The 72,089-nt window shown below is 40.8% G+C and overlaps 1 protein-coding gene and 2 gene segments (V, D, J or C); 1 reads left to right on the forward strand and 2 right to left on the reverse strand.

Annotated features, from left to right (window-relative positions):
- Positions 1 to 15,458: 15,458 nt before the first annotated feature.
- LOC113018402 (Ig heavy chain V region 5A-like) lies at positions 15,459 to 15,992 on the reverse strand. The segment is given in 2 exon segments: positions 15,459 to 15,817; positions 15,926 to 15,992. Coding segments are annotated over 2 exon segments (402 nt in total).
- A 27,665-nt stretch (positions 15,993 to 43,657) lies between these two features.
- LOC113018403 (uncharacterized) lies at positions 43,658 to 46,189 on the forward strand. Its single transcript, XM_026161470.1, has 2 exons — positions 43,658 to 43,924; positions 44,457 to 46,189. The coding sequence occupies exon 2, from the start codon at positions 44,726 to 44,728 to the stop codon at positions 46,187 to 46,189; it is 1,464 nt and encodes a 487-aa protein (XP_026017255.1). The 5' UTR covers positions 43,658 to 43,924; positions 44,457 to 44,725.
- Positions 46,190 to 71,915: 25,726 nt separating this feature from the next.
- Positions 71,916 to 72,089, reverse strand: part of LOC113018404 (Ig heavy chain V region 5A-like) — a 447-nt gene continuing 273 nt past the window's right edge. The window contains 1 exon segment of the V gene segment in view: positions 71,916 to 72,089. This exon segment is cut by the window's right edge and continues 149 nt beyond it. Coding sequence covers positions 71,916 to 72,089 — 174 coding nt within the window.

Genomic DNA, 72,089 nt, shown 5'->3' on the forward strand with positions numbered 1-72,089 from the left:
AGACATTTTTAACGTCTAGTTGTCCACAGACGGTCTTCATCGATCCTGACGTCGTGTTGCCTGCGCTGGAAAAAACCTGTGCACAGTAAAGGAGAAAAAACCGGGACCATTCGATCTCCGGTCAGCGTCTTATACAGGCCCCACGGCGCCAGGACCAGATGAACCGAATTCAAAACGCAGCGCCACAGTAAGGTGAATATGAAACACTGCATTCCATCAAGCGCTAAAATACGTTGATATTGAGATTTTCCTTTAAAATAGTGTGTAAACCTGGTTAGCGCCGACAGATCTTAGTCCAAGAGGGACTTAAAGACGACAGGCAAGAGCGAGATTCTAGAAATCGCTATTAAAAGTTCCGGTTGCTCTGGGTAGCAGCTGAATGGAACGAGTTCCGGTCGCTCTGGGAGTGGCTGCAACGGAACAGGTAGAAGGTTGCACAACGAAAATACGGAAAATCTCAGTAAAAATTATAAAAGCGCGCTCTAATTGTGTTAACTAAGAGGAGTAAGTTGTCATTTACGACCCAATAAGCGGTCGAACTACTCCTCAAAGCTGTTTTCCTGTGTACGCTCACGAACTGGTTGGAGTGGGAAAATAAGGTTGTGCGTCATCACGTAAAATCATTAACCGCTCACTCGAATAGCGAGTGAGTAGAAGGCTGTTATTGATAACCTGCCCGCTTCGTCATACCAGAGACAGTGTCACAGTTCTGACGTAATTAGTTCAAAATGGGTAATTCTAAAACTAAAGTAAAATTAACAGCAGATGAAGAGTGGTTAGAAAAAAAAAAACTGTTCAAATGCAGGAAAAATCAGTGCAAAAAGGTGGAGAAATCCACATAAAATATATTGTCCAGCTTGGCAAGGCAAATGCACCCCTGACTCAATAAATGCTTTAAAAGCCGCTTTGCAAAAAGAGCTATATGTGGAAAAAAGTCAGAAGCCAAACCAGCAGTTGTAATATATGTGAAAGGTGTGCCGTTAAAAAATGTTTTGAGACACAGGAGCTTGTAAAACTGTTTTAACTGTAGAAGTCCCAAATGTAACATTCTCAAAAAACACTATAATTGTGAAATCAGCCTCAGGTCATGTGACAAAACAGCATCTAACCGATCCCCTTTTTATGTCACATAGAGATAGTGGCCGTGGCTGCAAAAATCAGTGCATTTATGACCCATCATGCCCAGATTGTATGAAATAAATAAAAGGAAATCATTCATATGAAGACCTTTTCTATAAAAAAAAAGAGATGCATAAGGTAGATTAAGGCTGTGTGATTGTTCAGCCAAGGAAAGTGTGTGAAAAGATAAATGTTTCCATCCTGGAAGTGGGTGAGACTGCAGCTCACTCACAGTCCCTGATGGATACAAAATAAAATATAATAATAAACTACTTGGTTCGACATGCAACAGAGAGAATGAATGTGACTGAAGGTTGGATCTGAGATGAGGCAAACAGAAGACCAGTCTAAAAGTAGGCACAAACCTGTTCAGAGAAAAAGCAAATTTGTACAGATTGGATGAACTATAAATTATCTGTTTGCTGAGTAAGATGATCCTAACTATTAAGTTGGCTCAGTAGTAGTATAGTGATATACACTAATAAAATATTGTAATATACTATTGTTATTATATAGACAGAAAAAGATGATAATAATTAATAAAAATATAATATTAATAATAACAAGAAGTATCCTAGCCAGTATGATGTGAGATGGACAATTGTTATGAAGTAGTCTGCATCAAGCTTAAAGGTTTGCTCAAACTCAGTATAATGAAATATGAGATGAAGAAAATAAAGGCAATAATTAAACCAATTAGGTGCATAGAGGCACTTAACCTGCTTGAAAACCTGTCATTTATCCTAGATAAATATTACTGAGATACAGAGCACATCTATAATAACAACTAATAAGCCAAACCCTGTAGATAATAACTAAACCTACAGGATTATGAAGCTGAATTAAATGTGTGGACACCGCTAAGTTGATGAGCATGTTACACATTTTCTTTTATTTTTTATTTATTGGTTTTTTTAGAGCAGAGGCTGCATGCTATTAAAAGCCAACACATGCAGCTGTCTGTGAGCTCAGTTTCCCCTCACACTTCTGCTTTGTTTCTGGCAGCATTTTTCTTAGTCTTTTTGTATCCTGACTCATGTATGTTTTTGTTTTTTTGATTATTTTGTTGGTTTGGAAACAAATTTGTGCCAATACTTGTGGATTACGGTGACACATAGTGATTAGGCATATGATTTACAAATGCATATGATTTACAAATACCCAGTTTTAGAACTGTGAGCTATGAACAATGCAAAGTTTAGGAAAAAATATATATATACACAAAACAAAAAACTTCAAAGTTTGAAATATGTAAGATGTGTGAATTCTTTGAAAAACTAGAAGGTATCTAAAAATGCCTCAAGTGAAAATGAGATTCTCTAATGACACTCTGATAGTTAGGTCAGCATCAGGGCCAGAAGGCCTGTGAAAACACAATATCCTTTGAGTGCAGAAGCAAAGGAAGGAATTAGGCCAGTAATAGCAGACATGCAGAAAGCAGGTATTCTCGTGAAAACTAGTAAAGCCACGTGTAATACACCAATTTTTCCAGTAAAAAAGGCCAATACTGGAAAATATCGCCTAGTTCATGACCTAAGAGCAATAAATAAGGTAACAGAGCAAATACCTCCAGTGGTTGCTGTTAATGTTGTTAATGACAAGTAGTTAAACATATGCCATTTTATGACCAGTAGTCAAGGTAGTAAATTAGCTTAACAGCTGCAGGCCATATATTATCCTTTAGTTCTAATGGTGTGCTATCTATGTAGTTTAGTCTCTATTATACTCTTGAATAAAAGAAACATAATCATTTGTAGTTCATTAGACAAAATGTGCATTACTCTGTATCCTTGATCAGCTGTGAATGTCTGATTTGAGAGCAGAACCGGTGAGTGAGGCAGATGATTACTTTACAGATGGATGTTGTTTTAGAGATCCGAGTGAAGGATTGAAAACAGGCTATGCAGTGATGAAAGGAGTGGGAGACCAGCTGCTGGTGGAGAAATCAGGAACATTAGAAGGGCCTCAGTCAGCACAGAGAGCAGAGCTTATTGCAGTGATAGAAGCTCTGAGATTAGGGAAAGGAAAAAGAGTTAACATTTATACTGACTCAGCATATGTTTTCGGAGCAGCACATGTAGAGTTGGGGCAATGGAGAAGGGCTGGATTCAGAACAGCCACAAACAAACCAATCAAACATGAGGAGGAAATGAGACAGCTGGAGGACGCTCTGAAAGAGCCTCTGGAGGTCGCTATCATAAAGTGTAAAGGGCATGACGACTCTGACACTTGGGTGGCGAAAGGAAACAGAGCAGCCGACGAGGAAGCAAAACGGGCGGCAGGCTATAAGGAAGGAAAACAAATGGTAAGTATGGGTATGGAATGGGGAGACCTGCCAGCCCAGAAGCGAGAGGACATCGAAAAGGCGCAAGGAGGAGCCTCACCCGAGGGAAAGGCGGTGTGGCAGGAAAGAGGGGCTGTACAATCAGAAGGATTGTGGAGAGGGCCCGACGGGCGACCAGTGCTCGCAGCAGGAGTGGCCCAGGAAAAAATCAAAGAAGCTCACGGGTTAGGTCATGTGGGAGTGGCCCAGATGGAAAGGGATTTGTGTCATTGGTGGCATCCCTACATGAAAAACCTGGTAAGGGAACATGTGAGAGCCTGCCTGATTTGTGGACAACACAATCCGAAGCCCACCGTGAAACCAGAAATGGGTAAGTTTCCTTTGCCAGAAAGACCAGGCCAGGAAATTGTGATTGATTACACTGACATGATAACCACTGTTCGAGGGTGTAGATATCTGTTGGTGTGTGTGGATGGACTGACTGGTTGGCCAGAGGCGTGGCCTACCCGCAGAGAGGATAGCAAAACAGTGATCAAATGTCTGGTGAATTATTATGTCCCTTGGCATGGATTCCCAGAGAAGGTAAGATCAGATAATGGCACTCACTTTAAAAATCGAGATCTCGCTGAGGTGGAATGTATGTTGGGGTTGCAACATAGATATGGTACAGTTTACCATCCACAGTCTCAGGGACAAGTGGAGAGAATGAACCAAAATCTTAAAAACAAATTGGCAAAAATCTGTGCACAGACTAACATGAATTGGGTTGATGCTCTTCCCATAGCTTTAATGAGTGTAAGGTGCGCCGTTAATCAGCGCACTGGGTTCACTCCATATGAGCTGCTGACAGGAAGACAATTTCCAGGCCCTGCAGCAGGTGTAAGAGAATTAAGAGAGGAAGTAAAAGTGTCTGAACATGTGAAACAGTTTAAAGCACTAAAAGCTCTTGTCTCTAGTTTCACTACGCAGGTGGGAGATCCAACAGGAAAGGAGGTGACCACGCCAGAGGCGAAGTGGGTGTGGCTGAAGGTGTATAAGCGAAAGTGGGACGAGCCCAGGTGGACAGGACCTTTCGAGGTGACCACTCGAACCTCTCACGCGGTCCAGCTGAGGGGCAAAGGCGACACCTGGTACCACTGGAGCCAGTGTGCAGCGGCGGAGGAGCCTAGGCGATCGGAGAGGCTCTTGGCGAAAAAGGGGGACACGGCTGTGACCCCAAAAAAACACAGATCTTAGTATAGAAGGGCCAGAATAATACCCTGATCTGTGTAACGACCAAAGGGTAGTCTACCCCGGAGGTTGAAGAAAGAAGTCGAGAATCACCCAACTGGAAGACACTGGTAGCTGCAGCAATAAAAATAAAGGTTAAAAGCTCCTTAGACAGAGGTTCTAGTCTAAGTACATTTGAAAGGTATAAGGGGGCATTAGAATGGGGGAGGAAAAGTCTAGTGAAAAAATGAAGCTTCTGGAGAATTGGAAATTGATGGGAGTGTTAGCTATGATCACTATTGGTGTGCTAACTACTGTTTTTCTGTTGTGTGAGTTGCCCAGTTACAGAACTCATCCACCTCCTCTTCCTCTCGCGGACCCTGAGGCGACCACCTCTGAGCGTGATGTAGGTGAGAAACCAGATCCTTGTTTAGAGTATTATGGAGGCATAGAGGTGGATTACGTTAGAGGATCCACCACAGCCTTCACTTTTGATCTGTGTTCCGTGATAGACTGTGGAAAGGATCAGACCAGTTGGCGCGGGTACGAGGTATGGACATGTCATGACATAAGATTCACAAATGCTTGTCTTGTAGGTAAACCCACCGCCACGGGGTACACCCCGTGTGAGGAGTGGGACATGGTGACCGGTTACACTCCACCATTTGACCTTAGAACTGAAGAAGCTTCTCGGATGAGAGGTGAAACGTCTTCAAGTAACTTAAAGAAATCCAGACGCTTTTCTTTGCAAGCTCCTTTGACTTTAATGTCATTTGTATTTTCATATTTATGCCATCCCTTAAATATTCAAACCATGTTCTTCTACTATTGAGTGTATCTGGTATAGTAACATACAGCACAGTGCTCTGGTATTAGTCTGTGCACACTGCTGCCTATCCATCTGCAACAGCATCACTTTGTTTCAATCCTATCCATTCAAAAGCAAAGCATTTGACCACATTTCTAAATTATAAAGAATATGTTTATCTAAGCACCTATGTATTTTTTTTCTTTATCATATGAAAATATCTCATATAAAACTGCTACTTTGTTATTTAGTGAGAAACTGTGGTCTGCACAGGCTTTTGGCGGACTATAGATCATATTAACTGATCAGTCACACCTGCGTTCTGCTGATGTCTTTGGAGATGGCAAACTGGCCTTGGACTGACTAAGAGTAGTTGATGTCACTACCAGTATCGTAGTTCTAAGTAATCCACTCCAGTCCTTTTCCAGTAGCCTATCTGATCTAAACAACATGAATATCACGACTGAACCCTGAGTATGTGCAGGTCAGTCTTGGGGATTGTCCAGGCCTTTTAACCACAGAAGCTTGCTTGAAGTGTTTACATCAATGCGGAACTTATTCTTCAGTAAGTCTGTATAGGGAGAGCTCTCACTACTTTTCATTCCAATCCACTCCAGTCCTTTGCCTGCAGGCTGTGTGCTCAGCTGTCCAAGATGACACGTGATAGCCAGTCTTCAGCTAATTTCTGAATAGCTAAAACCAAATTATGACTTGGCTTGATGTGTTGAGGTTTTGTACAACGTTTCTTCCTCTTGTGTCACTGTGGCTCCCGAGCACAATAATAAACAGCAGGGTCCTCAATCATCCAGTTGTTCACCTGCAGATACAACTGCTTTCTGGTGTTGACTGTTCAAAAGAACTCATATTTTAAATATGATAAACTTGACATTACACAGCGACTTTCTGCTGTTTGAGAGTTTATTACAGAGAAATGGCTCTTTCCGAAATAAAAGCTATGCTATACCCTTCTTCTGGGCTATATTCTCAGCAGCATATTAAACATATCAGGTCCCCATAAAGAGAATCATGTGCTAACGGCTGTCTAAATGACGCGGGTAAAGTTTGTAGCATGTGTGCTTGTTGTTTTTGTTTGCTTCCACTTGTCTTTGCACTAGGATGATGTGGGTGTAAATGTGCAGTCATATTTGTTGTGTTCCCACTAGTGCTGTCAGCGTTAATCTCGTTAAAATGACATTAACGCCATAACACGGCAAATCTCCATTAACGAGTTACCGCGGATCGCCCCGTGCGTGGGGCTGGGCGGCGTCAACACGTTAACAAGCTAACTGCGCTAACGCACTATTTCCCACCAATTGAGCATTGCGTGGCACATCTGACATACTGTTTTACTTTTGTCCATGACGCGCTTACCATCAGGGTCATACGTCACATAAAAACCAAAATAGTTCCAAAGGCCAGATCTGAATTAGGGTGGGGGAGGTTCAATTTCGGGTAGCGTTGAGGCAGTTGCCATGTTGCAACGAGCTTAGCTTCTGTCTTGCTAGCTTGCGCTGCGCTCAGTGGATCTGCACTCGACAGTGCAGCCTGGGCAGAGTAGTCGAACGTAGATCCACTGAGTGATCGACACAGACAGCATCGTCAGAAAAAAAGTTGATAAAATAAATTTAAAAATTTGTATTGTTCGATACATATGCGTACCGAACCGAAAGCACTGTATCGAACGGTTCAATATCGATATGAGTATTGTTGCACCCTTACTTTTTACCACCACCTCAAACTCAGTCAGCGTTTGACCCTCAGTACCTACAAATAGTCATCCAGAATTATCTTCTGTAATTAAAACATGTATCTTTCAACATTTTTTAATCTGTTCTTACCAGGCCTGTATATTAACAAGAGAAGAAAAACAACCATGAACTCATGAGAATTTATCATCAAAGCCATTTTCCTGCCAGTCTTCAGTGGTGCAGCTCAATCTTGTCATGTCCGTTTTCATATTCTGCAGCACATATTCAAAGATGGAAGCAGTCTGAGTTTGCATCAGCTCCTCCTTATCAATCAATCAAAACAAAAGAAATGTGTTTCCCTCCTGTTACTCATTCCCTGATTGCTCCCTCTGTGTATTTAAGCCCTGTGTTTCTCTGTGTCCGTGTCGCGATCTACCGTTTATTTTGCTGTGTGTTTTGTCAATCTGCCGGTGTTAGTTTATTTTTGATCTTTTTCCAGTTATGTTATGTTTGAGTTCAGCATTAAAGCTGTTTTGGTTTAAGTTTCTCTCTGGAGTCTGCATCTTGGGTCCTATCCCTGTCCGCACACAGCCGTCACTTAACATCATCATGTATGTTCAGCAGAAAAAGAAAGAAAATGATTTTTAGTAGTGATGGCCAAATGAAGCTTTCCGAAGCACTGAAGCTTGTATTGAAAAACGGTTCATTACTCGAAGCTTTTCAACACAGTCCTCTCCGGTGACATCTGGTGGTGAAAATTTTGAAGAGCAGCTTGAATCTGCAAAATAAAACGGACTGCACAATCATCACTGCTCACTCAAGAGTGGAGTTCTCTCTGATATTGGGCCACCGTTCCGTTGCTTTGAACATGTAATTGGTTTTGTTTTCTCGATTGGGGGGCTGAAAAAAATGTAATGCGTATTTGCGTAATACATTTTGATCAATAAACTTTCCCTATTTAAACATGCACTATGGTGTGGCCTTTCTTTGCTCATAACTCCTTGATGTTGGTAAATACAATAAGTGAGCAATATATACATTATACATATGAAAACGCACAGCACATTATGGAGTATGCCCCTGCTGTGGAGTCCTGCCTCCATCTACTTGTCATTTAATCACTGGACAGCTGGACAGGTTCATACAAAATATTAGATGAGGCCAATTGTCCTATACATATTTTTGACCTAGGGGTGGGATTGATTGTGAACTGGAAAGGGAAAATGCTTAGGGAGCTGAGTACGGCTGCATCGTTACTGATTTGTAGAATCATTTTGATTCGATACAGGATCCGATTCAATTTGATTGGAATCTGGAAAGTTTTGCCTCAGTCAGAAATATTACAATTCTGATCATGTATCAGTATATATCCATAATTTCGTATCTATTAAAAGAAAGCTGACACATGTGAGCCTTAATTAGAGATGTAAACAGAGAGTTATGAAAGCTGCAGCTGCAGAAGCCAGCGAAGAAAAAAGAGGCAAACACAGGGCGGACCTGACGACACACCAAAATCTGATTCTGGCGCATCGGGTCCGCGCTCTGTGTTCACGTTTGTATGCAGAATCCGTAAACCTGCTCCCAGTTACTGTTTTAGCTGTATGGTGTTTGACGACATGTTGTGAGGTTTAACCTGAGATGCTGGCGTTTCAGGCATAATAACGTTAATTTACAAATCGACACGGGATTTTAATGAATCAATATCACTTTATTCAATTTAGCATGGATTGTAATCAGAAAGGCGATAATCAAAACCCACCCCTAATCAAGAACTTGCAAAGTAAAAACATGATCTATGTCAGGTAGCCCTTTTGTTAGTTACATTTAAAAAGAGGATTAGTGTTACTGTGCGCTGGCTGAGTCTGTTTCTTTTCTTAGAAATAGTTTCTCCTGCCCTGGAGAAAATCCACTTGCATGGAACAGAAGAGGCTGTGGAGTGCAGGAACTACACTGCAAGCTGGTAGATATGCAGGTATTCCTGGGTCCTGCAGACTATCACCTAAAAACAATAAACAAAATGATTTTCTAAACTGTAGCAATGTAATGTACGTATAGTGTCAAATACACAGTCTTCATCAGCTTTAATTCACATGGAAGTGTTCCTAAAGTCATATGCTGTAATGGCATTTCCATTATGAAAACATGATTTTGGACATTTCAAGTTTTTCACTTCGGCAGATAAAATGAATTGAGCAAAATCAACTCAAAATATTCCCACACGCCAGAACGTCCTCTCTTCCTCGCTGGCTCCATATCTGTCAGTGGAATGATCACCTCTTCGCTCTCTGTCACCCTCAACACACTCCACGAATCCCGTGGATGATTCACTTCCTTATATCCGTTAGAATCAGGTACCGAAGTAGTTACGTGCGTAATGAAGCTTCGGACGTCACTGGTCACGTGACTTTTGCCAAACGAAGCAAGCCTCGACACAGTGCTTCTGAACCAGTGTGTTTTTTTTTCGACACACGCTCCGGAGCGTCAGCTTCAAGCAGGCCATCACTAATTTTTAGTGTTTCCTGGTTTTAGTATTTCCTGACTTTACCCTGAAGTAAATTTGAAAAAAGGTATTTATTTATTTATAAATTCAATTATTTAAGTACCATGTTTTTCTTCATTACCCTTTGTTTCTGCTTCAGTGACCTTTTTTTAGTGTTTTATCTTTCAACAAGGGTTTCACCAAGTTAACTCAGAATAAGTTTAAATACATTAACTAAGAATTTAAAGAGAATTAATTAAAACATCATGATATGTTCATGTGAAAAGTAGTGAAAATATTTATTTTTCTACATATCCTATATTTTCATTGATATTTTCTTGTTTTCTTCTTTAAATTGTGGTTAAATGTTTATGAATTTTATTTTTCACATTGTTACCATAACATGTTTTTAGATTCTGTGTGTTTTACTAATATTTATTCACAGATGGTACAGTCACAGGTGTTATTGTGACAGTGAGTTCAACATCATATCCTTGGTCATCTGCTGCCCCCTGTAGGTTCCTGTGAAACTGTATGTCTGAAGGTTTTTGTAAAGCCTCTCTCATTACTTAAACCACTGTGTGTATTTGGCACAGTAATACACAGCAGAGTCCTCTGGCTTTAGGTTGGAAAGGCTCAGATGCACCATGCTGTTGCTGTCATCTCTACTGATTTGTATTCGTCCACTCAGACTGCTCACATATCTGTTGCTGCTGGAATCTGAGTAGCCAATTCCTATCCATTCCAGTGTTTCTCCTGGCTTTTGCCTTATCCAGTGCATAGTACAGCAGCTAAAGGTGAAACCAGATCCTCTGCAGGAGAGACTGAGAGTCTCCGCAGGCATTTTCACTACAGGACTGGAAGGAATGGACTCCATACTCTGACCTGTAACACCTGAGGAGTTAAAAAGGAACCAGTGAGACAGACATCTGCAAAATGTTATATTATAAATATTAAACAATAAGAAGCAGAAGAACTCACAGTGAAGCAAAGAAGCAACCAGCAGCAGAGTGAGTGTCTGTGTCATTGTGAGTCTAGAGATTGTTCACTGCTGCTCCAACAATCAACACTCAGCACAAGACAAGTGAGCAGCACAGAAGTACACTGCACACATTGAAGATTTGCATTAGCATATTATGGCGAGGGAGGGGCTCTTGTGCTGGCATCTCTTATGATTAATAAGTCAGACTTTCATTGTAGCATTTATTATTTGAAACAACTTCTTCATCATGCAGTATAATAACCAAAAATAATTAAATAATTGCTGAATATGCCATTCATCCAAAGTCTTAAGGATAAACACAAGTACTATATAACTATTACATAAATTTTTAAAAACATATGAATCTGAATGATTTCATTTGTTCTTCATTCTTTATTTTGATGAAGTCATTTCTTAATTCATTTAAATTACACAATCAGCTGTGCTTCCTTAATTAGATAAAGTCTTACATGCTCAGAAGTTCCCCAATCCTTACTATTGGTATAAATCCAACAGGGTTTTAGTAATTATGGATTGTCTCTTTAGTCTAATATATGTTTAAAAAATCACAGAGGCTGAATGTGTTCTGTGTGGAAAATGCTGAATTTTAACCTGTGCAACATTTAAAATCAGAAGTACAGAAAATTAAAATATTGGTGTTGGTGGTTTGTGTTATTATGACTCTGTGGCACAGGTATATGCAGCACATTAGATACAAATCCAGCCCAGTCCTTTTTCCTGCTGGCTGGCTGACTGAAGCTGTGAGGCTCACAGGATTCAGTATCCAATAGCTGCAGAACTGTAGAGAAAATAAAAGTGGCCTGATGGGAGCTTCACTTTTAATGCTGAAACTGACATGCATTAAAAGTTAAATTAAATTAAATGTTAAAGAAATTACTTTGAATGGAAAATTTCATGGATATAAAGTGCTTTTCATTGCACAAGTACTTAAGGCTCCTTCACTAAATTATTGGTTTGCTCAAATTCACCCCAAGTGTCAGATAGAGTTCATTTTCTTCTTCAAGTACATGTCAGCTCCTGTAGGCCTTATTGCTTATGTATTATTTTTAAACCTGGCTGTTAAAGAATTTGAAGGTATGTACATATTTCACATCTGTATGATGCCCCTGAAAATTTAACATGTAACTACTTAATGTTGTGTATCTTAAAACACACAGAAGTAGATGTTTTGTAGCTTCTGGAGTGATGTATGTTGCTGTGCGTGAAAACCAGTTCACTACATTTGGCTTCAAAATATTTCTGCCAAATATCATGTTTTTAATTGTGTTAATGTAATGTTTTCAAACAGTTTATTTATGAATTAACCAGTAATGAATTCAACAGTGCAGTAAAACTTTCAAGTACAGGCATTTTTCCCAACAACAACAGATGAATATGTTCTTACAGAAACAGGAAGTCCACAGCTTTCATTCTGTATGTAAAAGCATGGTGCCAGACATAATATCTTAAATTTATCTTCAAACTGCTTCCTTCATTTGTTGACTGCAAGACTGAGTTAAGAGGTTTTTGTAAAGCCTCCCTGAGTATTTACACCACTGTGAGAGTGTCTAGCACAGTAATACACAGCAGAGTCCTCTGGCTTTAGGTTGGACAGTCTCAGATACACCATGCTGTTGCTGTTGTCTTTGGTGATTTCTACACGTCCTTCCACACTGCTTGCATAAGCAGTTCTACTTGCATCAGACGAAATGACTCCTAACCATTCTAATGCTTTTCCATCAGGTTGTCTGATCCAGTCCATTCCAAAGCTGCCAAAACTGAAACCACTTCCTCTACAGGAAAGACTGACAGCTTCCTGAGGCTTTTTCAACACTGGAGTGGAAGGAATGGACTCCATAGCCTGAGCATTCAAACCTGCCAAAAATAAAACAGAAATAAAAACAGATCAGTGAAGTTATAAATACATGCAGGAACATTTGATGAACTAATTTCCACATGCTGTGTTAGAAAATGAAGCAGCTTACAGGGCAGACAGAGCGCTGTCAGCAGAACAGACAGTCTGAGCATCATCTTGAAAGAGAAGGTGTGAAGGAAGTGCTTTGAGAGGACAGCCAGTCATAACAGAACCTAAGTAAGCCGTCTGGATTTAAATAGGGAGGGGCTAAAATGTCTGGGTCACATAAAATTCAAATGAGTTGAATTCCCTCCTTTTACAGTTGCTGTATTTTATTATAGGACTGTGAACATTTTTTTTATTTATGTATTTTTTTTAATTGGGTTGTATTTATTGTGGTTATTTTAAGGATTTTTGGTACAATCTGCTACAACAACTCCTTTGAAAATTTCATTATATGTGTATTCTTTGCATCCAGTGAGGGTGGAGTGAGGATTATGATATTATACAGTATCATATATTATATCATATAAAGTCTATAATTAGTGAAGAGAACAATGTTTAATAAATCACAAGACTAAAAAAAAAAGGGTTGATTATCTGACACAGTAATACACTGATCATTAGAGTCAATGCACTACTAGAACAGTCTGTGTTGATGTTGAACTTGTTCTTTATTGCTTGTACTGTGTGCTGTGTCTGACATGTACACTACAAATGGGCTCGGTTTCCTTTCCTGCATGCCTTAATTTTTCAACAACACTCTTCCTAAAGAAAATAAAAATGTAGTATCCAGAAAAGCTCTCTGGTATCTCTGGGCACAAGCTCTGGTTGATGAAAATACACCACATATAGTAACACTGTGTCCGTGTGCTAGAGCAGCATTCTTCCTTTGGAACAGAGTGAGTTAAATTGCCTGTTTTGTTATACTTCATGAAATTTGAAATATATACAGTAGTACGGTTGTTTGTACAAAAAAATGGGAGTTTAAATAATTTGAAAAAATTGTTGGTTTATTTATTCAGTCTTTCAACTTCTATGGAAACAAAGGTCTGTTTGTAAATCAAATCCTGACAGACCACTGCATTTGTTTAGGATTCGTCTTAGTTCAAACTATAGGATCAAAGACATTCCTTTGTGTCTGACCACCTCTCCAGCCAATTTGGTGTTGGGGGAGGCTGATGGAGGTTTTATTGTAGACGCATCCTATCTGAGAGATCTCTTTCTTGTGTTGTAAGCTTCCTGCTTTTATGATCCTTTTGGTGAGCAGGAGGTCACACAAACACATACACATACACACGTTCTTGCACACACATACACACACACACATACACACACACAGTGCCTTGTCTTTTGTAACCAAGGGGGTTCTACGGTGGGAGGTGCTTGTGTTATATTGTGTAAACTGTAACTGTCATGGGAATAAATAGCTGCGAGGAGAGCTGCTCTTTGAAGGAAAGACCGTTTGAAGATGCTTCGTCTTCTTTTTCGTTCTTCATGAGGAATAAGTCTCTAAACTAGCGGGGCCTGCGGAAACACAGACTCAAAACTGAACTGCTAGTGAAAATTGTTTTCTTCACAAATAACTCTCTTACTGAACTAACACAGCCGAACCCTCAACATGTTTGTACTCTTTGGTCATATTGTCTTCATATTAAATAACTTTTTTAAAGAACTTATTTTAACATTGCACTCAACAACAAATAAATCCTCCATAACAAAAAAGTAACTTCAAGGGCCAAATTGTATTATATTTTTTCACGTCAATATTTGGGCCCCAAGTAGGGGTGATGTGGGCTACAAGTGGCCCCTGGGCTGTGAGTTTGAGACCCCTGCTTTAGACTATTTATGTGCAGATACAGCTGCTGTCTTTGTTGTCTATAAATATGATAAACGGTCTCTAAATTTGTGTGGGTAGCATTTGTTGCAACTACTACTTCAGTGATGGTAGTGGTCACCCTCTGGAGCCATTGTCCAACAGTCTGTCGGATGCAGCTCATTCATTACTCAACGTTAAAGTCAGCGTTATTTTCAAAAACCATGTGTACAGATCACACACAGGAATTTGAAATTACAGCGCCCTCACAGCCCTCAGTGTTACACTAAAACAACATAAAAGATAAAAAGATAAAAATCTTATGTACAAAACAATCTTATCTACACAAGAGTTTCCAACACAATCCAAGAGTCCATGTGACAACAAACAAAACTGTTCTTTCTTATTTGATCATTATTCTATCATTTCACAATCAGGATTGTCTGGTTTCTGACACGAAGGGAACCTTTTTTCTGTCAATAAATGTGGTTTTCTATATTTAACTTCCATCCATCCATCCATCCATTCGCGTCCACTTATCCTTTTTCAGGGTCGCGGGGGGGCGCTGGAGCCTATCCCAGCTGTCATAAGGCGAGAGGCGGAGTACACCCTGGACAGGTCGCCAGTCTGTCGCAGGGCCAACACACAGGGACAGACAACCATTCGCACTCACATTAATTCGCACATTCACACCTAATGGCAATTTGGATTTTCCAATTAACCTATCCCCACAAGCTGCATGTCTTTGGACGGTGGGAGGAAGCCGGAGTACCCGGAGGGAACCCACGCAAACACGGGGAGAACATGCAAACTCCACACAGAAAGACCCCAGCCTGATGGCGGAATTGAACTCAGGACCTTCTTACTGTGCGGCAACAGTGCTAACCACCGTGCTGCTATATTTAACTTTAATCAACAATTCATTCACAAGTATCTGTGCAGGTTTTTGCTTTTAGTTGTAGATGATGCAGTCAAAATACATTTTTAAAAACAATTAGCCTGTCAATGAAAACATTTTAAGTCACAATTTGAAATCATTTATATTAAAGAACACGGTAAAGCTTACTCATGCTGTGACATTTTTTATCAAATATTTCAAAATCAGTTTTGTAGAATTTCCACACAAACTGAATAGTTTATCTATGAACTGTTTCCTTCCCACTGAAAAGCTTTTGAATACATTGCTGGTCTTAGAGCGCCACCTCTAGTGCCTTTATGTTACAGCTGCTCGGCTTCTGAGGGGTTTTTGTTCAGGTCTGCTGATGCTTTGTGAGACTGTGAGTATCTGGCACAGTAATACACAGCAGTGTCTTCAGGCTGCATATTCTGTCCATTTAGAGTCACTCTATTGCTGGAAGAGTCTAAGTCAATGCTAAACTTGCTCTTTAGTGAATCTTTAAAGTGAGTGCCCCCAGTATATCGCATCCCAATCCACTCCAGTCCTTTCCCTGCAGGCTGTCGGATCCAAGCTGTGTAGTAGCTGCCCACAGAATAAGAGACCTGACAGGTGATGGTCAGACGCTGACCTGGCTGCACAATCACAGAGGGTGGCTGTGTCAGCTGTTCACACTTCACACCTGAGGAGAAAACAAGTTGAATGCAGTTCTATAAAAGTAACAGTGTGTGGTGTCCATGCTGTCAGTGTCAGTGCTGTGATCATAGTGTTTGTGTTCAGTGAGACTCACAGGATCCAGCAGCCAGCAGCAGCAGAAGAGCTACAGAGAACATGATGGTGCTGAAGGTGATCTGACGGGAGCTTCTCATCTGATGAAACTGACGGACTGATTTCAAGTCTTTATTTCAAACTGAGAGGAAGTTCACTTTGCATACACATGGAAACTGTCAGGTTATAACTGAAACATGTGTTACCGCTTTGCTAAGAGTTTAGAGAGGTGAGAAACTGAACTGTAACTTTAAAAGCAGATTTATTTGAAGAATCAAACATTAGATTATGTTTTTAGGCTACATGAGCTGTTGAGTGTTTTATGTTTATCATACACATTACTGTGTATTACAAGGTAAATCAAAATAGATTCTATTCATTACTATCGAAATGAATAAATGAATGATGATGAATCATTTCTGTGAATGCTGTGTTTTGTACCGCGTTTCATCTTCTTGTGTCCCTGTGGCTCTCGAGCACAATAATAAACAACAGAGCCTTCCTGCTGTCACATTGTCTGTCTGCCAATGCACCTGATTTCTGTTGTTGTCTCTTTAAATGATAAATCAGCCTTTGACTGATTGAAAGTAGGTGACATGGAAACTTTTACTGCGGATCCAAACAATTTACTCCAGTCCTGTGTGATCCAGTCACAATCACCTCTGAAGCCTGAGTATGTTCAGGTAGATCTGTGGGATTCTCAAGACCTTTTAATCATTAAATTTAAGCTCATTAGTTCTTACTTATCCATATATATTATGTAAAAACCTATCTCACATATTAAGTAACTACAAGTTACTTAGAGATTTTAATTGATGTCTACTTCTCAACAAAACCTACTGCTGAAAAAATAGATTATGTATATTTACAGGATTTTTGTAGTGATGATTTTAGCAGCTTAATAGCTCTTTTATAGAGGAAGCTATTTGTGCTGAACTAGATACTAGTTTGTGCACATGGCCGAAAATTTGTGTTGTGCTGATCACTGTCTTTTAACTGTATATCATCATATTTTGCACCCACTCAAATACATATAACGTCTTTATAGTTATCATTGCAAGCTCTGTTAAATGGCTGGTGTTAGAGCGCCTCCTCTGGTGGTTTGATGCAACTTCTCAGCCATCCTCCACTCAGCCAGTGAAAAGTGTTCCTTCCACTCTTGAGGAAATTATTCTGGGGCCAGCACATAACCCATACCTTCCTTGTATTTTATTTTTGTATTACTATGGTGTGAAGCTTTGCTGATCGCTAAATTTAATCACTGCCCAGTGAATGGATGGTGTGAAGGTGTGTGGTTTTGTCACTCCTGCTCCTCAACCCAACAGCTCCACTCCCAAATAAGCTTCTCTGCTGTTATTTCAGCGATCTGCAGGTATCTGTCATTTGTCTGCAGATGTCTGTGTGAATTCTTTTAATCAGCCTCCTGGTTCTTCATTCATTTCACAGCTTTACTCGTGTTTTTACACTACTGTCCTCACGCTTGTACACAGTGACAACACATGCTCTTACTCTGTGTTTTATTCCTGTAGAAAAAGAAAGCATCAATCCCAGCAAGATGAAGATAGCCCATAGATCAAGAAACCACCAAATGCATTCATGATATATCTTAAGGGCAAAGGCCAAAAATCAAAGCAGAATTGAACATCACTGGGAGTGCCGCTGTAAATGCAGTCATGGGAGCGACAGTAAATGTGTACCTGCATATATTTAGGCATTCGTTAATGTTTCATGCCCATGTTTGTGCATGCATACTGCAGTTTTTTGTAGGACTTAAGCTGTGTGCTGGCACTGTGTTGTTGTGATCTTCTGTCCACAGTGGAGTCGCTCTCAAAGGACGAACAGAGCAAATATTTTGATAAGGCCGAAACAGAAAGAAGGCATCACGCCAATGAAAACCCAGAGTGGTCCTCTAAATAAAACTACGTATATCCAAAGTGCCAACATGCATTTCATACATGTCACATCACTGTAATTCATTTCGAAAAAGCTAAAAGCAAATTCTGACTTGGTTTGATGTGCTAAGTTTTCATACAGAGTTTCTTCCTCTTGTGTCACTGTGACTCTCGAGCACAATAATAAACAGCAGAATCTTCAGTTGTCAAGCTGTTCACACAAACTTCTGCACATCACTTATATTAGTCAAGTAAATCTTATAAATGCACAAATTATGTTTATTATTTATGAAATAATAAGGTTCTCTCAAAATGTATGAATTTCTGATACATTAGTAAAACTCTCCATATGTAATAATTATTAAACACATGTTCTATGAAGTTAATAATACAGTGTGGGAGCGTCATCATGTTGATGGCATCTCTGAAAAAGTTTCACAAACAACAGCTGTTGCTTAAAAACCAGCACTAAATGAGTAAACCATTTTATCAGACATCTAAACCTCCACAAAAAAGAACAATCGTCAGTACCTTAAAAAAAAACAGCTCATTAGACACAATGATGCAGATATTCTGTCTTTTCATCAGTGAAAGTAAACGTATCATCCTTACCAGAACAGCTTATTACAAGAATAAAAAAATGAACCAAATATTCATGAATATGAATATGAATTTGAAGGATGGGTCGGGTGTATCCTTTGTGGCCCACCCTGGCCCAGAATTCATAACGCGGCCCAGCCAATTCCAGTTTCCAACAATGGCGGTAGCTACTTAGTTTTACTCTTATTACGCTTTTCAATACTTTATTAATTAAATTATTATTCATAATATTTGCATAATAATAAAAAAATACTTTTCAAATGCAGCAATGGCGGAGGAGCACAGCTAAAGAGTTTGAAGTATTACTCTTTCTGGGTCACAAAATGAACTTCTAACATATTTTCAGGTGTGTAAACTTCAAATATCTGCTCGGTTTATCAAGACATCACGTATGTGCAAAAGCGCTCTGATGTTTTCGGAGACGTCTGTTACCCCACCACCTCAATCACTGACCGGATGGTCAAGGCTCACTAGAGCCGGCAAGAACATCAGACTACCAGCACATCGTTTTCAGACCCTTTGCAGTCTTTCACCGCTCAGGTTAAACATGAGTAGCGAAAGTCACTTAGATAACTTTTTTCCAGTGTTTTTCAGTGTTTTATTTGTTCCTGAGTAAATCGGTTTGGCTGCGATTAAATTTATAGTTTTCACACGGCTGAATAAACGTCAAACAGAAAACTGATTAAACAGAAGTGTGAGATGGTACAGAATTTACTCCAATGTCCTGTTATATTTTATATAGCAAGGAGCAGCCGGCTACCGACACAGTGGTGATGCACATCAGAAGGCTAGACGGTCCAATTCCACAGCCTCACACTTACGGCCTTCTCGGTCTTCGGAGGACCCGGCCCATGTAGACTGCGAGCGCCTGGTTTTCCGAAGGATGCGACCCTTGAATTAGGACACAGCTAATAAGAAGAAAGAGTGTTGCTAGGACTGACCGGAGGCAAATTTCATTTCAAAAGACTACCCACCGGAAGCTTTGATTAACGCATGGTTTTGTACAAACTATGCAAAAAGGAGTTTGCACACCACCGAAACACTTCGACCTTACAGTACCATCTAAATGCAAAACATGTTGCTGCACAGAACCTGTGGGAGCTGTTAGAGCTAGCAGTTCGAGTACCAACAAAAGGTGTCAGCAGCCCAAACTTGAGGAATTGACTGGCTTCAAGATCAAAATTAGTGAGTCAACATTGGACAAACTTAAACATTCTCTTGCAAAATGGATTGCTCTGGACTGTAGACCACTACACAGATTCAGATGATTTTTAACAGGGCCCCGAGTTTGCACAGAGCACAATCCACCATCAGTGAGACAGACTGCAGTGGTGGTCCACTCGAGCAGTGACCCACCCACAGCTGTCTGTCCTGGCTCAAACTGAGTCATGTTTGACCCCTCAGGATCCTGATGTAAACAAATAATAGTTCTTAATTTCAAGGCATTATAAAGTTTTCATGAATGCGTGTGTAAGGTCGTGAAGGGTATAAGAATGAGCTGTTAGTGGTCCTTTGCTACCAGCCTGCCACATAGAAGGTCTTGAATTGAAGGTAATGGAAATTGATAAGTTCTTATTATACATCTACGGTAGTCTTGGGATACGTGTGCCTTATCTTCGGTAGAAGGTTCTTCTCGTATTGTTTTCGAGTGTCTGTTGATACCAGGTGGTGCGTGTTTTATTGGGAGTGAATCTATGTGCATCTAGTTATGGTCTTCCTGTGTTTTTTGTATACATGTGGTAGTCAGTTCTCTAGGGACGCTTCGCAGTTCTGGGGTTCGTAGCCGTGCTTCGTCGGTGTGGGAGAGGATTGTTGGTGTTTTCGCGTCGTCGGTGTCTGGGTTTGAATGACGTTCGGATTGTGGTTAGTGCTATGTACGAGTCGGTTGCGGACTTTGCCGCGCGAACCACGTTGAACGCTGCATGCTTCGGTATTATTTCCCCTTGAATAATAATGAATCAGTTATCTTAGAGCTCCTCCTCTGTGTAGTTTCATGTATAGATGTAACAGGCACTGCGAGGTTTTTTGTTCAGCTCTGCTGATGGTTTGTGATACTGTGGCTCTTTTGCGCCAATAATTAAACTGCTGACCTCAGTCGGTGCAACTGCACATCTGCAGTACAGCATTTCTTTGTTCTCTGGATGAAGCTGGTGAAGCTGGCGCTTGAATGACTGTAGAATATGTGGACTCATTACCATTTGAGAGTGGATCCAAGCAAACCCATCCAGTCCTTTTCCAGCAGCCTAGTGCAAGCAGCATGAATATCCATACGCTAACCCTGAGTATGTACAGGTCAGTCTGTGGATTCTCCAGGCCTTTTAACCACAGTACAGACTCAGTCCCTCTACCCCTACAGACAAAAACAAAAATTAGCTCGCAACCATTTGATTAGTCCTGCCACTTCTGTCTCATGTGAGAGATTGTTCTCACTTGCAGGTCATATAGTAACAAAAAAGAGAGCTGCCTTGAGCTCTGAAAATGTGAACAGGCTAGTTCGTCTAAGTAACAGGCTGAAAGAGACGGACAGTAAATAAGCATGGAGGTATTGTGAGTCCAATGAGTTTGTTATTTTTTGCACTAAAATGTTTGATGATCACACTGTTTTAGCCTAATGTACAAAATAATTTTGGCTAAGGTTACTCAGAGTTTAAAGGTGAAGCTGGTCAAATAACCTTTTATGTTTTTCCCTTATTTTCTAAGGAGAAAAACTGCACTTTATGTTAAAATGTTTATTATTATTATTTAAAGACAATACCGTTTTGAAAATGTACTTGAAGTACTCAAAATAGCACTTTATTTTTATGTCTGCCCCATTTTTGTCTATCTGTTTTGGATTGAAATGCAGTTTAAATGCTTTTTTTCTTTGTTCCTCTGATGGCTACTGAACCCTGAGTATGTACAGGTCCTCCAGGGCTTTTTACTACCGCCTCAGCCTCAGACTCAGTCAGCATTTGACCCTTGGTACAGACAGTCAACCAGAATTATCTTCTGCCATCAAAATATTTATCTTAAACTTTTTTTAAGCTGTTCTTACCAAGCCTGTAAATTGACAAGAGAAGAAGAACAACCATAAACTCATGACAGTTTATCATCAAAGCCATTTTCCTGCCAGTCTTCAGTGGTGCAGCTCAATCTTTTCATGCCCATTTTTATATTCTGCTGCACATATTCAAAGATGAGATGAGAGATGATGCATCTCATCATCTCTCAGATATCCTTTATTTGTCAGTTGCAGGTCTTTTGCCCACAACCGAGATGACAGACCTTGCCGACCGTACATACAATACACAAACATCACATTGGGGAGACAGGTCAGGCCAGGTAGCGAGGAAAAAAAATATCGAAATGTGCAACACAAAAGGATATTACAGGAATGCACAGGTATCAACACACCATAACACAATAAACACAGACAAGCAACATGGGAAAGTGTTCCAGTGTGTACATCTGATCTGGGACCGCTGCAATCTTTGACTCCGCCTCCAGCTGACGCAATGTCCACATCATGGGGGAGGTAAGCATTGGAGGTGGCGTTGGATAGGGAGGGTGATGTGTCATTGAGTGCTTATCAGTATCAGTATATGTATGTGTGTGCGTGTCCATAGTTCAGCTGAGACAGTGTCCTTCGCCCCGCCAGGCTAAGTAAACAGTCTTCCAGCCAACCCAGGTGGCCTTGTAGGGAATGGGAAGGAACAGACTCAACACAGTCGTTATCAGGGAGTTTCTGTTCAGCTCCAGCCTTGAGCCCAAAGCTGGCGCCGAAGGGGTAGCCGGGTTATGATGGTGATTTTTCTTTTGCAAACAACTCATGAGAATTTCAAGCTGTTTTTAACACTCCGACACTGGTCTCTCAATCTCCCGTTAATAGCTGCGAGTTTCTCCATGATGTTATTAGCCGTCGATTCCGTGGTCTTGTCACTCTTTTGCTCACATAGCAGATTCTGAGACCTCGACCGCAGCCAACTGATCCGAGATTGTAAATCTCCTGTGTGTGTGTGGTTGTGTTGTACATAAAAATAAATAAAAATAAATAAAACCTAAATAAACTCAATCAAAATTTCAAACTCAGATATATTTAAGATTCAAAACTCAAAATCAACACAAAATTCTAAGAACAGGACTTCTGCATGGTTTAGGAGTTTTGGATTTTTAAAACATTTTTTGTTGTTTGTTGGTTTTTCTTACAAATGAGAGCATTTTCTATTATCTCATGGAAGTAAGTGTTGGATGAGTTATTTAGTGTTTAATAAAGTTGATAAAAAGCGTTCTTATCTAAGTGGTCTGGTCTTGTAACCATAAGTGGGGTGAGAGCCTCTCTTCTTGTGGCTTCATGTCAGTGTGGAGTTTGTGGCATTTTTGTTAAGGTTTCCTGATTGGTTTTCTCCATGCATCTCTCTCTCTCTCTCTCTCGCTCTCGCTTTCTGTTGTTTTGTCAGCAGATGGTAAATTGGGTGGTAAATTTTTACTGTTACCCTTGAGCTACAGCCACCCACTGGCACAGATGAGTAAACCGTCACAAGGTTTTGGATAAAGTGTAAACTCACAAACCTGTCAAACCTGCATTTGAAACTTTGGCTACCATAGCAGTATATATTTGGGTCTTCTAACTAAAATAGGAAAATAGGAACATAAATAGTTGCCTCATTGCCAGACCTGGCCCACATCTGGTTGGCATACACACTGCCATGACACGGGTCAGTCAGACGTGACAGTTTGATGCCAGATCCGGGCCAGACCTGTTTTCTATGGGCCTGGGCCACATGAACCAAACCACAATCGAGCCAGATATGGCATGGCATCACATAGACAGCGCTATCTATGCCAGGCCTGGCTCATATCTGGATATCATACGTCTTATCATGCCAGAAGTCAGCCAGCAGTGCCGCCTTGATACCAGATCCGGGCCAGACCTCCTTACTATGTGGGTTGTTGGGTTTTTTTTCTCTGTATGTATTATTGTAGGGTCTACCTTACAAAACAAAGCGCCTTGAGGCAACTGTTGTTGTGATTTGGCGCTATATAAATAAAATAAAATAAAATTGAATTGAATTGAAATTCATCTTTATTTTTTAAACGAATCTGTTCTTATTTGGCTTGTAAATTGACAAGAAAAGAAAACAACCATAAACTCATGAGGAATTTATCATCAAAGCTATTTTTCTGCCAGTCTTGTGGTGCAGCTCAATCTTGTCGTGCCCATTTTTATATTCTGCAGCACATATTCAAAGATGGAAACAGCCTGAGTTTGCATCAGCTTCTCCTCATCATTAATCAGTTTATCAAAAGAAAGTATCAAGCTAACCAAACAAACAGATATACAAGTAATATGTATGTTCATTCATGTTTTACTCAGCAGGGTTTGATCACTCATTAGTAATACAAAGATAATTATTTTAGTTTTTCCTGATTTTACCCCAAAGTAAAATAAAAGAGAATCTGACAAGGATGCCTCCTGGGTTAATGTGTTCCGGGCATGTCCCACCGGGAGGAGGCCCCGGGGCAGACCCAGGACACGCTGGAGAGATTATATCTCTCAGCTGGCCTGGGAACGCCTTGGTGTTCCCCCGGATAAGCTGGAGGAGGCGGCTGGGGAGAGGGAGGTCTGGGCTTCTCTGCTTAGGCTGCTGCCCCCGCGGCCCCGGATAAAGCAGAAGAAGGTGGATGGATGAATAGATGAATGGTAAAATAACAAAAAATGTTTTCATTTATTTATAAATGTATTTTTTTCCTAGAAGTTTAACTCACAACCACAGTAAATCTGATAACATTCATCAGTACAAATTAGTGCAGTTGGGTTTTCTGAGCATCCCAGTTGTCGTTCCTTCACGTCTTTCCGTGACCTCATGACATCAGGCACTGAAAAAACAAAATGATACTTTTTTGACAGGTTGACCTCCACCTTTCTATTATCTCTACAGATGGTGAACCACTCTTTAGATAACTGAAAAAGTATAGTCTAAATAATGATGAAATATTTTTGATTTTACTGTGTTTGCCATACCTTGTGTTAACTCGGAAAATATATTAAATGTATAAACATATATTTATTTCATGATATATTATTTAACAACAGTGTGCTCATGTAAAAACTACTGGACATTTGTTTTTTATGTGAATCTAAAATCTTGACTACTTATCTTGACAATGTATTCTTCTGAAATTATCCTTAAAAGTTTACATACATTTTTTCATATTATTTTATTATTATCAGAAAATACTTTTAAATTGGTTTTTCAAAATATGCTTTTATATATTGTAGAATCACAATATATATTATATTTATTTGTGTCAGTGAGCTGATCATCATATTTTTGATTATCTACTGCCCCCTGTAGGTTCCTGTGAAACTGTATGTCTGAAGGTTGTTGTAAAGCCTCTCTCATTACTTAAACCACTGTGTGTATCTGGCACAGTAATACACAGGAGAGTCCTCTGGCTTTAGGCTGGACAGTCTCAGATACATCATGCTGTTGCTGTTGTCTCTGGTGATTTCTATACGTCCTTCCACACTGCTCGCATACACTGTTTTACTTGCATCATACCATATAACCCCCAGCCATTCTAATGTTTTTCCTGCAGGCTGTCTTATCCAGTGCATTCCTGCTTGGCCAAAATTGAAACCGGTCCCTCTACAGGAAAGACTGAGGGTTTCCTGAGGATTTTTCAACACTGGAATAGAGGGAATGGACTCCATAGCCTGACCATTCAGACCTGCCAAAAACATGAAAATTATAAATAAAAAGATTAGTAATGTGAGAAACAAATTCAAGAACATGTAATCAATTTCCACATTCTGTATTATAAATTCTAGTGACTTACAAGGCAGACAGAGCACTGCCAGCAGAGCAGACAAACTGAGCAACATCTTGAAAGAGAAGGTGTGAAGCAAGTACTTTGAGAGCCAGTCATTAAAAGAACCTGAGTGTGCCATGTGAATTTCAATAGGGAGGGGCTCAACTATCTGGGTCACTTAAAATTCAAATGCATTTCAAAATAAAAAACATTGCATTTAATTCACTCTTTTACTTCTGCATTAGTTTTTCTTCCAAACATGGACTCACTTGTTGATGGGAATAGTTTTTTAGCAGTAAAAGACATCGTACTCACTCTTTTTCTGGGTATTGTTTTCCAGGAAACTCTTGCCCAGAGATGCATGTTTCTAATCTCATCTGAATCTCATCCTACCAACCTACTGACTATTTATGGTTGTATTAATTATTGTCTCTTTAACATTTTCATTTCTGTCTTGACTTTTTACTCACCCCACCAGATCACAACAGATTGATGCCCTCCATGAGCCTGGGTGTCCTGGAGGTTTCATTCAACTAAAGGAAGTTTGACTCTCTCCCTACTGTACTTTCAGTCAACTTAGATTTCTCTTGAAAACATTATCTGGTATTTATTTTACAACATGAAGTGCACAGAAAATAATTTAAAATTTTATTCACAAGACATATGATGGCTCTTGAAACAAAAGGGTTTTTTCATGATCAATATTTTATTGTATTGTAATATTTTTGCATTTCTCCTGTTTCTTCTAGTTTGCCCACTCTCCTTTTTGGCCCTACCTTTCAGTGGGTTGCTCTTGCTCCGGGGCTCTATGCTTCAGATTTGACTTTCCCAATCTGCAGTGCTCTTTTTATAATGTTCATCACCTCTTGGTTTCTCTTTTTCATCCTTTCCAGTTATTACAGATAATGGCACCTCTTGAATCAGGCTTTCCAAGAGGTCCTTTTTCTTTTTTTTCTCCACTGTCATGGTTTTTCTTTGGACTTTACCTTACAATATAAAGTATGATTAGATGATATTTGCTTTAAAGTAATAATGTATGAATAAAAATGGATTTAATGGAATGTCAAAGAAATTAGAATAAAAGATTTCATGCTGCTAACTCGTGAATTATTTCAATCTATTTTGCAGACAATTAAATTAACTATTTAAATCATTACAACTGGAATTAAAACTCCATCCATCCATCTATCTATTCTGTACTTCTTAGCCGATTCATCATTGTGAATGGCTGATAGATGGACTTTACAACGAATGGCCTGAACTGTCTGTTTCACGTATCATTCAAATGAATCTAAAAACAAAATATGTTGCATCAAATTGTATGCTTTTGTTTTTTAGAGTTGTTTAGCAATGGTTTTATTCCCTTAGATTCACTTTCTATGGGAGATGGTCTTTTGTAACTTCTAAACTATGAGCTGAAACATTTGAGTTCCTTCTCTGTTTTCCAGTAATGTGGTACAGATATTAGCAGTGCTATTTTCCTGGTTAGGGAGAGCTATGCTAGATGAACACAGCTGTAAAACCTGCAGTGTTACAGTGATCAGAGGGTGCTTGCTTGAGTGTTGACATATTTTTTCATACTGATTTTTTTATCATTAGTTTTCACAGTTGTGTGTCTAGAAGTACATTATTTTAAATATGCAGTGAGACGTAGAAGAACATGTATCATATTCTGAATAATCTCTTCAGCAGTAAGTGAAATATAAATGGTCAGGAGAATGAGCAGCCATTCTGATGATTATGATTATATGGATTACATATATGGTGATATGTGCTCATCTGCATATTTCAATTACTGATTAATTTAAACTTATTCATGCTCTCTGTTTAAATGCTTAAATACTTTTTTCATATTGATTTTCTTTATGAATCACCTTCAAAAACAAATGTTTTATAAATATTCTCACTCATGTCATGGCTTCTTAAAAATGTTATAATATTTGTAGTCATCTACTGCCCCCTACAGGTTGTTATGAAAATATATAGCTGAAGGTTTTTGTAAAGCTTCTCCCATATCAGAAACCACTGTGTGTGTGTCGCACAGTAATACACAGCAGAGTCCTCTGGCTTTAGATTAGACAGTCTCAGATATGTCATGCTGTTGCTGTTGTCTTTGGTGATTTCTATACGTCCTTGCACACTGGCAATATATTCAGTTCTACTTGAGTCACTCCAAATAGTTCCAAACCATTCTAGGCCTTTTCCTGCAGGTTGTCTGATCCAGTGCATGCCATAGCTGCCAAAATTGAAACCAGATCCTCTACAGGAAAGACTGAGAGTTTCATGAGGATTTTTCAACACTGGAGTGGAGGGAATGGACTCCATAGCCTGACCATTCAGACCTGCCAAAGTACCAGAAGTATAAACAGTTAAAAAATAATTTAATAAAATGATAGTAATGAAAAAATCACTTTGTGTATTATAGCATAAAGGGACTCACAGGGCAGACAGAGCACTGTCATCAGAACAGACAGTCTCAGCATCATCTTGAAAGTGAAGGAAGTGCTTCAGATAGTTAGTGAGAGGACATAAGTGTGGCATCCCTATTTTATTAGGGAGGAGCAAACATATCTCAAATATATTCAAATATTATTCAAAAGGATGTTTTAACTGCAAGTCTCTGCAACACTTTTAAATTTGTTTCCTTAATTGTTCATTATGTCAAACAGTTGCCACTCACAGCAGCTACATGTTAGTGTGACACCAGCTGTTTCTTTACACATGAGAATAAGCATGACGTCCATTTCAGTTTGCCATCAACCTGCAAGACTTTTATTTTCTATAATCACTATTTTATGACTTTTCTTGACAGAATGTTGTACAATTATAGAATAAAGTGCATGACTTCTCTCCAGCTTGTCCATCATTCTCCTCTCTGTCATCTTTCTCCATGTACATTTCGTCAGGTGTCTCTTGCTCCAGGGCTGCATATTTGTGATCCAGCCCTACCAACCCACTAAATGTTTGGCTTCTTCTTTTTTCTCTGTGCTTTTTGCTCACCCCACTCAGTCATGGCAGAGAGCTGTCGTCTCTGAATGTGGTTCTGCTGAATGTTTCGTCCTGTCAAAGGAAAGGAAAAAGTTGGCCATCAAACCAAGTTGACTACGTGTCTTTCAGATGCTGATCCAGGCGTGCATTGCGCCACGTCTGGATCATCAACTGAAAGTTTTACTGCTACAATCATCTTTGCTGTTTCAGCAGAGTCCAGTTTGGGATTCTTTTAGTGTCATGTTCTCTTATATTAACTCTGATGAAGAAATACGTGAAACAACTTTATTTCAGTCACATTTCAAATCTATATTATATTCACCACAGAAGACACACATCAACAGCACATCAACAGCATTCATCAATGCAACATACACAGTAGCCTAGTGTAAGTGGAGTTTGATTCAGTTTGTAACAGTTTCAAGGAAAGTGTTTGGAAAAAGACATAAGATGTAACTTTTTGATTGTTCAACCCTGCTATTGTCTCTTGAGATGCTAAACTTGTGTTTAAAAAAGCATGTTGTAAACACTTCAAATGTCTTTGGTTTTACTTGTTGTTTTAAAGTCCTTTTCTCTGGAATACAAAGGAAAAAGTAAAATATTTGCATTAACTTCTCTATCTCACAGTTTACATACATTATTCTTTTTTTCATAATATTTTTATTATCATAAAATCATTTTAGATTTTTTTTTTTTTAAATATGCTTTCACATATATCACAGGAGTTATTGTGACAGTGAGTTGAACATCATATTTTTGATCATCTGCTGCCCCCTGTAGGTTCCCGTGAAACTGTATAGCTGAAGGTTTTTGTAAAGCCTCTCTCATTACTTAAGCCACTGTGTGTCTGGCACAGTAATACACAGCAGAGTCCTCTGGCTTTAAGTTGGAAAGTCTCAGATATGTCATGCTGTTGCTGTCATCTCTACTGATTTCTACGCGTCCTCTCAAACTGCTTGCATAACTGTTGCTGCTGGAAGATGAGAAGCCAATCCCTATCCATTCCAGTGCTTTTCCTGGTTGTTGTCTTATCCAGGGCATACCACAGCAGGTAAATGTGAAACCAGATCCCCTGCAGGACAAACTGAGAGTCTCCCCAGGCTGTTTCACTACAGGACTGGAAGGAATGGACTCCATACTCTGACCTGTAACACCTGATGAGATGAATACAGATAAAACTGTGAGACAGACATCTTCAAAATGTTCTGGTATCGCTGACTGACCATCATTGTTTCCTGGTAAATGATGAAACAGTAAGAAGCAGAAGAACTCACAGGGAAGTGAAAAAGCAACCAGCAGCAGAGTGAGTGTCTGTGTCATTGTGAGTCTAGAGATTCTTCACTGCTGCTCTGATGATCAACAAAAAGTTTAAGACAAGTCAGCAGCACAGAAGTACACTGCACACAGTGAAGATTTGCATCAGGATATTATGTAGAAGGAGTGGCTCTGACATCTCTTATTATTTAATGACAATTTTCTTTCATTTTGTAATGTAAAGTGGCTTGAAAAAGTGTTCATACCCCTTGAACTTTTACACATGTTGTCACCTTACAATCACAAAATTAAATGTGTTTTATTGAGATTTTCTGTGATAGACTAACACAAACTAACACATAATTGTGAATTGGTACAAAAATGATCAATGTTTCCAGAATTTTACTCCACAAATCCGGCCTATATGGAAGAGTGGCAAGAAGGAAGCCATTTTTGACAGAAAGACATAAAAAGTCCCGTTTGGCAGGAGCCACGCAGGGGACACAGCATACATGTGGAAGAAGGTGTTCTTGTTAGATGAGACCAAAGTTGAACTTTTGGACCTAAATGCAAAGCACTACGTGAGGTGGAAAAGTAACACCGCTCATCACCCTGAACACACCATCCCCACTGTGAAACATGGTGGTGGGGATGCTTTTCTTCAGTAGGGACAGGGAAGCTGGTTGGATTTGGTGGGAAGATGGATGGAGCAAAATACAGGGCAACCTGTTGGAGGGTGCAAAGGACTTGAGACTGGGAAGGAGAACCTTTTTCATATGAAGAGCCATTTTAATTTTACATAGCTCTGCTTTTATAACTATTTTTATTTTTATAGGGGGGGATGTTTCATTATTATGATTATTTACATAGAAATACTCTAGATTCTAGAAATACACTTTCACACATGGTAGAATCAGGTATTATTGTGTCGTCAGATTAACATCAGATTTTTGATCATCTACTGCCCCCTGTAGGTTCCTGTGAAACTGTATGTCTGAAGGTTTTTGTAAAGCCTCTCTCATTACTTAAACCACTGTGTGTGTCTTGCACAATAATACACAGCAGAGTCCTCTGGCTTTAGGTTGGAAAGCCTCAGATGTACCATGCTGTTGCTGTCATCTCTACTGACTTCTATACGTCCAATCAAACTGCTCACATATCTGTTGCTGCTGGAAGGTATGTGGCCAACCCCGATCCATTCCAGTCCTTTTCCTGGTTGTTGTCTTATCCAGCTCATACCACAGCAGGTAAATGTGAAACCAGATCCCCTGCAGGACAAACTGAGAGTCTCCCCAGGCTGTTTCACTACAGGACTGGAAGGAATGGACTCCATACTCTGACCTGTAACACCTGATGAAATGAAAACAGAAATGATGTTCTGGTATAACTGACTGACAAAGTGTTTCCTGGTAAATGATGAAACAAGAAGCAGAGGCACTCACATGGCTGAAAGAAAGCAACCAGCAGCAGAGTGAGTCTGTTTGTCATCCTGATTCTCCACTGCTGCTCCGACGATCTACACAAAGTACAAGATAGGTCAGCAGGACAGAAGTACACTTCACACAGTCGCATTTGCATCAGGATTTAATGAAGAAGGTGTGGCTCTTGTGCTGTTATTCCTTTAACTGAATCTAATGTTGCCTTCATTTTGTAACCTAGCTGATTTTCTCTCTTCGTAAAACATTCAAAAATAGGATATTTTAAAGTTGGATATCAATTTTTTTTTGTTTAAAATGATATATTTTGTGTAACTAGAACATATATAGAACAAGACTAACATGACCTCTCTCATAGCTGGCAGTTATTAATATTACTGCATAAGGTTGTTTTAGATCTTCAACTGCACTTTGTACATTTCATGAATTAATCTGAAAAATATTTAGTTATCACATCCATCCACACTGTGAGGCTGAGAAGTTAAGTTTTGGGTTGTAACAGATTTTTTTTTTCCAATTTTTATTTTCTTCTAAAATTAATTTACTCATTCAAAATATATTATTCATTATTATACGTGGTCAAAGACTATCCCATTTCAAAAAAGATAAGAGAGGGGCAGCAAATCACCAGAGACTAAGAAAAATGAAACTACTGGAACAACTCACAACTAATGATGTTAATTAGTGAAATTAGTATAAGAAGAAAATCCCTGAGAGATTAAATCAGAAGCAAAGATGAAATTCAACAACTAAAATATTTTTGATCATCTAAAGTATGATGTGCGTCAATTATTAATCACTTATTAGTCATTGATTAATACCAGTACTGAATTAGGACATGATACATTACTGGCCAAGTGTTTGCTCAGAGGATGCTGTTTGATTGTTGGGGTTTTCCCTCTGTTATTGTAGGATCTTTAGCTTACAATAAAAAGCATCTTGAAGCAACTGTCATAATTTGGCACTATTTTAACTGAACTGAACTGAATTGAATTGAGCTCAAATGGCAGCCAGTGCATGGGTTCAGGAAGCCGCAGGCTGGGCACAGTCTCATTAAAATAGGTTGTCCTGTGATCTTGTTGATGAAGATACCCCCCATATAGTAACATTATCTCCATATAATAGAGCAGCATTCTTCCTTTGTAGTTAAATTGGCTGTTATATTATACCTCATTAAATTAAATATACAATAGTTTAAAGTATGCTAAAGTTCAGGTCTTTTTGTGATTCAAATCCTGACAGATCACTGCATTTGTTTAGGATTCTGTTTCTTGTTTTTTCATCATTTACCATCTCCTCAGGTGTTACATTTCAGAATATGGAGTCCATTCCTTCCCATCCTGTAGTGAAACAGCCTGGGGAGACTCTGTCTCTCCTGTAGAGGATCTGGTTTCGCATTTACCTGCTGTGGTATGCACTATATAAGACAACAACCAGGAAAAGGACTGAAATCGATAGGTGTTGGCCACAGACCTTCCAGTGATAACATATATGTGAGCAGTTTGAGAGGATGTATAGAAGTCTGTCAAGATGACAGCAAAAAGATGACATACCTGATGTTTTCCAACTTGAAGTCAGAGTACAGTGTACATTTTAGGACATCGTCAGGTCTCAAGAAAAAAGTTGTCAGGTATCAGACAAAAAATCTGGCTAATTCATTCTAGCTAGCGACAGTGGTGAAACGTGATTTTTTTGTTTTTTATTCAGAGATGTTTCTGTTTTATTAGGAGACTGTCTCACCCCAACATCGTCAGACTCATGGCAGTTGCCCGCACTGAGTCCTGCTTTTTGTTGGCAGCTGAATACAATCATGGCGCAACCCTGCAGCAAGTGCTTCACACAGACAGCTGCTACTCTAATAGTCTGTGTTATTGAAGGATTCAGCACTTCTTATGGTTTTTTTAATCCATTTTTAGACAGCGATGAGATCGGCTACACACTCCACAGAAGCCCAGAGTTACTGTTAATATCAAAAATATAATGCTGTCCTTTGAGATTTTAACATTTAAGACTGTGAGTGTAATGGATCTAAAACTGTTTAAATCTCTTCAGCCTGGTAACATGGAAACTTTAAAAACAGCAGCAGAAGGTTTCAGTAGTGTAGTTTAATTCGTTCTTTTTATTTAATAATAATCCATATTATGTATAACAGCTACATTCACCCTGGAGAGAAACTAGTGAGGGAGACCATCAGGACCAAGCTGGGTTTCCTGGGTCCAGAGGTTTGGAGAAACTTCTTCCCTTTCTTTCATCACAGCTGTCCTGTGCCAGAAGTTCTGTTGACCCACTGAAAGAGGCATCATTTAAGAAACACCAGGAACACTGAAGCTCATCGCATTGATCAAGCAGGACTCATGATCTTCACCAGCAGCTCCCTCACAGGGAAATCTTCAGCACTCCTCCGTAGGCCCGCCCCAGAAGATGGATAAACCCAGCATTTCATGAACACTGTGATGGAGACATTTGGTTTGTGTAATGTTATAAATACTCGGATACTCCCCAGAGGCTCCGGACTTTTACATAAAGATATTATATTCAGTCCTGTAGAAAGTTATATATTTAAAAATATGTGATCCTCTCTGGTTACTCTGCACTGAAAAAAATATGTTGTTGGATTTACTTAATTCAATGGTGGACATTTGTTGCACACAGATGTTTTGCTTTGGCAGCAACTTAAACAATTGAGTTAAATTAACACAATTTATTCATGTTCAATAAACTTGTGCAATTTGTGTTGATAAAATGTGACTTAAACATGTTTTGATGAAGTAATTTGAGCTCTTGGAATATTTTAATCCTTCACAATTTTCTCACGTTATCCCAACACGATTCAATAACTTTTACCCAATACTACTTGGTCACTTAAATACTACATGTTATCTTCAAATTACATTTTGCTATTATATTCTAGTATCAAATACACAATTTTCAAATGGAGGCCTTATAACAGATTGTATTGTTCTCTTCCAAGATGGTTGCTGGCATCCACCAGTAACCTTTCAAAACAAAATGTCTAATTTCACTGCATTGACAGTAGGTAAAGAATTAAACTGACATTACTCCTCTACTGAATCTATATAAATCAACAGTTAAATAATGTCAGTTCTTCCGTGTTCTCTGGAATCAATCACAGCAAAGAAATTGGACTGTTTCTTTTGAAAAATGTTGGGAAAGAACAATACAAAACATTCTATTTAAGGCCTCTGACGTCAAGATTCAGTTAAACAACAATTATGACTAAACAATTTGAGGTAATGTTAGTTTCCATTAACATTAAATTAGGTTACTGAATTGGCAAACACCTTCCTATTAACACTACCCATTTTACCCCAATAACTAAAGAAATTAGCACTTGCAGGTCAAAACCTTTATTCAAGAGACGCAAAAATAACATTGATACAGTGACTGTCAAAAATTACAGCACTGATCATACTGTGACATCTTGGTTCAAAACAGCACACTTAAAAATATTCAACGTTCTTTACTTCAACTGAATGAAACTGAAAATACCATTTCACACGACCCATATGGGATATTTAGACTGTATAACTGTTCACGCTACATCTCTTCACTAGTAAAAGAAAGAAAAAATACAAAGAGAAATTTAAAAATGCTGCCAAACAGACAAACAGAGAACTTGTACAGAGCAAAAGGAAAAACAAACAACAAAAAACGGCTCGTCCTCATGGCAGTTGCAGAGTATATAAAAATGAACCCTGCGATCCGTTCCTGGAATTGAGCTTCAAAAATGCAGCAGAACAAGTGTGAGATTTAAATGTCCTCTCACCTAGAGCTGGTCACCTCACATGCATAACAGTGAGCTTCGTTGCAGGAGCAGTTTTGTCTTAGTTGTGAGCTTTTCTTGAGAGCTGAGTTGCATCCAACTCCATTACCACCCATTGAATCACCTCAAAAGTGTAGCAGAGTTGTGATGGGTAACTCATGTTGAAGGAATAAAAAAGGTCCAAACAGCATGGCTACTGCAAAGGTCACGTTATCCAGATCTTGAAGAACTACTATACCCTCGATGATGATGCCAACATCAGAAAAGTCATTGCCTGCCGCATCCTCTGGAGACAGATGTTCATTGTGGTTTTCTCAATCTGTGCAGTGGCCTCAGTCAAGTCCTGGTTAAACACAAAACATTTCTTTAAGATTCCTTTTTAAACTCATCTCTTTTGAATCTACCAGTTCTAATGTTAGAGTAATTTAAACCAATGCAAGCAACATAGTAAATAGCTATAGCCAAAGAGTGGCCTGCCATGCTGCCATTCATGGTCTAACAGAGTTTCTAAGAGAGGGTGAAAAACATAATAATTTCAAATGCTTTACATTAGTTTTTGTTAGAAAGACACCGGCCCATCAGAAATCCAGGTTATGTCACTCAGAAGATGTTAGAATTTAGACTTTCAGCCCCACAATTTGGTTAGCTGTTGGTCAGTTGGTCATTTTTTCAAACAAAAGCTAATATAAATATTGGTGGGATTTTCCTTTGTTCATTAGAATGACAAATTTAAAGTTTTTTCACACTGATGTGACCCCTAATACAGGGGTGGGGATGGGGCCTCAAGGGCCGGCGGCCGAGTTCACTACTAGGCCTCATGTGAACTTCAAATTATTAAAGAGGACTACTGGTCCTAACCAGTCCAATGAGGATCAAGTGGATAACTAAATGCATTTTTAAATGTTGCAAAGCCACAATCTACTCATAAAACACTCACCATGAACTCCTGCACCAAGATGTTGCAATTGTCTTTCACACAGATGCGGAGCACTTTGATGAGGGACTCCGAGCATTAATGTCATCCTTGACTATTATAACAAAGAAAACAGAGATTTGTGAACTTTTCAGTAGCACAGAAGAAAATGATCCCAGACAAAAACTCTTGACTTTTTAAACCAGTCAACATGCAACACCAGCATCTACAAAGCAATATCAAAAGTTCCTGTTTGACATCAACTTTATGGATATATAGTTTCCAGAACATTTATTTTTAAAAAAAGATAATTTTTTCTCAGTGGGCCAGTAAATGCATGACGAAAATTATGGCATCCTTTTAGTGGAATCATTACTCACAGGTAATAGTTGACTGTTTCAATGGATGTAGCATAAAAATCTTTTACTGACCTAATGCAATACATATACACTTTGTAGTTAAAGAATTTTAAAGTTCTTACTGTCATTATGGCAGCTACATCCTTTAGCTTTGTGCCCTGTTCCCCCGATCACTTTGCAAACACTTTCAGCAGACTGTCAGAGAAAAACTCAGCTCCGTCAGAAACCTTGACTGTAAAGGCATGGTTGGGATGCACTGGAATGCTGCATTTTATCTGAAATGACATAAAATTATTTTGAAATAACAGCAGGCACTGTGCTTGGTTAATCAGTAATGTTTTGTTGAATAAAAACTGTGTTTCCAGATCTTATGGGATTAAAAAAAATCCAAAGATGTTTGTTTCTGATTTGCAACCCAACAACCCACAAGTTACAACCTCATTTCAGTTCAAGTGTGCATTAATGTGAGTCCAGTAATCATCTTTCTGGCAATACATACAGGTATAAGTTAAACCTATGGCAGATTTTGGATCTCTCAGTTGTATTAATAGGGTGAGTATGCATGCACCTAATAATTATAAAAAACCTATTATAATTAAGTTACAGAAACGAAAATAGAATATACTTTCTTACCATAACACCTTGAACCCACAATCCATCAGCTGACTCCTGGTGAAATGCAGAATAGAGGTCATCTCTCAATGTGCAGCAAAAAAAACAAAAACAAAAGGACAGCAGGTGAGGGCAGGAGGGGTAGGGATGTAAGCTAGCATAATGCCGCTGATGATATTAGCTCAAGCTGTTCAATGTCCAAAATCTCACTAACACCACGGTGCAGTAAATACACAATGTAACTGAAGAGTCAGTTGACAAATCTATTCACACAGAAAACCAAATTATGTTATGAGTGCCTCGTAATTAGGTTTAATGTGATATTACGGCTCTTGTGCCAAAGACAAATTCAAATGAAAAAGCGCCAATTCTTTGACAACAGATAAAACAGCAAATAAGCTAACGGCTCTTTTTTAGCATGTTACATGGCGACACTCTAGACGTTTAACTACATTTGGCTGAATTATGGTAAAAATGAATTCAAAAAATCAAGACATACCAAAAACGTAGAGTTGGCTGCTCGACTTGACTGAGATGGATGCCTTTTTTAAACCACGATCCAAAGCCCGCGAGATGAAATCACGCGTGGTTTCACGAGATTTAACGTTGCTATCTTATTGACTTACTTCACCTGAACATGATATGAACAATTTAATACACCCTTTCTGCATATCATGTAGTTTTTACACTATATAGTTACATTTAACTTTAAAACATGAGGCAATTGTGTTAAATGCATGCAAGATGCTTACATAAATCCAAGAGATGGCCAGTCCCTTTTTTTCAGTGTGGTATGAATAACTCTGCATCACTTTATGGTAAATAACACACTATCTGCAAAAAACTGTGACCTTTGACCTTCATCAGGTTTTATTTAATTGTGTTAGAGAAACTCAAACGTGCTCTTTATGCAGCTGAGTACATCAAGTGTTTAAAACGGAAGCTGTGCAGGTCTGAGATACAAACTGAGGTCCTGTTAATGCTGATATATAGTGACACAGTTACATGGGTGATTAATCCTTTTGTTTTTTTGTCTTCAACTTTATCAATAAAACAGCTGCAGCTTTCACTACAGCACATGTGGTACTTTAACCTTTGTACTGTTTTCATCAGTTCATTTTGCAGTTAACATGTGAACATGTTGGATGATCTGTCTGCCGTCACTGGGTGGTGCTGAGGTCTGAATCTGAGGGCAGCTCCTGTAATCACAAAGAGAACAGAACCATCAAACTCAAATATAAATTTTATCCCTCAAAATTGAAATAAAGCTGATTCTTCTGTCCTCACACACTCAGGATCTGAAGTTCTTCTCTTACATTTTTTTCAGTATTACAGTACACTACAGTACTTTAATCCATAGTTCCTGATTAATGAGGAGCTACATGGTACAAGCTTTTTTTTTTTTCTTTTTTTTTTTTAAAGTTATTGTCTTTACAGATGTGGCAAGAGACTGAAAACATGCTGTTGTTTGCACATATTTAATAATCTGCTCTGCACAGGAGCTGAAGCAGGATGCAGCCTGTTGCTTTTACAGTATAATACTTGTAATAAAAGTACAGTAACAGTAATTTTTGACTGAGTAGCCCGGAGCGTTTCTCTTGATTTCTTTAGTCGGTGTAAATTCATTCACCTGCACAGATTAGCTAAACGAACCCTGACAGCCGAGTCCTCATCTTAGCTAGCTAGGTCTCAGGACCGAGCTAAGGACGGTAGTTACGGATTAGCTGACAAACACGTTTAACTTACCGAAAAAGTGCAGCAGGGCCTCGGGTCCTTCTGTCGAGTAGTCCAGTTTACTGAAGAACACCTCAGGCTGTCAGGTTAAAACACTCGGTCGTGTTTTCGTAGCGTAAACGCTGGCAGTCCTCTCAGAGCCTACGCTCTATCTGCTATCCGGTTGTTCAGTGATGACGCGACGAATCCTACTTCCGGGTCTAAAGTAGTCTGCGTTTAATATGGCTTTTGTGCTGTTAACATGTTTAATGTTATGTATTTTCTTCTATTTAATCTCAAAAAGCTCCTAAAACAATCAGTGATCACTGTTGACCTCCCTCGGCTTTTATTACCGCTAATCATTTATTTAAGATCAGTTTTTAAAACCTTAGGATGTAACTACAGCCCAGCCCATGCAGCAGTATATGAATGACTAACCTCGTATTGTGGATGGATTATCTCAGTTGTTCTCCTGGCTGAAGTTTGGTCCTTTTACAGCACCCTGCCATGCGATTACATTTGTTCCTGACCACCGAGAACACTCACGTTAACTTTTATCCAGTGGGAAAAAAGTTAGCTTGTTTATATTATGCTAACATAGCTGTGTCGCTAGCGGTCACATAGCACATCATTATATAGCAGCTAGCCAAACTTCAGTAACCCTACAAACGTCACTGCTGTTTAGTTTTCTGTCTTCATTTATGCTGGAAGTGATAGCAGAGCTGTACGTTTTAATTTGTTTCCAAAACCCCGCAGTCAGGACATGCTATATTGTATTTAGATAGAAGCTAGCGAGCTAACTTCCTGCTAACTTCTAACTCCGTTAAATGTCATAAATTCCGTTTTCATGGATGCCTGGATGTTGTTACACCTGGTAGAGCAGAACGCTGATCATTTTATTAAAGATGAAAGACTTTAGACAGTTTTTCAACTCTCAGTAATGCCATAGTGATCATTTGATATATGGACCTGCAGCGGAGTTTAGACCCAGACACGGCTAGTGACGTCAGACTGAACAACCGGATTCCCGAACAGAGATACGCAAGTTTCTCCGTGACTGCAGCTGCCAGTCAAAGCTGTTATGATGACGTTTCACCCCAATTTAACATCACCGCGGTAGGAATTAGAATCAAACTTATGGGAGAGGAGACCCCTTGAACATCAATAAGCGTGATGAGAACTATCCATCCATCCATCCATCTTCATCCGCTTTATCCGGAGCCGGGTCGCGGGGGCAGCAGCCTAAGCAAAGAGGCCCAGACCTCCCTCTCCCCAGCCACCTCCTCCAGCTCATCCGGGGGAACACCAAGGCGTTCCCAGGCCAGCCGAGAGATATAATCTCTCCAGCGTGTCCTGGGTCTGCCCCGGGGCCTCCTCCCGGTGGGACATGCCTGGAACACCTCACCCAGGAGGCGCCCAGGGGGCATCCTTGTCAGATGCCCGAACCACCTCAGCTGGCTCCTTTCGATGTGGAGCATCAGCTGCTCTACTCTGAGCCCCTCCCGGATGGCCAAACTTCTCACCCTATCTCTAAGGGAGAGGCCAGCCACCCTTCGGAGGAAGCTCATTTCCGCCGCTTGTATCCGCGATCTCGTTCTTTCGGTCACTACCCACAGCTCGTGGCCATAGGTGAGGGTAGGGACGTAGATCGACCGGTAAATTGAGAGCTTCGCTTTTACACTCAGCTCCCTCTTCACCACGACGGACCGGTGCAGCGTCCGCATTACTGCAGCCGCAGCCCCAATCCGTCTGTCGATCTCCGGCTCCCTTCTCCCATCACTCGCGAACAAGACCCCGAGATACTTGAACTCCTCCACTTGGGGCAGGAACTCATCCCCGACCCGGAGTGGGCACTCCACCCTTTTCCGGCTGAGAACCATGGCCTCAGATTTGGAGGTGCTGATCCTCATTCCCGCTGCTTCACACTCGGCTGCGAACCGATCCAGTGCGAGCTGGAGGCCCTCACCCGATGAAGCCAACAGAACCACATCATCTGCAAAAATCAGAGATGAGATTCTGAGGCCACCGAAGCGAAAGCCCTCCGCCACTTGGCTGCGCCTAGAAATCCTGTCCATAAAAATTATGAACAGAACCGGAGACAAAGGGCAGCCCTGGTGGAGCCCATCACCCACCGGGAACGAGTCCGACTTATTGCCGGCAATGCGAACCAAGCTCTTGCAACGGTTGTATAGGGATCGAATGGCCCGTAGCAATGGGCCAGACACCCCATACTCCCGCAACACCTCCCACAGGACACCCCGAGGGACACGGTCGAATGCCTTCTCCAAGTCCACAAAACACATGTAGACTGGTTGGGCAAACTCCCATGCACCCTCAAGTATCCTGGAGAGGATAAAGAGCTGGTCCAGTGTTCCGCGACCAGGACGAAAACCGCATTGTTCCTCCTGTATCCGAGGTTCGACTAACGGACGAACTCTCCTTTCCAGCACCCTGGCATAGACTTTCCCAGGGAGGCTGAGGAGTGTGATCCCCCTGTAGTTGGAACACACCCTCCGGTCCCCCTTCTTAAAGATGGGGACCACCACCCCGGTCTGCCAGTCCACAGGTACTGCCCCTGATCTCCACGCAACATTGCAGAGGCGTGTCAACCAGGACAGCCCTACAACGTCCAGAGCCTTCAGGAACTCGGGGCGGACCTCATCAACACCAGGGGCTCTGCCACCAAGGAGTTGTTTAACTGCCTCAGTGACCTCGCCCCCGGAAATTGGCGGGTCATTCCCCTCATCCCCAGACTCTGCTTCCTCCTCGGAAGACGTGTCAGTAGGATTAAGGAGGTCCTCGAAGTATTCCTTCCACCGCCTGACAATTTTCTCAGTCGACGTCAGTAGCGCTCCGCCAGCACTATACACAGTGCAGATAGAGCACCGCTTTCCCCTCCTGAGACGCCTGACGGTTTGCCACAATCTCTTCGAGGCAGTCCGAAAGTCTTTTTCCATGGCCTCTCCGAACTCCTCCCACACCCGAGTTTTTGCTTCAGCCACTGCCCGAGCCGCATTCCGCTTGGCCTGTCGATACCTGTCCGCTGCCTCCGGAGTCCCACAGGCTAACCAAGCCCGATAGGACTCCTTCTTCAGCCTGGTGGCTCCCTTCACCTCTGGTGTCCACCATTTGGTTCGGGGATTACCACCGCGGCAGGCACCAACCACCTTGCGGCCGCAGCTCAATGCAGCAGCTTCGGCAATGGAGACGCTGAACATGGTCCATTCGGACTCAATGTCCCCAGTCTCCCTCGGAATGCTGTTGAAGCTCTGCCGGAGGTGTGCGTTGAAGATCTCGCGGACTGGGGCCTCTGCTAGACGTTCCCAGCACACCCTCACTACGCGTTTAGGTGCACCAGGTCTGTCCAGCGTCCTCCCCCGCCACCTGATCCAACTCACCACCAGGTGGTGATCAGTTGACAGCTCAGCCCCTCTCTTTACCCGAGTGTCCAGAACATATGGTCGCAGGTCTGCTGATACGATTACAAAATCGATCATCGACCTACGGCCTAGAGCGTCCTGGTGCCACGTGCACTTATGGACACTCTTATGTTCGAACAGGGTGTTCGTTATGGCCAAACTGTGATTAGCACAGAAGTCCAATAACAAAGCACAGCTCGGGTTCAGATCAGGGAGGCCGTTCCTCCCAATCACGCCCCTCCAGGTCTCGCTGTCGTTACCCACGTGAGCATTGAAGTCTCCCAGCAGGACAACAGAGTCTCCAGGTGGAGCACCCTCCAGCACCACCCCCCCCCCCCCCACCCCCCAGGGACTCTAAGAAGGCTGGGTACTCTGAACTGCCACTCGGCGCATAAGCGCAGATGACAGTCAGGACCCGTTCCCCGACCCTAAGGCGCAGGGAACAAACCCTCTCGTCCACCGGGAAAAACCCCAACGTACCGGCAGCAAGCCGAGGGGATATTAGAATACCCACCCCAGCCCGCCGCCTCTCACCAGGGGCAACTCCAGACTGAGACAGAGTCCAGCCCCTCTCCAGGAGACTGGTTCCAGAGCCCAAGCCATGTGTGGAGGTGAGCCCGACTATATCTAGCCGGTACCTCTCAACCTCACGCACTAACTCAGGCTCCTTCCCCACCAGAGAGGTGACATTCCATGTCCCTATTGCCAGTCTTGGCAGCCGGGGGTCAGTCCGCCAGGGCCTCCGCTCCTGGCCGCCACCCGGCACACAATGCACCCAACCCCTATGGCACCTCCTGCGGGTGGTGGGCCTGCGGGAGGATGGGCCCATGTCTCCTCTTCGGGCTGTGCCCGGCCGGGCCCCATGGACTAAGGCCCGGCCACCAGACGCTCGCCCTCGGGCACCCTCCCCGGGCCTGGCTCCAGGGCGGGGCCCCGGTAACCCTATCCCGGGCAGGGTAAACTGTTCCCTCGGTGTCCTTTTCATAAGGGTCTTTTGATGAGAACTATTGATAACAAAAGAAAGAATCTTTGGAAAAAAATTATCTGAGGAGAATAAAGTTATTTTAGTCTGACCCCAGTCCCATCCGCTAACATGGAGGAGGCGGGGTTTATGACCTATACTGCAGCCAGACACCAGGGGGCGATAGAGACGTTTTGGCTTCATTTTTGGGGAGCTGTCGTGTTGTCCATCTTTTATACAGTCATTGGGTGGGACATGACAACACCGCCACCTGCAGGAAGATTTTCTCTCTGTCTGGTACCTTGTGTTCTGATACCTGACAACTTTTTTCTTGAGAACTGAGACCTGACAATTTTTTTGTCTGATACCTGACAACTTTTTCTTGAGAACTGAGACCTGACATTTTTTTGTCTGATACCTGACAACTTTTTTCTTGATAACTGAGACCTGACAATTTTTTTGTTTGATACCTGACAACTTTTTTCTTGAGAACTGAGACCTGACATTTTTTTGTCTGATACCTGACAACTTTTTTCTTGAGACCTGACGATGTCCTAAAATGTACACCGTATCAGAGAAGTGTGCTCGGCAGATGCCATTTACACCAAAACTGAAACCAGGTTCTCTACAGGGAATACTGATGGTTTCCTGGGGTTTTATTAACACTGGAGTGAATGGACTCCATATCCTGACCATTCACACTTGTACAAAGAAACAGAGGTAAAATAAATGAAAATGATTTAATAAATTAATCGGAATGAAAAATGTAGTTAGGGCATTCTACCATAACGATCCAGCGATGAGTAGAAGCCACTCCCTGGCTTAAATGCTGGCTGCACTGATGAGGCCCAGGTGTTCCTCCACTTCAGAGGGGCGTGGGCCGAGGGCGTGAACCCACCATGAGTTCTGCCCTGGCGAGAGAGCAAAAGAGAGAGCGAGAGAGAGAGAGCAAGAGAGAGAGAGCAAGAGAGAGAGAGCAAGAGAGAGAGAACGCTACTGTCGCGCTGACCTAGTAGGTGTGGCTGTTATTCCTCTTTTCCTTCTCCTGCCCTCTACCTGTTCGGTGCTGCTGCTTGCCCATGGCCGCTGATTAGACCTTGGGTGCAATCAACAACTAAGCACGGCCTGGTGTGCGCCGCCCTGCCAGGTGAGCCACATTAGAGCAATCAAGGGTGGGCGTGCCTAGTAGACCTTAAAATGCATGCAGCAGTCATTTGACCCGGGTGCAACATACTGAGAGGACGGCAAACAAAGCACTTTTCCACTGTGAGGAAGACTTTGAACAAGACAGGCTATCGGTAAGCTCTTGAGTTCACATTTTGCTTTTGCAGATGTATCTGGGACTATGGAAGCTCAGTTGTGCAAATGTTTTACGCTTAGGGAAATAGTTGCTGCATTTAAGTTTAATTATATTGACAAAAATGAATGTTTAAGTTTGAATAAATTGTTTGTGCAGTTAGTGTTCCCACATATTTATGTTAATTAATATTAAAAATAGTTACCCCAAATCCTTGGGTGGATCGTAAAACTATTGAATAAATGTTTGGTTTTGATTTAAAGAAAATAATTCTTTGTAAAGAAAATCCTTAGTTAAAGTCTATTAAAATGTTTGTGAACTCTAAAATGTATACTTTAAAATACAATTGTTTATAAAAAAGTGTTAAATGCAAAGAAGACACATTGTGTATATTTATTTAAGAACCACAGTTAAATTAACACAGTTAACCACATGGTAAATGGCTTTACTGAAGTGTATTTTGTTATTTCATCTGTCTTCTGTGTAATTTATCTGAATGATTAATGAAATGTTCTTTATTTTTGTGTTGAAAGGTTTTTTACCTGCTGCTACCTACCAGCTATCAAACTAGTTGGTCTAAATAAAGTTGAGTGAAATTCAAAGTCTGGTCTTTTTCAAGTGTGGACACCTCACAGTCAGAGGAACACTTGACAGTAAAAAACCGGCCTGGCCAGTAGAGAAACCGGCCTTGACCAGTGAAGACTCCACAAAAGCTCACCACAAAGACGGAGAAGACTCCACCTGGGGGCCTGGAGGAAATTGCACACCGTTTGCCTGTCCAATCAACAACCGAGAAAACAGAATGGCTGAGTCCAAGTCACTCGAAGAGCTGAAAATAGAGCGAACCACTGCAAAGAGACTGTTTTCCAGACTCACCAACCATATAATAAGGACCCACATGGATATGTCTGTAGAGGAGCTGCAGGATTCCTTCAAGAGACTCACAGTAGAGGGCTCCAAAGTGATTGACGCGAACGAGGAGCTTGAGGCCGCCTACATCACGCAGTGTGAAGCAGAGGGCACACCGGAGCTGATGGGCCAACAGAGAGCAGACGTCGAAAAAACGGAGAAAGAATGTGAGCAGAAGTTGAAGGAGGTGAAGCACCTGATCAGAGAGACACTGTGGACATCATATGGTGAAAAAGAACTGACCCTTGCTCTAAAATCAGCAGAAATGGCGTGTGAGAACGTCACATCCACTCAGCCTGATACACCGCTGGAGGCATATGATTTTATGCTCCACCATCTAGAAGAACTGGTGAAGAAAGCTAAGCAGGCACACCAGACATGGAACCGCTGGGCTCCACCTGCTGAGAGGCGAGATTGTGATCGTCGACTAATGGAGCTCGAAACCTGCCTTCCAAAGCTGGTGTCAGGGAAGGCAGTCCTGATCAAAGCAGAGAGGATTAAAAGAGATGCCGACCAAGCAGTTGTCACAGTCCGCAACGCAGCCTCGGTCGCAGCCATAAAACTGAAAGCCACAGCTTTACCAAAGTTCACCGGCAGCCAGCGTGAGTTCTACAGATGGCGGAAGGAATGGGAGGCTCTGCAAAAGCAAGGTGAACCAACCGGGTCCGTGGAAGTAAAGAAATTCCAACTTCTCGATAGCCTCGATGATAAAGTGGCCAAAGATCTGCGCCTGTCCACATACACCTCGGCCGATGAGATCTTCAGAGTCCTCGAGAACCGCTATGGAAATCAAGCCACCATCGCCATTGAAATCATTGAGGAGCTTCAAGCTATCCCTCCTGTTCGTAGCAACCAGCCTAGAAGAATTATAGAGCTTATCCACGCAGTTGAAAAGGCCCTCTATGATTTGAGTGAGCTGGATGAAGCAAATGCCATAAAGAACCTCTTGGTAATAAAGTCTATCGAAAGCAAGCTGCCTGAGTCCCTAAAGAAAGACTGGCTCACCCATGCTGCTGATCCAAAGAACGCTGTGACTCATCAGAACCGGTTTGACAAGCTGCTCGCATACCTCCAATCTCAAGAGTCCATCTACGAGCAGTTAGACCAGCTGAGAGACATCGACCCTGCCAAGGAGAGAACAAAGTTCCCAATAAAGTACGCCCGTACGAAGTCAGTCAAATCCAGTACTGATCCAGCAGGCTGCATCATCTGTGGGGACCCGAAACACAAGAGAAAGCTCTACATCTGCAGGCGGTTTAGAACCAACACAAGTTACAGGAGAAAAAAGATGCAGTGCGGCAACTTGGAGCCTGCAAGAGGTGCCTCGAGATCCACGACGAACCCTGCAGAAAGATGACTTACCTGTGTGGAAATCCAGAGTGCAAAGACCAGCATCATTACCTTCTTTGTCCCTTGCCACGACCCTTATCACAAAGGCCCAAGTCTGGTCCGGCGAGAGCTGAGGGGAGGAGGTATACAGAGGTTCAAGAAGAGTTCATCTCTAAACTATCGCCAGAGCTAGCGCAGGAGTGTCGGAGAGCTTTCTGCAACGTCTCATCACGAGCCTTCAACTCCATGGCAGCAGAGAGAGGTCTACTGGAGGGGACTGGTCTAAAAGAGTACCCTGTGATCCTGATGCTCCTTGACGTCATCGCCAATGATGGGCAGAGAATTGGGACATTAATTGATCTAGCATCTGACACAAACTACATAACCCATAAAGCTGCAAGTAAGCTCAACCTTCGCAGTGAAGACGTCATGCTCGTCATCCAGGGTATCGGAGGTATGAAGGTGTCTGTGGCAACCAAGCGCTACCTTCTCAAGATCCGTGTCAACACCTCAAGAGGAACTTTAAAGCCTCACCAGTTAGTCTGCTATGGTCTTGACAAGATTGCTGAAGTGGAAAGACATGTTCCACCTCAGAAGCTACAAAAGATCTTCCCTGACATCCCTCTCCAAGACCTCATCAGACCCAGAGAGATCCAGCTTCTAATCAGCCATAAAGAAGGCCAGCTGGTGCCCCAAAAGATCCGTTCCATCGGTGACCTGGTTCTCTGGGACGGTCCACTTGGCAAAACAATCGGGGGCACGCATCCAGACCTCTTTGAGGAAGTCACTTTGATGGCCCACACCTCCAAAACTCACTTCGCAAGATCAATGAGAGCTGCTGCATTCAAGTACCAAGAGTTCACTAAAGACCTAGCTTCCTGTCAGCACCCTGATCACCCTGAGACTCTATCCACCACAGCTACCAGCAGCAGAGACTTTCTGAAGTGGTGGAGGTGGGAAAGCATCGGAGCCGCTTGCCAGCCGAGATGTGGAGGGTGTCGTTGTGGGAGCTGCCAGCCAGGGGGTAAAGAAATGACGCTTGCAGAAGAGAGCTAGATGGAGATCGTGAGGAATGGCCTGACTTACTCAACTGGAGATGCCCACAACAGTGAACCGCATTGGCATGCTAAATACCCATGGGTAGAAGATCCAGCAACCTTGCCAAATAACAGGAAAGCAGTAGAAGCAACATTCATCAGAACCGAGATGAAGCTATCTAAAGAACCTGAATGGAAGAAGGCCTATGCTGCACAAGTTCATGAGATGGTAAACCGCAGAGCTGCAGTGAAGCTGTCCAAAGAAGTCCTGCAGAGTTGGACTGGGCCAGTATGGTATATTAGCCACCTCATCGCGCCAAATCCACACTCTGTCTCTACCCCAGTGAGGTTGGTGTGGAACAGCAGCCAGAAGTACAGAGGCCTCAGCCTGAATGACATCCTCATCAAAGGTCCTGATGTCCTGAATCCGATAAGAGCGTCCTGCTGATGTTCCGAGCTGGTGTCTACGCCGCCCTTGGTGACGTCCGCAAGATGTACAACTCCGTCTGGCTGGAAGATCGAGAAGTCCACTTGCACAGATTCTTGTGGCGTGACACAGAAGATGCAGACATAGAAGACTATGCCATAACAAGAGTCAACATTGGAGACAAACCTGCTGGTTGCATAGCCCAAGTCGCCATGAGAGAAACCGCAAACCTACCTTCATTCAGTCACTTCACAGAGGAGAAACGTGTGCTGGAAGAAGACACTTATGTCGATGACATCCTGACATCACACAATGACCTCGACCATTTGAGACGCCTAACAGCCAACATCGAGCACATCCTGAGAGCTGGAGGATTCTACATGAAGCCTTGGGTCTACTCCAGTCAAAGTGGGAGGGAGGAGTCAAAGAAAGAGTTGCCTCGATCAGAGCCAAAGACTATGATCCTGCCAAACCAGCTGATGGAAGATGACAACAAAGCCCTTGGCCTTGGCTACACCATCAATGATGTATCCATGAGCGTTTATGTTAATGAGAGTGTGGGGAGTGAGTTGAAGGGTGCGGTGGGCTGCTTTTAACCATGTAAAGCACTTTGTGCTACATTTCTGTATGAAAAGTGCTTTATAAATAAAGATTGATTGATTGATTGATTGATTGATTGATTAAAAATGCACTTTTCCTTTGTTTGACCCAAACTCTGTGACCTGGCTCTCTGGCACAATAATAAACAGCTGAATCCTCAGTCGTCAAGCTGTTCATCTGCAGATACACCTGCTTTCTGCTGTTGTCTCTGGAGATGGTGAAGCGGCCTCTGACTAACTGAGAGTAGTAGATTTCATTACTATCATAGCGGATCCAAGCAACCCACTCTGGTACTTTTCCAGCAGCCTGTCTGATCCAAGCACCATTAATATCACTGCTGAACCCTGAGTATGTACAGGTCAGTCTGTGTGATTCTCCAGGCCTTTTAATCACTGATTCAGACTCAGTCAGTGTTTGACCCTCAGTACCTACAGACAAAAACATAATTAGCTTCTTTATATCAAACATATCTTAATGTTTGCAGAAGAAATGTGCTGTCCTTACCAGCCCAGTAAACTGACATAAGAAAAACAAAGGTAAACTAAGGACACTTCATTGTATTAGTCATGTCTCTCTGCTCAGTCTACAGTCATGAAAATCTCCCATGTAGTGCCTTTCTTATATTTGGCAACACATGCGTAAAAATCTGAATTTGCATAAACTCCTCCTTAAAGAAAAACTTCGTCTCATATAAAGATCTGCACACGACTTATATTAAAATATTTAAGCAAATATTATATATATTTACAAATGATTATTACTATTTGTTACTTAATAAATATTAATTTTCTCTCAAAATTTAGTCACCAATTGATTTATGATACATGGGCAAAAAACTCCATATATATTCATTATTAAATGTGTGCTCCATTATGTAATACAGTCATTAATCACAGGAATATTATGACTCTTTATTGTTAAAGCTACTTTTGATTGAAGTTCTGATAAGGTGGATTCACAACAACATCAGCTGTTGCTTAAAAACAGGAACCAGATCAGTAACATTTTATGAGGCATCCAAAACTCCATAAAACAAAACTAAACTCCAATAAAACTAATCCTCTGCATGGTGAATGATGGACATATCAAAAATGGTTTATCGTTTAAAAATTTTTTTTTTAAAAAACACCACATACTGAATATCGAACGATGGGTGTTTGCCAAAAGACAAGCAAAAACAAGAATATATACTGAAGACAAAGCAAACCCTTCTCTTGATTTAGTATCACAGTGTCACTGTGACTCTTGAGGACAACAATAAACATCAGAATCCTCTGATGTTGTCTGCAGATTCAGCTGCTTTCTGCTGTTTTCTAATATTTCTGTCTACCACGCTCTCTATCAAGCATAGCGACTCCTTAAAGCCATTTCATACACCCTTAAATCATTATTGGTCTCCTCCTCTGGTGGCTTCATATTACAAATGTGTTCATGCACTGAGAGATTTTTGTTCAGCTCTGCTGATGCTTTGTGTTAAGTTTGACTTTTTGGCTCAGTAATACACAGCAGTGTCTTCAGGCTGCATATTCTGTCCTTTAGAGTCACTGTCTTGCTTGACGTCTCTAAATCAATGCTGAACTTGCTCTTTAGTGAATCTTTATAGTGAGAGTCCCCAGTGTATTTCATCCCAATCCACTCCAGTCCTTTCCCTGCAGGCTGTCTGATCCAAGCTGTGTAGTAGCCACTTAGAGAATAAGAGACCTGACAGGTGATGGTCAGACGCTGACCTGGCTGCACAATCACAGAGGGTGGCTTTGTCAGCTGTTCACACTTCACACCTGCAGAGAAAACATGTTGAATGTAGTTCAATTAAAAAATAATAATAATAGCTGTCGGTGTTTCTGTTCAGTGAGACTCACAAGATCCAGCAGCAGCAGAGCTACAGAGAACATGTTGATACTGAAGCTAATATCTTCTCTTCTTCGGAAACCTCCTGCAGTATATCAGGTCTTTATATTAGCCAGGGAGGAAGTTTACTTTGCATACAGATAAACACTGACAAAATAAAAAGAAATATAGATTAAAGAGTCAGCCATGGGTACAGATTGAATTTTTGTGAGGCATAATAATAATAATAATAATTTTAGAGTGCAATAACGTCTCCCATTCAGGAAAAAATACCACTGTTACACAAAGTGAAAAGCTTGAAAACTTAAAAATGTACAGAATGCATTTGTTCTTTGCTTTTTAGTTTTAAAGGAAATAATATTTTTCAAATATTAAAATTAGTGCTGTCAATATTAATGTCCTTAAAATGATGTTAAGCCTAGTTTTGTGTAAACTCCAAATAAGTCCAATGGGTTTGTTATTTGTTGCACTAAAATGTTCGATGATCCCACTGTTTTAGCCTAATGTACAAAATAATGTTGACGAAGGTTACTCAGAGTTTAAAGGTCAAGCCGGTCAAATAACCTTTTATGTTTCTTCCCTATTTTCCCTATTCCCTAAGAAAAACTGCTCTTTATGTTGAAATTTTTATTATTATTATTATTATTATTTAAAGACAATACCATTTTTGAAAATGTACTTAAAGTACTTAAAATAGCACTTTATTTTTATGTCTGCCCAATTTTGGCCAGGGATATTATGTTTGTTTTGCCTTTTTTCCCAGAAATTAAAAGAGCTGGAGTTTATAATATTCATGTCCATCTCTATTATTTGATTCTGTCATCCACTAAATCCCTTTTAAATTAAATAAACATTTGCGCTTTGGGGCAAATTCTCTTGTGCGATTAAATGTGATTCTAAGCTTCTAATTAATTAGATTCATTTTTTTAAATCAAGTCCCACCCCTAGTATTTATTAGAGATGGCACGATACCACTTTTTTATGTCCGATACCGATACCGATATCATAAATTTGGATATCTGCCGATACCGATATGAATCCGATATAGTGATTTTTAATCAACAAAACTGTTTTTTAAATATCTTGCTGCATTTTGTATAAGTTCATACTCAAGTTTAAAACAACAACTACACTAAAGCTATTCTGTTATACCTGTATGCAAAAAAAAAAATTTCATAGTTCAGCAATACTGATCAATCTAATAAACTTAAACCTACACCATCCTCCCTATTCTGGTATTTTAAAGAGTACTTAGCATAAATATTAAGCAACCTAACTAATAGGGTTCCAACTCCCAGCAACAAAAATAAATAAATAAAAAATATGGAACCACCCCTCACGCTCCACCTCATGATGCTTAATCGACGTAATCAACCTTAATTTGATGCAGTGTGAAAAAAAATGCACAGAAATCAATTATTTTTCAAGAAATATTAAATAGATTCAACATCTTTCTTCAACAAAATTGCAGACTGCACAGATGGTACCTTCCCAAAGGAAAAAGTACTATAGCTTACTAGGGTATATATATTAGACTTAATAGTTACTATATACAGTAACTGACTTCTATTCATTTTACATCAAATTAAAACTTTGGGTGTCAGATAATTATTTATTAAAAGCTCGACATTTTAAATGAGAATAAGAAAGAAAAGTATGTCTTTGTGCCCCCTTTTCCCTGTTAATGCCCTATCGGCCCCCCTGGCTAAACTTTGCTAGATCCGCCCCTGCACAGTTACCAGCGTCAGCTACGTAGAAAAAGATCCTCGAGTAGAAAGTAATATTAAATAAATTCTAACAACAGCTGATCAAGCTTAAACGTGCTGCTGTTGTTCAGCCGCTGGTTTCCTCTTTCTGGTGCAAAGTGGGCCAAAAGCAAACTAGAGACACGGACTCGCGACAGAAAAGCCGATCAGCTGATCATTAAGCAGTTTCATGATTGAAGTAGCAGCAGGAGAGGCAGTCGCTTGTTAAGCTTAATGCAGGAATGCTTTACAAACATTCAGAGATGGACTTACACACTTGCTTTACTTCTCTCGGGATAACTTTGTCGGAGATGAAATGCCGGGTTGCTAGCGAAGCTCCACATGCTATCCAGACCACCGACAGGTCCCGCATGCCACAGCCGCTCTATCACGTGATGCATACTGCTCCGACGTGCTAACGTTCTGAGGTGAGTTACGGCGTGTTGCAAGTTTTGTGAGGTGCTTTCGTGATATTTAATGGATCGGATTACATTTTTTATTTTTCTCCGATATCCGATCCAGTAATTTAGGTCAGTATCGGACCGATACCGATACGTAATATCGGATCGGTCCATCTCTAGTATTTATATGTGCTAACAGTGTGTTCTTGTGAACTGCAGTCCACAGTGGAAGTCGCTCTCAAAGGACGAACAGAGCAAATATTTTGATAAGGCCGAAACAAAACAACAGAAAGAAGCGTCACGCCAATGAAAACTCAGAGTGGTCCACTAAAGAAAACTATGTATGTCCAAAGTGCCAACATGCAGTTCATACATGTGCCAATCGCTGCATTAAAGGATGAAACGGTCACTGCAGAGAGTTTGTATCACCTCATGAAAATTCTAGTGTGTTTATATTTATGCTTTTTTTTTTTTTTAGGGCAAAAAGAGGAAGAGAACCTGAGACAGAGCCATGTTCTTCTTCTTCATTTGTAAAGCAGTAACATCATCAGCCACAGCCAAATGTTTTCAGCCTGCCTCACCAGCAATCACTCTGTGCACCTACCCAGGCTCAGCAGCCCTCCTCTCAACATGCATATCACGATCTACAACTGAATCACACCAGCCCTACTTCTCCATCCACATCCTCGTCCTTGGCCTCGTCTTCAGCACCCATTCAGCTCCAGACCATATAGGATCTTGCTGTCACTCCTGGAAGAATTTGACCCTGTCACTTACAAACAGTCTCAGCAACTCTCCTCTCCATGTGCAGACCACGGTCGTCAACTAAATCTTACCAGCCCTGCTGTTGATTCTGCTCCATCCATTTTTCGGCCTCCAAAGTTAAATTCTTTGAAGACTGAAAAGAGACGTGGTCACTTTTTGACGACCCCTTCACACCACAGCCCGATCAGAACTGCTCTCCTCATTCATATATGTGCACTACTCAGGCACTAAATGTAGTCTTGCTTCTATGGATAATTCCTGTCTGGTACTGAGTGTGATGACTCAGTGGTTTTGTTTTGATTAATATTGTCTTATGTTTCAGTTTAATTCTTGTTAAGATTTTCTAGTTCTAAGGTTTTGGTTCCCATGCTCCCCCTGTTCAGTGTCTAGTCTGTCTCTCTGTGCCTGTCCTCTTTTCTAGTCCACCCTGTCGCTTGTGCCCTCTGTTACCATGTCAGTTATGTCGTGGTGCTAAGTTCATGTCTCGGGGTCTGTGTCTTTTTGTACGCTTTGTATTTCCTGTCTTACTTTGATAGTCTCGTGTGCTTAGGCAGTGTGTATAGTTTCACTTAACTCATCTTGTCCTGCCTAAGTAGTCCCAGTTATGTTTCCCTTCTGTCTCCCATTTCTGATTGCTCCGCTGTGTATTTTAGTTCTCTGTCTCCTGCTTGGTGTCGCGTCATACCATCATACCCGGCTGTGTGTTCTGTCTGCCTGTTAAGCCTTGTTATGATTCCCAGTCTAGTTAGTTTTCTGTTCCTTTTGCTGTGCAGCAAATAAAGCTGAGTTCTGAGTTTAATGTAGTCTTCTTGAGTCTTGCACTTGGGTCCTACATTCAAGGATTCAAGGAGTTTTATTGTCATTCGAATCACATGTTTACATTAGATGGAACAAAATTACGTACACACAATCCCGGAGTGAAAAGAAACAGAATTTAAAAAGTAATAAATAAATAGTTTTTGTTTTTTTGCTTTTTTAAGAACAAAACAGAATAACAAGTACTAAAATAATACAATAAATAGAGTGCAACAATCTGAGTACCAGTATGGAGTATGGATATAGAGTGTAGGTATAAATATAGGTATAAATACTTTAGCATCAAAAGGGCATGATGACCAGCATTGATAAAGTGATGGTGTCAGTAAGTGTCAGTAGTGATTAAAGGTGCTACAATATCAGTTCCTGTCCATTATGCAGGAGGACACATCTGAATTCTTGTAGAGAGGCAGTGAGACAGGTGAAACAGTGGTGGAAAATCCAGCGTCAGTCTGCAAACTGCTGATAGGTTGAATGGTGGCTTGGTAACAGCTATAGACAGAAGGCAACAACCTAAGTTCACAATCAAAAATTCACAAGGAGTATGAGGCCTGGTACCAGCATGTTAGCTAATGGACTTGCGAAAGAAAGATAGACTGCAGCCTGGTTGATTACTGCAGATGAGAGACAGTTGAGTGGAAGAGGCCAGAGCTCTGCCCTTGGGTCGATCCAGGAGAAACACAACAGGCAGAGAAAAAGCAGCAGCCGCTCACCCGGACCATGACAGCAGAGCCATCAGCTTCAAGACTTCTCTTTTGTGAGCCAGTCCCCAGACTGGATTTGGGATTGACATGCTCTCTGATTTTTAGATTATTTGCATTTTTTAAAGATTACTGTTGCATTTAATTCTAACTTTAATCTCTGGTTCTCTTCCACAGCATGACTTCATCCAGTCTTCCTCCTCTCTCACCCAGCCTGTCACACCAGATGGCCGCCCCTTCCAGAGCCTGGTTCTGCCAGAGGTTTCTTCCTGTTAAAAAGGAGTTTTTTCCTTCCCACTGTCGCCAAAGGGGCTTGCTCATAGGGGGTCATCTGATTGTTGGGTTTAAGGGTTTTTTTGTTTTCTCTGTCCCTGTCAGCCCTGTCAGCCCTGTGCTGAGAGGGACATGTTCATCCATCTGTTTTGTTCTAATAAACTTCTAATAAATTTTAGGAAGACCTTCTGTAAATCTGTTCAGTTTTATTCATATAGCACCACTTAACAAATAATTCATGTCGCAATGCACGTTATGTTGTAAGGTAAAGACCCCACAGTGTTATTCTAGGACAAATGTTTGAATTATTAACGAAGTGAAGTCGATAATCAAAGGTGAGTTTTTGGCTATGACTGACTACATATGTATACTGTGTCATGACTGGACATACATGGATGTAAACCACAACTTAACTGCTCGCCTGAGGCAAAACAGCCACAGCCGTCATTCTAACTTAAAGGTACAAATATTGATAAATGTGCAAATATTGTTAAATATTCTGTTTGTCAGGCATCCTGTTTGAAGAAAACACTTTGAAGCTACTTGAATGTATATGAACACATTTATAAGAGTACAAACACATTTCAAGGAAAATAAAAATGCTCAAATTTTAAAGATTGTAAGTTATTTTGTTCATGTATTAGCCTGTTTAGTCATTTTATGACAAGATGGATGCTGTAATTATATTTTTGTACAGTTTTTGACTTGAAGAGAGTAAAAGGAATTAGTTAGAGTGAAAAGAATTGCCTGGTAATATAAACAGAATCCGTAGCGGAAAATATCTGTTAAATACACGGAAAATATACGGTGAATTAACTGAATTTTCCATTTTAGGTGAAGGAAATGTCTGTAAGTAGTACAGAAAATATACTGTAAATCTACAGAAATGTAATAATATCAGAATCCTCAGTTGTCAAGCTGTTCATCTGCAGATGCACCTGCTTTCTGTTGTTGTCTCTGGAGATGGTAAATCTGCCTCTGAATGACTGAGAGTAGTGGATATAGCTGCAGCCACCACTGATATAAGTGATCCATCCCAGTCCTTCTCCAGCAGCCTGTCTGAGCCAAACATAATGATCATCACCACTGAACCCTGAGTATGTACAGGTCAGTCTGTGGGAGTCTCCAGGCCTTCTAACCACTGGTTCAGACTCAGTCAGCGTTTGACCCTCAGAACCTGTACAGAGATGCTAAAGGCTCATTAATCCAAGCATTTCTCCTCAGAATTTTGTACTTTGTTTTTTTCCCTATGTTTAACAAAGTGTATGTCCTTACCAGTCAATTGAAAAAACAGAAACAATCTTCTGTAATTAAAACATTTATCTTTTATTTTTGAAAGAAAAATCTGTTCTTATTTGGCTTGTAAATTAACAAGAAAAGAAAAACAACCATAAACTCATGAGAATTTATCATCAAAGCTATTTTTCTGCCAGTCTTCAGTGGTGCAGCTCAATCTTGTCGTGCCCGTTTTTATGTTCTGCAGCACATATTCAAAGATGGAAAGAGCCTGAGTTTGCATCAGCTTCTCCTCATCATCAATCAGTTTATCAAAAGAAATGTTCAAGCTAACCAAACAATCAGATATATAAGTAATATGTATGTTCATTCATGTTTTATTCAGCAGGGTTTGATCACTCATTAGTAATACGAAGATCATTATTTTAGTTTTTCCTGATTTTACCCCAAAGTAAAATTTAAAAAAATGTTTTCGTTTATTTACAATAATATTTTTTTCCTAGAAGTTTAACTCACAACCACAGTAGATCCGACAACATTCATCAGTACAAATTAGTGCAGTTGGGTTTTCTGAGCATCCCAGTTGTCGTTCCTTCCTTGACCTCATGACATCAGCCACTGAAAAAACAAAATGATACTTTTGTGACAGGTTGACCTCCACCTTTCTATTATCTCTACAGATGGTGAACCACTCTTTAGATAACTGAAAAAGTATAGTCTAAATAATGATGAAATGTGTTTGTGTTTACTGTATTTGCCAGTATATAATAATTAATATACAAATATATATTATTTCATTATATCTTATTTAACAAACATCAGTGTGCTCATGTAAAAACTACTGGACATTTGTTTTGTTTTTTTATTTAAATCTAAAATCTTGACTACATATCTTGATTATGTATTCTTCTGAAATTATCCATAAAAGTTTACATACATTTTTTCATATTATTTTATTATTATCAGAAAATACTTTTAAACTGTTTTTTCAAAATATGCTTTTACATGTTGTAGTATCACAAGTGTTTTTGTGTCAGTGAGCTGATCATCATATTTTTGATCATCTACTGCCCCCTGTAGGTTCCTGTGAAACTGTATAGCTGAAGGTTTTTGTAAAGCCTCTCTCATTACTTACACCACTGTGTGTGTTTGGCACAGTAATACACAGCAGAGTCCTCTGGCTTTAGGCTGGACAGTCTCAGATACACCATGCTGTTGCTGTTGTCTCTGGTGATTTCTATACGTCCTTCCACACTGCTTGCATACACTGTTTTACTTGCATCAGACCAAATAACTCCAAGCCATTCTAAAGCTTTTCCTGCAGGTTGTCTGATCCAGTGCATTCCATAGCCACCAAAATTGAAACCAGTTCCTCTACAGCAGGGGTCGGCAACCCTAGGCACACGTGCCACAGTTGGCATGCGAAGGGTTAACTGATGGCACGGCCATAGCTGGACTGGCCATCGGGCATACCGGGCATTTGCTCGGTGGCCCGATGATTTTTTTTTTTTTTTTTGTCATGGTATAAACAATGAAAGGTGTCGGATTGGCCAGATGCTGGCCGGTGTGTAAAAATAACTCAGTTGTTTGGTGGTGGCATCGCGGAGCATCCACAGATTCAGTAAAATTAACAAGTGGAGGAGGCCAGCAGGTGGATGAGAGAAAGGGGAGGCGGCCGCTGAGTGTCAGGTGAACTGAACTTCAGGTAAGAAGTTATGACCTGCAGTCTATCTGGGTCAGATATAAACCAAGTTTAGGTGGAGTTTATTTTCGTTGTGCTGACTTTTTACAGTCAGTTACAATAACTCGTACTGCGTACTAGCTAGCATGGCAGAGTTTCTATACAGCTGGGTGAGTGCTTGATGTTACTGATGTTGAACTTTATTTAATTCATAAGGTTAGTTAGTAGAGTTGCCAACCGTCCCATAAAAAGACGGAATCCTCCCGCATTCAGAGAAATTATTACACGTTTCGTGTTGAGCTGAGAGGGGACGCAGTTTGTCCCGGACTTTAGCTAGAATGAAAAAGGCACAAAGGTTGAGTTATTCTTTGTCTTTGCTGCACAGCTGCCTCTTCTTCTCTCATCCTCTACCCGCTCCCTCTCCTGTTGCTACTTTAATCATGAGACTGATCAATGATCAGCTGATCGGCTTTTCTCTCTTGTTTGTTTATCGCCCACTTTGCGCCAGAAAGAGGAAACCGCCGGATGTCGCGCTAAACAACAGCAGCACGTTTAAGCTTGATCAGCTGTTGTTAGAATTTATTTAATATTAATTTCTAGTATCAGCTGATGTTTGCTGGAGCCACAGCTGCAAAAAAGCTGCTGGTCATGATATCGGTTTGTATATCGGTTTGTATATCGAGGCGATCGTGGCTCAAGAGTTGGAAGTTTGCCTTGTAATCGGAAGGTTGCCGGTTCGAGCCCCGGCTTGGACAGTCTCAGTCGTTGTGTCCTTGGGCAAGACACTTCACCCGTTGCCTACTGGTGGTGGTCAGAGGGCCTGGTGGCGCCAGTGTCCGGCAGCCTCGCCTCTGTCAGTGCGCCCCAGGGTGGCTGTGGCTACAATGTAGCTTGCCATCACCAGTGTGTGAATGGGTGGATGACTGGATATGTAAAGCGCTTTGGGGTCCTTAGGGACTAGTAAAGCACTATATAAATACAGGCCATTTACCATTTACCATATCTGGAGAGCGGGAAACATGAAGATGAAACCAGGAGATGTCCTTACTGAATCATCAGAGCTGAACAGGTGATGGAGAAACAGGTTTACCCTTTAGGTGACATGAATGAGTTGAAGGGAAGTTATGAACTGTTTCTGAGAGACAAATAACACCAGGATCCTTTTCTAAGTAGCTGACAGCTGGTAACTGTGCAGGGGTGGATCTAGCAAAGTTTTGCCAGGGGGGCAGGTAGGGCATTAACAGGGAGAGGGGGGCACAAAGAAGTAATTTCTTATTTTCATTTAAAATGTCTGGCTGTTATTAAATAATTATCTGAAGCTTACAACCAAAGTTTTTATCTGATGTAAAATGTATAGAAATCATACATATACCAACAAGACTGTACATCACTGTCACAACAGCGTTTGTTTTCATTCAAAGGCTTTATGGCTTTAATACCTGGTGGGCCGGTCTTTAGTCAAAATGCCCGGGCTGGGTTTTTTTTCCCAGTCCAGCCCTGGACACGACACGCAGTGAATTAATCTGAGAAGGTGCATCAAAAAATAAATGGCCGCGCCAGCAGTGCACATCGCAAATCAGCTCGCATAGACACATTAGTTGTGCCGCTTCTTAATGACAGTATCTAGCTAACAAACCCAAGTACCAGATTCAACTTGTAATTGGCTAAAAGTAACTTAGCCTACTGGTAAGAGGGACGTCGTTAGCTTTCCACATTCCGACACTTCAAAAGCTTCAGGAGCTTTCTGCTCAGCACAGCATCAGCACCACAGAAATACAAGGATACATCCGTAGACTCGAGACACAATGCATTTTTGGAACTTTCAGGCGTATGGACCAATGTTTTATTTTCTGATCAAACCAGAAAACTTTAATGAGCAGCTGGATTTGTCTCACATTGAGTGGCTGAGTTAATGCCAGTTAATGCAACATCGAAGCAGCTGGAATCCACAGCTTTGCGTGTTCATGGAGCTGCATTTTCACCTACTGGACATCACTACCTGACAAGTTTAACTGTCTTCAGAACATTGCAGAGGCCTTATTGACAGTATTTGGCTCTACATATCTGTGTGAGCAGATTTTCTCTCACATGAGTCCTCAGGTAGCCGTCTGAATGCTGGACACTCGGAGACCCGTGTCTCTCAGTGGGAGACCAGAGATCATATTAACATGTGTGTCTCTGTATTAACAGACATACCATATTGGCTTAGTTTATTTTTCTTATCATTCTTGTGAGGAGACCATAAATAGCATTTGTATTTTCTGTTGTATAGTTCATTTGTGTTTCTTGTTATGGATAAAAAGTGTCTTTTTTTATTTCAAAATAGCTGATAACTATTCGCTGATAGCTGCCAACATCTGCGAACAAATATAATTCTATAAAGTGGTTCTATATAGTGTGTAACTGTTAATATAGAGCGTTATTAAATTTATTGCTAATGCAATCATATGGCACACTGACTTCTGAGGAAATTTTAAATGGCACTCGCCATCAGAAAGGTTGCCTACCCCTGCTCTACAGGAAAGACTGAGGGCTTCCTGAGGATTTTTCAACACTGGAGTAGAGGGAATGGACTCCATAGCCTGACCATTCAGACCTGCCAAAAAACATGAAAATTATAAATAAAAAAAGATCAATTTCCACATTCTGTATTGTATATTCTAGTGACTTACAAGGCAGACAGAGCACTGCCAGCAGAGCAGACAAACTGAGCAACATCTTGAAAGAGAAGGTGTGAAGCAAGTACTTTGAGAGCCAGTCATTAAAAGAACCTGAGTGTGCCATGTGAATTTCAATAGGGAGGGGCTCAACTATCTGGGTCACTTAAAATTCAAATGCATCTCAAAATAAAAACATTGCATTTAATTCACTCTTTTACTTCTGCATTAGTTTTTCTTCCAAACATGGACTCACTTGTTGATGGGAATAGTTTTTTAGCATTAAAAGACATCGTACTCACTCTTGCCCAGAGATGCATGTTTCTGATCTCATCTGAATCTCATCCTACCAACCTACTGACTATTTATGGTTGTATTAATTATTGTCTCTTTAACATTTTCATTTCTCTCTCCCTACTGTACTTTCAGTCAACTTAGATTTCTCTTGAAAACATTATTTGGTATTTATTTTACAACATGAAGTGCACAGAAAATAATTTATTTTATTTTTATTCACAAGACATATGATGGCTCTTGCAACAAAAGGGTTTTTTCATGATCAATATTTTATTGTATTGTAATATTTTTTAATTAAATTTATTTCTCCTTTTTCTTCTAGTTTGGCCACTCTCCTCTTTGGCCCTACCTTTCAGTGGGTTGCTCTGGCTCCAGGGCTCTATGCTTCAGATTTGACTTTCCCAATCTGCAGTGCTCTTTTTATAATGTTCATCACCTCTTGGTTTCTCTTTTTCATCCTTTCCAGTTATTACAGATAATGGCACCTCTTAAATCAGGCTTTCCAAGAGGTCCTTTTTCTTTTTTTTCTCCAGTGTCATGGTTTTTCTTTGTAATATTGTTAGGACTTTACCTTACAATATAAAGTATGATTAGATTATATTTGCTTTAAAGTAATAATGTATGAATAAAAATGGATTTAATGGAATGTCAAAGAAATTAGAATAAAAGATTTCATGCTAACGATTGATAACTCATGAATTATTTCAATCTATTTTGTAGACAATTAAATTAACTATTTAAATCATTACAACTGGAATTAAAACTCCATCCATCCATCTATCTATTCTGTACTTCTTAGCCAATTCATCATTGTGGACAGCATTGGTGTCCATGCTGTCAGTGTTTCTGTTCATTGAGACTCACAGGATCCAGCAGCCAGCAGCAGAACATGTTGGTGCTGAAGGTGATCTGACGGGAGCTTCTCATCTGATGAAACTGACGGACTGATTTCAAGTCTTCAAGTCAAACTGAGAGGAAGTTCACTTTGCAAACACATGGAAACTGTCAGGTTATAACAGAAAGATGCGTTGCTGCTTTGCTAACAGAGAGTTTGTAGGGGTGAGAAACTGAACTGTAACTTTAAAAACTGATTTATTTCAACAAGAATCAATCATTAATTTATGTTTTTTAGGCTACATGAGCTGTTGAGTGTTTTATGTTTATCATACACATTACTGTGAAAGTATGAACAAGGTAAACCAAAATGGATTCTATTCATTATAACCAAAATTAATGAACGGATGAACTTATTAGAGATAATGCAGTTCTATTGCTTGTTTATTATGAGTTGGAAGTCATTTTGTGAATGTCATGGTCCTGGGTCGGTCACAGTGTTTTTGGTTGTGTACTTTTACTTTTGATAGTTTTTTGTATTATGACTGTTGTTTTGGGTTTCCCAGGGTTTAGTTGTGTTCCCTCTGTTTGGTGTCATCCCTGCTTGTATATCCCCTTTAGTGTCCGCGTCTCTGAGTCTGTGTCATTACGTGTATGTGTTTCTTGTTTTACTTTGAAGGTCTGATGTCAGTGTGTTCTGTTTACGTTTCCCCTGCCTCGTCAGTTGTTGTGTCTCCCAGGTGTGTTTCCCTCCTGTTTCAGATCCCCTGATTACTGGTGTGTGTATTTATAGTGTGTGTTCCCTCGTCCTCGTGGCTGGTTTGTCTGCTTCTCTCCGTCCGTCTTCCGTGTATTTCCTCGTACCTCCCCGCGTATCTGTTTCTGGTTAGTTTCTGTTAGTTTTTCCCAGTTTAGGTTTTCTTAGTTTCATGTTCACCCTCGCCATTTCTGTTTGTATCTACTTTTGTTCAATAAACTCACTTGCATCAGAGCTGCTGCATTTTGGGTCCTAAATAATTCTCACACGGCTTGCCCCGGCAACCCGTGACAGTGAATGTAAATTGCTAATTTTAAATGCTGTGTGTTTCTTCACCTTGGTTCACTGTGGCTCTCAGGCAAAATAACAAACAACAGAATCCTCCTGTTGTCACCTGCAGATACACTTGCTTTCTGTTGTTGTCTCTGGACCATAGATATTTATATTGAAATTAATTTTGCACTGACTCCTTCTCAGCAAACTGTATCACTGTTCCACAGAGTCAAAATACTATAATAATAATATTTGAAAGTAATATTCTAACGTGCTGCTGTTGTTTAGTGCGTTACAAGAAAACAAAACATCGGCCCATAAAAGCCAAAAATCACCATCGGCCCACTGGGCAAATGTATGCCCGATGGCCAGTCCAGTTGTGTGTATAACTGGGTAACTGCATTTGTAATTGTGCATTATGTTACAATCTCTGATTGTGTTGTCTAACAAAGAACTATGGCAGTTATGAGTGTAGTCATGAATTAGTTTTAATTTTCATATTTTTCAGTTTGGTTCAAATTGGAATTGTAGCACTTTTATAGGTATTTGACTTCTTCATGAAATAAATGTTATATTTTCATTGGATACTCACAATATTCCCACATGATAGTTAGTTTATTATTTTATTTCTGTATGGTATAAAATGCCATACAGAAAGAGGATCAAATCTTCCTTTGATTTTGTGCCACAGAGTCCCAGGGTCTTCAGTAGAGCAGGGCGATATGGCCAGAAATATTTATCACGATATATATTTGAAAATTTGCGATAACGATATAACTGACGATATAATTGATGCGAGACAAAATACAACTCCACAACATTACTAGCGCAAAAAGACAACCTTCCATTTATTTTCACTTAAACAAGAAGCTGGTTTTTATGTACATTAAAGCTTTATAAAAATGTAACAGTGCAAATGCAAATTCCTAGCTGAAAGTTTAACCAAAAGGCATTTCCAGTAGAAATGGGCTGACATATCCTGAGCATAACCATGTATAATATCCACTGAAGTTAAAAAGAGTGTGCAGTATGTATTTTTCGGACCATAAGGTGCACGGGATTATAAGGCACATTAAGCGAAACAAAGCAGTCAGATAAATCAAACTTTATTGAACTCATTCTTCTTGCTTCCTCCACTTCTGTACCATTGATTCATTAATGTTGAATTCTCTGGCAGCTGCCCTATTCCCATGTTGTTGCAGTATATTAATGACTAACCTTGTATTGTGGATGGATTATCTCAGTTGTTCTCCTGACTGAAGTTTGGTCCGTTTACAGCATCCTGCCATGCGATTGCATTTGTCTCTAACCATGAGGAACCTTCACGTTAACTTTTATAAGTGTAAAAGTGTTAGTGTTCGTCCTCCAGCTTCACTGTTTATGTTATGCTAACATAGCTGTGTCGCTAGCGATCACGTAGCACATCATTATATACCAGCTAGCCCAACTTCAGTAACCCTACAAACGTCACTGCTGTGTAGTTTCCCGTCTTCATTTATGTTGGAAGTGATAGCAGAGCTGTACGTTTGAATTTTTTCAGAAATCTCTCAGTCAGAACCAGAGGTGGGACCAAGTCATTGTTTTGCAAGTCTCAAGTAAGTCTCAAGTCTTTATCCTCAAGTCTCAAGTCAAGTCTCAAGTAATGTCAGGCAAGTCAGAGTCGAGTCTCAAGTCACTGGTGTAAAAGTCCGAGTCAAGTCACAAGTCTGAAACTTTGAATTTCAAGTCCTTTCGAGTCTTTAAAAAAAAAAAAACGAAAAAATAATGTTGCAGTTATATGCTAAATGTAAATATTAGACCATGTAATTTTTAAATCTGTGTTTTTCTCAACACATGACAAAATAGTGAACTTAGAAAATATACACAAATTGTGAAATTGCACCTCTTTAAAATGCAGCTCAATTAAACCTAGAATAATTTTCACCGACAGTTCTGAGATAAGCTGCATGTTATTTTTGGATGCGGTTGTAGGACCGGCTTTAAAATCGCATGACAAAAATATCATACATATGAAAAAAAAACTGCATCACCAACGTAGCCTGGACAACATTTGCTAGTTAGATGAAGTCAGCTATCTCGTTGTAGCATATTTATATGCATATTTATAATTATACGGTTCTTGGAGTGAGTGCATACACTCATGAAGTTTAGTAACTTCAGGTCACTGCAACAAGCCCAGGTACAGTTTACCGACGGATGGGTGCAGGACCTTGAAATGCACCGTGTAGAACGAAAGACCATCGTACGTATCATAAGTTTACCAGTCTCACAAATTGTCGTCATAAATACACATTCGTTAACCGTTTATTTTTTTTTTTTTTTTTTTTTTTTTTTTTTAAATGACATCAGAAACAGCAGTATGCGACATTACGTGATGGCAGAGCTTCAGTTCATCCTTTGTCATTTTTTTTTTTTTTTTTTTTTTTTTTTTTTTTTTTTTTTTTTTTTTAATAAATAGGACAGGGGGAATGAATGAGAGAGAGAGGGGGAGAGAAAGAAAGAAAACCCAAGGGGAGAAGAGACAGTGAGAAGGGGGGGGAAGAGAGACAAAAAAAAACAAAAAACTCCTGGGTCACCTGTATGGAGAAAAAACAAACAAACAAACAAACAAACAAACAAACAGAGGAGACAGCAAACAACAAAGAGCAACATAATAATAGAGAAAACAAAGCACCATCACAATAAACTAGCTAGTCATAGATATCAGTATTTACTAAGTAATAAACGATATTGTGCAGCACGCAAGATAGACAGCGCACAGTGTGCTTTGAGGCAGCAGCCAAGAAAGCTTTAGTCCGCGTCTGTGAATACCCATGTGTGCATACCTGTGTGGATCAGCATGCTTGCATTCCAAAGGTTTCTCCATGTAATGATCTGCTAGGGAGTGTGGGGGGGCCACAGCCCCATCCTCCAGGGTGTGAAGCGGGTATGGAGGAGATCAAAACTCCAGACATCCAGAGGCCCCCAGAACACAAGAGACCATGGAAGACCAACAGAGGGGCAGCCGCGCCACTGTTCCAGTAAGAGCTGAGGAGAGTCCCAGATGAGGGCTCACTCAGCAGCCGCGGAGCAGAAGCCAGGGGGGGTTGCAGTGACGCGCCCGTGAGCTCCGCCGGCCCCCAGCTGCGCCTGAGTGACCGAGCCCTAGGCCGAGAGGCCGGGGGCACCCCACCTCCAAAGGGGCCCGAGCGAGCCCCAGGCCCCAGGCCCCGACAAGCGGCCGCCAAGGAGTGAGCCGGTGTGTACCCGGACGCCCACCCCCAGACACAAAGAACCACCAACACACCGACACCTGAGGGAGTCCGCCACCGGCAGGGGAAGTGGTGGTGGGTGGAGAAAGGCCTCCAAACCTTGGAGGGCCTGAGGTGTCCCCAGAGAGGTGGCGTCTGATACCCAACCTGACATATAGACACAGACATACAGGCACACACAGACACAAACATCCATTCCCACCCTCATGCTCTCATATGCACTCACTCCACACTCAACCAACGTGGAGACAGACATAAAGAGACGCTGTACACACAATCACACTCCCCAAGCGTACTCTACAAACCGGGTCTAGGTACCCTTGCCCCTGGAGGGGGGAATTGCACCCAGACCCAGGTGGTGTTACCCTTTTCCCTGCGGTGGGGAGAGGCAGACCACCCCGACTCCGCAGCAGCAGGGAGGCCCCACACCCCAGACCGCAGTCGGACGGCCAACTCCTCCTACTAGCCCCCCCGCTCCAGCAGGCCGCAGAGAATGGGGGTGGGAGAAGACTCCAAACCTCCCTCCACCCGCTCATTGTAGTGTTGATGCATATGTGTTCTAAGGTGCAATTAAAACCCAGGAGGGCATGGAGCTACCTGCCAAGGAGCAGCAGGTAAGCGCATGGTTAACCGTTTATTAATAGGACCTTTGAGCTCAACGGTAATTAATTAGCAGTGGAAATAATTTCTGGTACCCATCACAGAAATGTAGCAGTGACAATAATACTGTATGCTGTAATCGTACTGGGCAATTAGTGATACAAAAAACCTGTTTTATCCTGTGAATAAAAGTACATGTTTTTGTCAATGTACCATAATAACAGAAGCGAAACGCAATATTGTGTCAGGACAATTCACTATTTATGCACAATAAATAAAGGAGCATAGCGCGACCATTTCTGTTCAGCGCCAGACTTGCTTGTAACCTATATCAACAATTATGTTATGATAAAATACGTAATAACTACAACAGAAGACTGACCTTGTCACGGTCTGCAGAGACAGGCCGTGCGGTGGTGTGTGTGATGGACCCAGGTGCATACACAAGTGAGTAGACGGGAGTGGACTTAACAGAAAGCGAGCCTTTATTATGGCTGACGACAAAGTGCACAAACAAAGCAGGGATGGCGTGACTGGACTATAACTAAACTGGGAAAACTAATACTGCGACAAACTAAGAAAACTCAGACTATGATGATCACTGCAAGGACTGACCGTGAAAACATGGAGGTGAGAACACAGACGACGCGACACAGACTACATGAAACACAGAGACTAAATACACAAGAGGGATGATCAGGGGAAGTGGCCACACATGGGAACACAGCTGACACAGATAAACATAACAAGACATGGCAGGAGTAAACAACACTGACGGGAGACTGTCAAAGTAAAACAGGAAGTACACAGAGGTGCAAACAGGAGGAGAGAGAGAGCACGGGCATAGTGGGCTGGGGAAACATGGAATGAAACACGAGGGGAGATGAGGGCTCACAGATACATAGAGGGGCACACAGGGGATAAGAGTCACAAGGGGAAGTCAAATAAGGAACAACATAACAGGACAACTCAGGAAACATGACCTAAATAAGGAACGAAATACAAAAACACAAGGAACTGAGAATACTGGGCCCGCATGGCCCAGGACCATGACAGACCTTCGTGTAAATGCTTGGAGCAGACTAACCTGTGAGCTGGAGTGTTCTGGGACGTTATATGTGATCTTTGAATGGCTGCAATCCAGGCCATCTGTCGCGTCTTTGTTACTTCGGAAACATGGCTCGAACAATTTCTCTTCAACGACGTAATCCGATAACAACCGATCTCTTTACCCGTCGGCTTCCCGTGGCTGTCATGCGACCGGCTATTGCAGTTAATAATACAACGGCTTCTTGACATTTTTGTGTTTCTTTTTATCGCTGTGTGACTGATTTTAATTGAAAGCCTGCGTGCGCTAGTACCGCTTGCCACGAGTTCCCAGAATCCTTTGCGGTTCTACCCGTGAATGACGTCACATTTTCAATCTCTATATAATATGCATGTTAAATTTTTATATTTGGGGTAAAATATCAAGTCTTTTCAAGTAAACCGGTTCAAGTCCAATTCAAGTCCCAAGTCATTGGTGTAAAAGTCCAAGTCAAGTCACAAGTCTTAGAACATTTTTTCAAGTCAAGTCTAAAGTCATAAAATTAATGACTCGAGTCTGACTCGAGTCCAAGTCATGTGACTCGAGTCCACACCTCTGGTCAGAACATGCAATATCATGCTTAGGCAACTAGCGAAACTAGTGAGCTAACTTCCGCTAGTTTCCTGCTAACTTCTAACTCCGTTAAATGTAATAAATTTTGTTTTCATGGATGCCTGGAAGTTAAACTTCATAGTTACACCTGGTAAAGCAGCAATGCTGATCGTTTTATTAAAGATGAAAGAATTTAGACAGTTTTTAAACTCTCAGTGATGCTACAGTGTTCGTTTGACCTGAACGATACGGAGTTTAGGACCCAGATTACTCCCAGTTTTAAGAGCATCTTAGTCCGACAAATACAACAATAACAACGGCTGCTTGCATGTTCTGCAAAAAAATGTGCTTTGTCGTGTATCTGACGGACAAACACCAAACCAGTTCCACATCACGGAAGTTGCACCATTTTTACAAACCAATTCTGGTTCATCTGTTTCACTCAACAATCGGCCATGTGCGTATGAAAACAAAGGCACTGCGCATGCGCGTTTTACTCCCATTCTATCGCGATATTTCATTTTCCTATCGTTGCCTAACATTATACCGGTATTACCGTGAACGGTATAATATGGCCCAGCCCTAGTCTTCAGGACCAGTTCAAACAAGAACACCACTTAAAGCCTCCTCTGTCATTAAAATGGACAACAGAAAAGAATTAGAAGACATTGTGGAAAGTGTGAAGTCTCTATTGACGATATAATTCTGGGGCCAGCAATCCTCCTTCTCCTCCTCCTCCTTTCCCTGCTGGACTTCCCTGTGTGTTTCACTGAGTTTTTAAATGCAAGAATGCTTGAAGTGTCTGAGTCAATGCTGAACTTTTTCTTCAGTGAGTCTTTATAGTAAGAGCTCCCACTACTTTTCCTTTTTTTTTGCCTGCAGGCTGAATGATCAGCTGTCCAGGAGCTGACAGGTGAGACATTTGTCAGACATTACTCTTCAGTTCATTTCTAAAAAGCTGAAAGCAAATTCTGACTTGTTTTGATGTGGTGAGTTTTGTACAAAGTTTCTTCCTCTTGTGTCACTGTGACTCTTTGGCACAATAATAAACAGCAGAATCCTCACTACTCAAGCTGCTCATCTGCATATACACCTGCATTCTGCTTTTTCCTCTGAATGACTGAGAATTGTGGGTGCTAAAACCACTGTAGATAAAAGGGATCCACTCCAGTCCCTTTCCCAGCAGCCTGTCTGACCCAAGCAGCATGAATATCACTGCTGAACCCTGAGTATGTACAGGTCAGTCTGTGGGAGTCTCCAGGCCTTCTAACCACTGGTTCAGACTCAGTCACTTCAGTACCTAAAAAGTGTTAAGATTTCATTAGTGCAATAAAATTTTCTTTCCATAGTTTTATCGGTCAAATTAATTAGTTTGTCCTTACGAGCTGAGAAATAAAATGGAAAAAGTTAAAATGCTAAATGTTGTTGTTGTTTTTGTTGTTATCCAGTCTGCAGAGTGTATGTTAAGTCTTTGTGTTTTGTGCTGCAACATATATGAAGACAGTAAAGATAACAGTTTTGCATTGTCTTCACCTCTTTTCAACACCTTTTAATTCATGGGGCATAATTTAAACCAACGATGTCATGAACAGTAAAGACACTAAAAGTCATATAGTATGACTGAATAAAAATAATCTACAATTTATTCATGGTCTTAGAGCTCCTCCTCTGGTGGTTCCATGTTAAAACTGTTCAGGCCTTGAGAGGTTCTTGTTCAGCTCTGTTGATGGTTTGTGATACTGTGGCTCTTTGGCACAATAATAAACAGCTGAATCCTCAGTTGTCAAGCTGTTCATCTGCAGATACAGCTGCTTTCTGCTGTTGTCTCTGGAGATGGTGAACCGGCCTCTGACTGACTGAGAGTACCAGATATAGCTGCTATCACTCTGGATGAAAGCAATCCACTCCAGTCCTTTTCCAGCAGCCTGTCTGACCCAAGCAGCATGAATATCACTGCTGAACCCTGAGTATGTACAGGTCAGTCTGTGTGATTCTCCAGGCCTTTTAATCACTGATTCAGACTCAGTCAGTGTTTGACCCTCAGTACCTACAGACAAAAACATAATTAGCTTCTTTATATCAAACATATCTTAATGTTTGCAGAAGAAATGTGCTGTTCTTACCAGCCCAGTAAACTGACACTATAAGAAAAACAAAGGTAAACCCAGGACAGTTCATTGTAATAGTCATGTCTCTCTGCTCAGTCTACAGTCATGAAAACCAGTCTTGCAGTCCCTTTGTTATATTTGGCAACACATGTGTAAAGATCTGAATTTGCATAAACTCCTCCTTAAAGAAAAATACACTTCATCTCATATAAACAACTGCACACCACTTACAATAAAATATTTAAGCAAATATTATATTTATTTACAAATGATTATTATTTTTGTTACTTAATGACGAACATTTTTCTCTCAAAATCTATACACCAATTTATTTCTGATACATCAGTAAAAAAAAATTCCATATATATTCATTTTTAAATGTGTGCTGCATAAAGTAACACAGTAATTAACCCTTGTGTGGTGTTCGTATTTTTGTTACTCAGCCAGTCTGGTGGACCCGCTAGAGTTTTGGCTTTCCAAATTAACACTATCAAACAATTTTATGTTAAATTACTCAACAGATGTTTACTTCATCCCAATTACAAGACATATGAACAGCAAACATGGTTAATTTTTTCCCTTTACCTTTGTTAGATCACATTTATGAATTAATGTGCTTCTCGTTTTTCTTTTATATAAAATGTTATAAATAAATCAGTTATAATCAAGTGGAGTGAGTGGAAAGACACAACACATTTACACGTGAAAAAATAATTAATTGTTTAATTTTTCTTTTGAAAAAAACTGAACACGGGTCTCACAGACCCGAACACCATACAAGGGTTAACAATAGGAACATTATGTCTCTTTACTGTTAAAGTCGAAGTCAAAGTCAAAGTCAAAGTCAACTTTATTGTCAATTCTGCCACATGTACAGGACATACAGAGAATAGAAACTTCGTTACTCTCAATCCCTAGATAAAATAGAAAATGAACATTTAAATATAAGAGTGATTAAAAATGCAAGTAAAATATTTTAAAGTAAAAAAATTAAATAAATATAATACAATTTTACATATAACAAGAAAGCTATACAATATACAATATAATGGGTAAATGACATTGAGTGTAAACCAGGCAGAGTAGTGCAAATAGGCAAATAGTGCAAATGGAGATTTGGTAATGTACGGTATGAGATAGTGTAACACAAAGTCTTATGAGGTAATGGCAGTCCAATGCTCCACAAAGTGACTGGTAACTGGTGCAGGCCAGTGAGTGAGTCAGAGAGTGTGTGTGTGTGTGTGTGTGTGACAGAGTTCAGTGAGACCGTGGAGGAGAGAGGGGAGAGGGGGCAGAATCGGGAGGGAGTTAAGCTTCCTGACAGCCTGATGCATGAAGCTGTCCTTCAGCCTGCTGGTTCTGGCCTGGAGACTCCGCAGTCTCCAGGCTCATGTTGATGGAAGTGGATTCACTACAACATCAGCTGTTGCTTAAAAACAGGAACTACAGCAGTAAACATTTTATGAGGCATCCAAAACTCCATAACAAAAAACTAAACTCCAGTAACACTAATCCTCAACATGGTGAATGATGGACGTATCAAAAAGGGTTTTCCATACAAAAAACAATTATATAAAAAAGTAATCAAACACCACTGACATAATAAGGAACAACAGGGTGTTTGCCCACAGCCAAGCAAAAACAAGAATTCATAATTAGACTATTTGATCTTGGCATTATGATGTTTATGATTTAGATTTCATGGTGTTACTATGACTCTTGAGGAAAAGAATAAACAGCAGAATCCTCTGATGCCGTCTGCAGATTCAGCTCCTTTCTGCTGTTTTCTCTGGAGATGGTAAACTTGTTCAGGTCTGCTGATGTTTTGTGTTACTGTGGTATCGGGCACAGTAATACACAGCAGTGTCTTCAGGCTGCATATTCTGTCCATTTAGAGTCACTGTCTTGCTTGACGTGGCTAAGTCAATGCTGAACTTATTTTTCAGTGAGTCTTTATAGTGAGAACCCCCAGTGTATTTCAT

The sequence above is a fragment of the Astatotilapia calliptera genome, unplaced genomic scaffold (assembly GCF_900246225.1).
Source record: "Astatotilapia calliptera unplaced genomic scaffold, fAstCal1.2 U_scaffold_77, whole genome shotgun sequence".
NCBI lineage: Eukaryota > Metazoa > Chordata > Actinopteri > Cichliformes > Cichlidae > Astatotilapia > Astatotilapia calliptera.

Bases quoted from the DNA above. Each gene is read 5' to 3' on its own strand.
- LOC113018403 (XM_026161470.1), top strand. From the start codon at position 44,726: ATGGCTGAGTCCAAGTCACTCGAAGAGCTGAAAATAGAGCGAACCACT.